This window comes from Hibiscus syriacus, unplaced genomic scaffold (assembly GCF_006381635.1).
Source record: "Hibiscus syriacus cultivar Baekdansim isolate YM2019G1 unplaced genomic scaffold, ASM638163v2 tig00110890_pilon, whole genome shotgun sequence".
In the NCBI taxonomy this organism is placed as follows: Eukaryota; Viridiplantae; Streptophyta; class Magnoliopsida; order Malvales; family Malvaceae; genus Hibiscus; species Hibiscus syriacus.
Window position 1 is genome coordinate 881,485 of NW_024062900.1, and position 72,089 is coordinate 953,573.

Sequence of the window (72,089 nt, forward strand, 5' to 3'; positions counted from 1 at the left end):
TTCGTCATGAAATCTGCTACGTTGTCTTTGGTATGGATCTTATGTATATCTATTGTCCCTTCTTCCACCTTTTCACGAATGAAGTGGTACTGAACTCGTATGTGCTTTGTCCTTGAATGAAATGCTGGATTCCTTGCTAAATGCAAGGCGCTTTGACTGTCACAAAACAGAGAAACATGCTCTTGATTGTGCCCAAGCTCCTCCAATAGCATCTTCAACCAAATTGCTTCTTTACTGCTTGTGTAGATGCTACATATTCTGCCTCTGTTGTGGATGTAGCCACAAATGGCTGCAATTTTGAAACCCAGCTTACAGCTCCACTAGCAACTTTAAACACATATCCTGTAGTAGATTTGCTTTTATCCAAATCCCCTGCATAGTCAGAATCTACATAACCATTTATTAGTAAGTTTGATCCTCCGTAACAAAATGCAATATTTGAGGTTCCTTTGATGTATCTTAGGATCCTCTTCACTGTATTCCAATGCTCTTTGCCTGGATTCGCCATGTACCGACTATCCACTCCCACTGCTTGTGCAATGTCTGGTCTTGTGCATATCATAGCGAACATTAAACTTCCCACTGCTGATGCATACGGTACTCGAGACATCTCCATCCTCTCTTCTTCACTGCTAGGACTCATACTAGAGGATAATTTGAAGTTAATAGGAAGAGGGGTAGAAATTGGCTTACAATCTTGCATGTTGAATCGTGACAAGATCTTCTTCAAGTAATTCTTTTATGAAAGCCAAATCTTCCTATTACTTCTGTCTCGGTGAATTTGCATCCCTAAAATCTTGTTTGCTAATCCCAAGTCCTTCATTTCAAATTCCCTAGCCAGTTGTGCCTTCAATTCTTCAATATAATCTTTGTTGGGTCTTGCAACCAACATGTCATCCACATACAACAGCAATATAACAAAATTGATATCACCAGACCTCTTAAAATAAGCACAAGGGTCTGCATTAAGTCTGTTGTATCCAAGGCACATAATGAAGGAATCAAATCTCTTATACCAACACCTCGGCGCCTGCTTTAGACCGTACAGATATTTGTTCAACCTACAAACCAAGTTCTTCTTTTCTTTTTCTTCAAAACCTTCAGGCTGGAGCATGTAAATCTCTTCTTCAAGATTTCCATGAAGAAAAGCTGTTTTAATATCTAGCTGCTCTAGATGTAAGTTCAATGTAGCACACATTGCCAAAACTACTCGAACTGTTGTTAGTTGAACCACATGAGAAAATATTTCATTTAAATCAATACCTTCTTTTTGAGCATATCCTTTGACCACCAGTCTTGCACGATACCTCTCAACTTGATCGTCACCATTTCGCTTGATTTTGAAAACCCATTTGTTACCAATTGGCTTCCTTCCTTGTGGTAGTGACACAAGGTCCCATGTATTATTTTTATGAAGGGCTTCAATTTCTTCTTGCATCGCCATCATCCACAGTGAAGCATCTGAGCTGTTTATTGCCTCCTGGTATGTTGATGGCTCACCGACCTCTGTTAAAAGGCAGTATGCAATATTACCTTCTATAACATAATCTGAGTGCCAATTGGGACGTCTTCTCACACGATCTGATTGACGAGCTGTTGGAGCTTCAGAACTCTCTGGTTCTTGTTCATCATGTGCTGGTTCTGCTTCAGAAGAATCTCCTCCTTCAAACTCTTTTTCCACATGTATCTGAGTAGTCTCTGACTTTTCAGCGCTATCATTGTCTTCTTTTCTTTGTAGTTTATCTTCTACAAAGATAACATCTCTACTAATGATCACTTTGCGGGCAGTGGGATCCCACAAGCGATACCCCTTTACTCCATCAGCATACCCCAAGAATTTACATTTCCTGGATTTTGGATCCAACTTTGAAATTTCTTGGGAGTTGTACATCACGTACACTATACTTCCAAATATATGGAGGTTTAAATAATCAGCTGGTTTTTCAGTCCACATCTCCATTGGTGTATTCAGCTCTATTGCAGTTGATGGAGCTCGATTCACCAAATAACAGGCGGTATTGACTGCTTCTGCCCAGAATGATTTTTCTAGGCCTGCATCCCTCAACATTGCTCTTGTTCTTTCTAACAAGGTTCTGTTCATCCGCTCTGCCACTCCATTTTGTTAAGGAGTGTTCGCCACTGTGAACTGTCTTTTGATGCCTTATTTCCTGCAAAAGTCATCAAATTCTTCACTTGTGTATTCTCCTCCATTATCTGTTCTGAAACACTTGATCTTATTTCCAGAATCAAGTTCCATCCGCTCTTTGAAGTTTTTGAAAGTTGAAAACACGTCTGACTTCTTCTTAATAGGGTGCACCCAACATCTCCTGGAGTAGTCATCAATAAATGAGACAAAGTATTTTGCTCCACCTAGGGACGTTACTGGTGCTTGCCATACGTCAGAGTGAACCAATTCTAGAACACTTTTGCCTCTAGAATTTGATATGTTGAATTTCAACCGATGCTGCTTACTTGTTATGGAATGGTCACACAAAGGAAGTGTTACCTTTGTTAAGCCTGGAAGTAGGTTTTGTTCCACAAGGACTTTCATTCCTTGTTCTGACATGTGTCCAAGTTTCTGATGCCATAACATTGCAGAATCTAAACTACATGAGGCAACAGAGGCTTCTGCTTCTAGCAAAGTCTCTCCCTTCAACATGTACAAGTTTGTTGCTATCTTTTTGCCTTTCAGCACCACAAGCGCTCCACGGAACACCTTCATGATTCCTTTACGTGTTTCAATCTTGCTTTCATTATTATCCAACAATCCGTAGGATAATAAATTTTTCTTTAGGCCTTTCACGTGCCGCACATCTCGAACAACTTTGATTGTTCCATCATACATCTTCAATTTGATGGTTCCCACGCCAATGATCTCTAAGGCATGATCATTGCAACTATACACAGATCCTCCTGAGACAGGTTCATATTGATGGAATCATTCTCTTCTTGAGGTCATGTGATATGTTACTCCCGAATCAATGAGTCATATATCTGCAAATCGTTTTCTACCTTCCACGGTGGTTGACGCTTCACAGCATAGAGCATCTCCATCATCTGAAGTGTTTGCGGTATTGCCTTGTGGATTGGAGTTTTTATTTAGACTCCAACAATCCTTCTTCAAGTGACCTTTCTTTCCACAGTGGTAACACTTTAAATTCTTTTTTCTTCTTGACTTCGATCTACCATGTTTGTGACTGCTGCTTTGGCCACGTTCTGTTGATCTCCCTCTCATCGTTGTCTACACTTCTGCTTGTTGCAGATTTACTTGTCTGTCTTCCTTGTTCTTGCGCCGATTTTCTTCTTGTAGAACAGCAGCTGCAACGTCATCGAAGACTAGACTGGTGACATTACTGTTTGTCAAGTTGATGATGAGTTGATCATATGAATCCGGTAGACTTTGAAGTAGAAGTTCAGCACGTTCTTGTTCTCCTATTTTAAAGCTTAAGGATGTAAGCTGAGAAAATAAAGTGTTCGGTGTATTTAAGTGCTCCGTCACTGAAGTAGATTCTGGCATACGGAGAGTGTACAATTTTCTCTTAAGGAAAATTTTATTGTGCAGCGATGTGGCCTCGTACAATTTGGTGAGATGATCCCATATCTCCTTAGCTGTTTTCTTCTCCTCGATACTTGACAATACTTCATCTGCTAATGCTAGATGAAAGTTTGACATAACATTTCCGTCCATTTCGATCCATTTGTTGTCGTCTGTGAAATCTACTGGCCTTTCGCTGATAGCTGCTAGACAACCGTCTTTCCTCAGGATGGTCTTCATCTTCAATTTCCACAATGAGAAATTTCTCTCATTAAACTTTTCAATATCAAATTTCGTTGCCATTGTTTCGTTTACGGATAGCTCCCACTATTTCACTATCGTGAATAGTTCTATGGAACCTTCAAAGAATGGGTAATAACTTCTTACTTTCTTATGTTGGAGGATCCACCTTTTGGTGGCAACCACAAAGACAATAAGCAGATATTACACACTCTAATCTAGCTCGGATACCAATTGTTGCGGAAGACGGCTATCGGATAGAGCAAAATCGCAACTGATAATTTGAGAAAATAAAAATGAAGATAAAAGAGACATAAAATTTACGTGGAAAACCCCTGAATAATATAGGATAAAAACCACGGGCAACGGTAGAAGAATTTCACTATGAGAAAATAGGAATTACAACTTCTCTCAATCGATCAAGGAGAAAACAATGATAATACTCTCTTGATAAAATTGAGAAAACAACTCTCAAGAAACTCTCTAAATTCTCTCTAGTATTGGAAGAAAGCTAGAATGCTTTGTGATGATTTTGAAGTTAAATGAGCTAGGGTATTTATAGTTGGAACTTAAGGACTAATCTTATAAATACCCTAAAGTCTAGGAACTAAAATTTGTGATTTTACCATTTTTGTTTTCAACAAAAACTGCTGTAATAATTTTGTTTGACAATTGCACCATAATTTTTCAACAATTTGGCAGCAAACTTTGAATCAAATTCAGCCACCCCATTTAATGCTTTGACTTTTCAGCATCTATGATGGTTTTTACCTTACTTGGCATCTAGGCTTTGAATTCATCCAATCAAAAGTATATCAGCTCTTCAGAATAGATGATGGGCTATAGACTTCATTTGGGTTCCTCGGGAGGCTAATTCCCCCACCGATGCCCTGACAAAATGTGCTCCATCTTCTCACTTTGAGCTCACTCACCACAAGCTTCCGTCGAGCTATGTTCTGGATCTTATTCATCGTGACATCGATGGTCCCCCATACTGTAATTCTAGGCGCAACTAGCCTAGTTCTTTAGTTTTCCACTTCAATTAAAAAAAATATCATTTAGGCTAGGAATTGGCCTCAAGTTTAGGGCACGGCCCATAACTGATGCCTGATATGGCTTTTGTATCGTACAAAAAGGTGAACTGATTTGGCGACATTCGTATTCAAATTTTGAATATTTTAACTTTTTTGACGAAACAAACACGCCCTTCGAAATATTTTTCGGAGATTCAAATTCCCGCCAATACTATTCACCGCTTTCAAATTTATCGCTTTCTTTCTTCTCTACGCTGTTTTGATTCTGTTCAGGTAAAACTAGAAGCTCTCGTTTTTCTTTTTATTGTCCCCTTTTTAATAGAATTTATAATTTTAGTTAGATTTATTCAGGGATTTAAATAGCGTTCAAGGTCACTTTGAGTTTATCGCGGTTGCGGACATAACGGATGTTATTGCGGTCACTGCAAGTATTGCGATAATCAATTTTTTAAATTTCGCACAACTTATCCTAAAACTTGATAATTATAATTATAATGAGTCATTTTTAATGATGTTTAGAATATTTTCTAAACGAAAATGACATATATATAATATAGTTTAACCAAATAGAAAACTTTAAAAAGCCGATAGGATAAGATAATTAATGATGAGCTGATGAAATTGTGAATACATTATTATTTAAAAGAAATAAGATGTTCAATCATTAAAGTAAGAACATAGAAATATGATGTATAATAATTAAAGCAGCAATAGGACTAAATTAAATAGAATTAAAATAAAGGTATAAACTTAAAGAACACAAACTTAGGACTAAATTAAATAAAAACTAAAGTTTACCTTCTAAAGTAAGGATTAAATTATAAATTCTAAAAGCTTGGAGGAATGATAAATTAATATATCCTTTAAAAATATATATAAGAAATTATTTAAAAATAAAAAATAGAAAATGGAAAATGGGAGTGGGCGGCCCAATATACTTATTATTTTTTGAATTAAAAACCAAAAATAAAAACCAAAGAAATTTCCAGAAGCTATTTAACATTATAATATAATTCTCTCCAAGTCTCAATTCCCAAGTCTTCTCCCTTTCAAATTTCAACTTTTCGTTTTTCATAAGAGCGTCTACTCTACCATATTCTTCACCGGCGACGAATTTCATCAAACTCAAGTTTCCCCCAAAACAACTTTGTTTTTTTGGTTTGTCCCCTTCCCGATTTGATCTTTACCTTAGTGAATGATGACTGGTGAGTCTTGCACGACGATGTGCTTTATGTTTTTTTTATAGAGTTTAAGAGTTTTTTTAGGTGAGAATTCCAACTTTTTTACGTTCTTTTTATGTTTTTCAATAACGATTGAAAAATTCAATATCGTCCTGTTATCGGTGTTATCCGCTGTTACTTCGTTAAATTACGGGTGTGACAAAACGCTATCGACGTGAATCCGCAACCCACCACTACACTCAATAATATTAGTTTTGAACGATGGCGCGACCGTGAAATAACTCCGCTGTTTGAATCCCTGATTATAACAGTTAACGATTACGGTTAACTGTTACGGTTTTTTTAACACCCCTAGTTACATAACTCAACTAAACTGCCCAAGAGTCAAACCCCGGTCCTAACCAAAGCATCAAAATTGAAATTACATATCATCTTAAAATTTTGAGTAAGTTACATAACTCTGCAACAGATGTTTAAATTTAAGGATATAAAATCAGAAAATGAACAATGTTTGGACAAGTAGAATGGTTTGCAAATAAATGATGAATAACCATTATATTTAACAGGTTAATTAATAGAATTGTTAATAAACGGTTTCGGTTAATCGAACTATTAAAAATGATAACGGTTAAGGTTACAGTTACAAATTTTAATATATGATTAATCAATAGTTAACTGTTAATAAATTAAATTTATAATTATATTTCTAATTATTACATTTTTATACAAATAACTTAATATAATTTTCTATTATTTTTAATTTATATATATTTTTAATAAAATTTGTACACAAATAACTTAATATATATTTTTTGTTATTTTTAATTTTTTATTTCTTTGAAAATACATAAACATACTTATATCAATATAATTATGTATTTATTGTTAGGTAAAGATATTGGAAGATATACATACTTACACCAGTGTAACTATATGTTAAGTGCTATACTTTTTAATTTATTCACTTACACCGGTGTAAGTATGTGTTAAATGATGCATTTTTATTTTATTTTATTCACTTGCATTACTGTAAATATGTGTTAAGTGCTATATTTTTTTGTAGTATGAATTATTAAATTTTTTAATAAATAATTGTAACATATAATCCAATCGTTAATAATAATTAACTGTTAGTGGTTAACCTTTTTTTAACGATTATGTTACGATTAAAAAAATCACATAACTATCATAACAATTAACCCATGTTTAGGCTAAATGGTAAGATTAACCGTAATGAACAACCCTAATATGCACAGATTGTTAATTGAAGGCTGCAGGTGGCAGATCCTCATAGAAGTGGAGTTTCGGCTGAATTTTAATATTTTTCTCCTTCTTTAGGTGTAATGTTGGCGGATATTTTTTGAAAAGTACTTTCGGTTCAATGTTGTTTACAGTTGGTTTGATTGATAGGGAAGCTATTATCACATGGGAACTAATAGAAAGAGAAGGATAAAGGCCTTGGAACCACATTCAGAAATTAATGTGCAAGGTTGTAAGGGAGTTGATAAATCTAGGAAGATAGGTGTCGAGCAGCAGCTTCAGGGAGCAACAGGCAGGCCGTTGGACTTCTTTTAATACTTTGTCTTGCCTTATTAAGAAATTTATCCATTTTTAAGACACTGGGATTGCTCTTTTAACTATAAGTTTTTTATCTTTAGATTTAGGAAAAACAGAAAAGAATGAGCAGGCATCACCTTCTGGTTTGGGTGACCCAGTATCTTCGAAGTCTAAAACTACGACAACCGGTTTTGTGGAAGAAATTACAACGCCACCTGCACTTGACCTGAATACAGAAGAAAGACTTCATCCTTTCACTAAGATTAAGTTGCAGCTCTTTCCAATAGATGAAAGCACTTGTCTAGGATTAGAAAAGGTAAAATTGTAAACCTAAAAACCCTTCCTTTTTCATAATATATATGTAGGCTGAGGGTTAAAAGTGTTAACTATTCTTTACTCTAGGATGGGTTTCATTCATACTTGGAACTGACTTTAAGTGCTAGAAAGAAGATATCCTCTGTGCTTAAGCACATTGATACCAAGTGGGGCAGGTCAAGCATCGCTGTAGGGGAACCCATGCTTTTCCCATATTTAGCAGAAAATCTGACCAGTTACCGATGGACTAGAAATGACATTTGTATCAGTGCCAGGGATGTCTATGCAACAATTGGAAGCCCATCTGTGTTTCGTTTAAGGTCCAAACCTGACGACCTTTCTTTATCTTTATTTTTCATTTTCTCATTTTATACATTATTTATTGCGGCTCCTAGTAGTTTATTGATATATTGTAACTGACTTCCACTTTAAAGGAATGGGTGGATGTGTGATCTTGAAGCAAAAGCCTTGAGGCAGCCTTCTGTACCTGCTCCGTTCAAAAGCCTCTTCAGAACTCGTAGATGCACAGAAAAGTTGTAACACTTACATGCAGAATACTTATGAAAAGGGTGTAAAAGCTGAGATAACTAGTGAAGAATCTGGAACAAGTGGAGAAACAAATGAAGCAGTTACTGAGAAGATGTCTAATGGAGTTGGTTCAATGGTACAATGTCTATGGCCAGTTTTCTACTTATTAGCTCACCTAGAGAATAATGCTTTTTTCTATCTTACATTTTTATAAAACTGCGTTGCCATTAACCTGAATCAAACACGTAACCTCAGTCAGGCATTTAATGTGGTTACAAGTTACAAAAAGCCATAGGCATGGTGATTACTGATTATATGGTTCTTTGAGTACTGCCTATTATATTTACTCTTTTGTTTCGATGATGACAATTTTACCGGCTAATGAGATAAGGCTTCAGGATCACATTGTGTAAGTTATTTGATTGTCGGAACAAAACTTAAACCTTTATGTCCAAAAGAGTGCTAGGTTTCAATAAGCTTCATGTAAAATCATTTACCTTTTTCTTCATATTCTATATTGTTGTTTAAAACTATTTAGTAATTGAAGTTTTCTATCGTTGTTGGTAGACGAAACTTGAACTGCTACAAAATATATTCCTACAAATCAGTTTTAGTATTCAGTCACATTAAGCAATTCAGCGTTTTTGTTATTTTTATGTGGTATGTGATTTTAAACATAAGATAGTTTTGATGGAAAATATTGTCATCTCCATCATGCTTTCTTGTTTATTGTTAGCAAATAAGGTTGAGTGTGAATGAAGCTAGAGTGGTGGCTGAGTGGTTATGATGTATGTAAGGTTGTTGAGTGTTGTGAGTATGTGTGTGTGTGAACACATAGCTTTCTGTTGAGTTTGTTAGCTGAGCTGTCATGAGTTTGTTAGATAACAAGTATATAAAAGGGTATTAAGCCCTCAATGAAATGCATGGATTTACGTCTTTATTCTTGCTATTAGTTTCTCTAAACCAGTAATTCATTATGGTATCATTCGTCGTCTGTTCTTGAGGTGCTTCGCTTCGTTGCTTCAGTTGCTGGAAGAGATGGATTCGCTGGCTGACAAGACCTTCACTCACAAGAAGGTGAATGTCATCCTTGATGAATCGAATTTCTTACTCTAGAAGCAGCAAGTTTTGCTGACTGTTCGTAGTCATTGGCTTGAGCGGTTGCTGACTGGTTCGCTGCAGCCACCGCCTACCTTTGTAGCTGGTGCAAATGGTGAATCGGTTCCAAATGAATTGTATGATGACTTTGTCGCACAAGATAGTGCGTTGGCATCGTGGCTGCTGTCAACGATCAGCTCGCATATGCTTTCTCAATTTGTTGGGGCAGAGACTGCGATGGCTGCTTGGAACAAGGTCCTGCAGTTCTTTGCAAACCGCTCCACCACGGCAGTCATCAGTCTCCATTATAAGCTTCAGTCACTCCGGAAAGGAGATGACAGCATGCGGACGTACTTGACCCGGATCAAGGAAGTTTGTGATGCGTTGACATCGTGTGATAGTTCCATCTCCAATGCAGAATAAGTTGCGAGTATCTTAAAGGGTCTCTCGAGGGAGTATCAACCATATGTTGCTTTCATTACTACAATGAAAGACTCACTATCTCTCGATAAGGTATGTTCATTGTTGATTGATGTCGAAACTCAGATTGCTGGGTTTAACGCTCGAGATGATCAATTTCCCATGAGTGCGCATGTCACCAATATGAGTAATAACTCCAAGTCTAGTAATGCAAGCTCTTACAATCGGACTGATTATCGTAATTACTCTGGATATGCTGCTCGAGGACGAGGTCGTGGCAGGCCCAAAGTTCAATGCCAGTTATGTGGCAAGAATGGCCACCTTGTGGTTGATTATTAGCATCGGTTTGATCAGAATTTTTCAGGTAGGAGTTCTGGTCGTGGTTCTGCTGGAAACAACACTGGCCATGTTAATTACTCAAGTGTTGAAGGTCTGCAAGTAGATGGTGATGCGTGTTCTTGCAACACAAAATGACAGGTTGAAGCTCATCTTGCACGTCGTGACTCCTGGGTGGTTGACTCTGGCGCGTCACACCATGTGACTCTGGATGCATCAACCATTGATCTCAAATTTGATTTTTCTGGTCTAGGTAAGTTACTAGTTGGCAATGGTGTACCTCTTTCAATACATGCTACTGGTAAATCTGCTTTGTGTTCTAATTCTCGAGCGCTTATGTTAAACGACTTATTGCATGTGCCTAAGATTACAAAGAATTTGTTATATGTGTCTAAGCTTGCTAGGGACAACGATGTTTACTTTGAGTTTCGAGCTACAAGTTATTGTGTTCGTGATTAACGGTCTGGTGAGCTTTTTTTGCAAGGTGAAGAACGAGGTGGTCTCTACTTCTTTCAAGTGGATGTTAATATTGCAAGTAGTAGTCAGGCAGTAGCTTATTAAGTTCTTACTTCAAATAAATTGTATGAACTATGGCATAGACGTCTAGGGTATCTTGCACATGGGACCCTAGAACAAGTCTACAAATCACTTCATGTAGTTGTTGATAACAAATTGAATGAACAATGTGTTGCTTATCATATGGGCAAAAGTCATAGGCTTCATTTTACTGATTCAGATACAATCTATTATGTTCTATTTCAATTAATCTATACTGATTTATGGGGACCGTCACCTATGATTTCAAATGGTTACAAGTACTATGTGACCTTTGTAGATGCATGCACACGAAACACGGGGTTGTACTTGCTAAAGAATAAGTCACAGACAGTTCATGCGTTTCAACTATTTCAGCAACTCGTTTCTACACAATTTGATTCGAAAATACAAGTTGTGCAGAGCGATTGGGGAGGAGAGTTTTGCAGCCTGTCTCGTGTGCTTCTAGCAGCTGGTATTTCGTATCGGTTAACTTACCCACACACGGCTGAGCAAAATGGAGTCGTAGAAAGAAAACATAGGCATGTCATTGAAGAGTTCATAATATGAAGTGGGATTAAAGAAAGGAAGTAGAAAAGTGAAATCTTGGAATAGAGTTCATAATAAGAATTAGAAGTGGGATTTAACTTGTCATCAAGCTAATTAAGGAATATGAAGTGTTAGAATTAAAATTAGAACATGTTGGAAATTGAGTGAGATTCTTAAATTCTATATGGAGGATTATATTTCTAAGTTTTAGAAGTATTGAATGGATAATAATTAGTTTAATTAAGTGTATGCAAGCTAGGGATATAAAAGGAGGTGAATTATGAAGTGTTGAGAGGATTATAAAGAGATTTTCGTGCTCAAAATAACATTTCTGGGTTATTACATCAATGCACATTCAATGTGTACCGATGCATCAAGGATAAATCCCAGAAATTGTTCAAGGTGTATCGATGCACAAGTAGTGCATCGATGCACCCCCTTAAATACAAACATCAAATAGGATTTCTGTATCGATGCATAGATAGTGCATCGATGCACCGGTCAAGGGATGCATCGATACATGTGTAGTGCATCGATACATACCTTCATTAAAAGATGAAAATGACTTTTCTTTTTACCCAAGAAATGATAGTTTAGAATATATTAATTAGTATACTGATAAGTATCAATGAATTACTATGTAGATACAGAGCCTAAACAAGTTCCAGAACAATTGCCTAGTAAGATCGATCGAGGAAAAACAAGGAAATATAGGTGAGTGCATATGCATAACATGATTATAACGATATAATTAGTTATAGACTTGTGAGAAGTCTAGATTCAATACATTGATGCATGATTCATTTCATATTGTGAAGCATGATATGAATTCATACTATGTGCATTATGTAGCATGTTTTAAATGAATATGTATGCAAAGTTATATGAGCCATGTGATGAAGGTAAGGAAATGATATGTCTATGTGATATATTATGTAATTTGGGAAAAGCCAATGTTATGTAGATGAGAACTATAGGTATAGTTGGCATGCCAAGAGTAGAGGGTCTACGCGGTCCTTCAGGACATATATGTATTCTTTGGAACATGTGTGAGATCTTTTGAGACACATACTTGATCCTTGGCATATGTATATGATTCTTAAGGAATTATCTACGTGGTCCTTAGGGATAATTTTTATATGACACTACGGTGCAATTCTACGCGGTACTTCGGTGTAATTTTACGTGGCACTTCGGTGTATTTATACGAGTTGTGGTGATAGCATAGTGCACAACCTCACAGTACTCACATACCTTAGGTTCTCAGTATGGTATCATGGGCCAATAATCTTATTAATACGAATTCATGAATGTTAATATACTATGCTTACAGGTAAGGAACATGGTGATATAAACTGCATGGTTAAGTATTTGATTTCATCTCATTCCATTTTATTATGGCATTTCCATTACATTTCTTTGTTATCATTATTATTATATTGCCTCACTAAGTCGATGACTTAGCGTGTGAGTGTTTCACACGTAGGATCCGAGAAAGTAGACGAGACATGTTAAGCAGCTGGAAAACACTACTCCTGCAACTATCATATCAGAGGCAACTTAATCAGTAGGTCCTTTTGTTATGTAAATGAATGTTGGCATGTAATCAAAGGGTCAAGTTGTGTATGCTCTGAGTATTTTGATAAACTTGTATTAGCATATGTATATCATTATATTTTAATAATATAAGTGCAAATGTTTTATCGTTTTTTTAAGAGTATTGTTTTGTTTAGGCAATGTGACATCCTGGACTCGTATCCGGGTCGGGTATGGGTTGAGGGTGTTACAGTTGAAGCAGGTTGCCTAAAGGTGAGCTATGAGCCTGCTGGGTTTCAGCTTGCTGATGGATTTACTAAGCCCTTGACAAAGGCACCGTTTCAAGTATTTCGAGACAGACTTCACGTATGTCCATGTTAAAGTAACAAACGACAAAAGAAGAGAAAGATGGGAAAATGTTAGCAAATAAGGTTGAGTGTGAATGAAGCTAGAGTGGTTATGATGTATGTAAGGTTGTTGAGTGTTGTGAGTGTGTGTGTGTGTGAACACATAGCTTTCTGTTGAGTTTGTTAGCTGAGCTGTCATGAGTTTGTTAGATAACAAGTATATAAAAGGGTATTAAGCCCTCAATGAAATGCATGGATTTACGTCTTTATTCTTGCTGTTAGTTTCTCTAAACCAGTAATTCATTATTTATGTTTAAAACAATCATATATCATATTACTCGGCCTTTAAGATCATCTGCGGGGTTGCAAAATTTCATATCAATTATTTGATATAATTTTTTCCTTTTGAAGCACTTGTATTTTGTTAATTAGGATATAAATTTAGTTATCATATCATGCATAGTACATTTCAAGATTTTATTCTCACTGGCCAATAATCAACAATCAGACACAGACTTGATACTTTGTTCACGGGTATACAAGGATGAAAGCAGTCTGGGGCTCTCGGGCATCAACTGGGTACTTCGTTCATTCCTTTGATTTGGGCTTGTCTTCCCGCAAAGTTATAAGTGCAAGCAAGCGATGTTAGCATAGATGGTATTGTCAGGTAGTAAGTTCCTCTTGAAGGTTCAAAATTTATATACAAGGAGGAAAATGAAGTTCAAATTTTTATTTTACAGCATAAAGTTTCTCAACTTGTAAGCTTTCTTGTAAATTTGTTCTTTGTTGTTTGTATTAGGTTCAAAAACATTATGAGTTTCTCAACTGAGTGGGTGAGCACACATGTTCTTTATAAATTACATATTGTATAAATATCTTAAAAAAACATGTTTATAGATAAATAACAATATTTTTACAATATTAAATTTAAAAATCACTAAAAAGAATTTTAGGAAAATAATTTGCAAGTTCTTTTGGAAAATAATTCTATACACTAATTAAGATGTAATGTTTAATCTATTTCTTTTTGAAAAAATAAAAATGAAAGAGACTAGTAGAGCCGTAATTTATTGCCAAATTCCTTTTTATTTGTTTGTACTTATTTTTATAAATAAATTTATTTTAAATTTATAATTTATATATTAGATGTATTTTAATGATTTAATTTCTCAACAAGGTGCTATGAATATAATTTGTTGAATCCAACGGCATCAACAATCATAAATATAAATACAATTAGGTATGATTATAACATGTTAAAACTTAAAACTCTTGCATATTTTTAAGTAACTGAATACAATTAAAAATAGATATTTTTAATTTTAAAAGGGTAATTACACCAAACATCCTTAAATCATGCTTCAGTTATAAATTTGTTCTTAAATTTTTTAAACTTTTTTAATTACATCTCAAACTATCGGTATATGTTAATCGTATTCTTTCTCTAATAAAACTAGTAAATATCATTAAAAGTTGGTGTCAAGTCTGTCCTTTTATATGTGTAGCATGTGATATGTCACATTAGCTCAAAATTTTAGGGATCCACACTTTTAAAAAAATATACTAATAAAAGTTTATTTTACAAAAAAATTGTGATCCTTTATTTATTAATTTTCATGATAAGATTTAAAAAAATCTTTTGATTTTCTCTTTTATTATCTCAATAAATGAAATATAATAATTTTTTTCTAAAAAACCCACAATAAATAAATTGTAATAATGTTTTTCTTAAAAAATCCCACTAAAATTATAATTTCTAATGGGAAAAAATATTTTATGGACCTCATTTTATAATTTTATTTATTATAAAATATTTTAAGAGTCTCATTTTAAAAAGTAACACATGATTTTCACATCTTTTGAGATGATGTATATTATAGAATAATATGGCGTTAAAAATTGTAATTAATGTTGAAAAATAAACAAAAGAATGATGAAACCTTTATATAAAAGGATTGAAAACCCCAAACCATTGAGTGACTATTTATATTTATTTTTTAACTATCGATGATCAATTTAGAACTAAAACACTATATTAATTATGAAATTATTAAAAAAAATCTTCTCCGTGACCAAAACATGAACATTAAGCGACTAAATAAGTTATTTACCTTAAAAATTATTGTCGAAAACAAATAAAAATATAGGCAAAAAGGCACCTATGGTCCCTATACTTTCGAGAAAACCAATTTGACCCTCATCCTTTTTTTCGATCAATGTAGCCCTCCAACTCTAAAAAAACCCAATGTGATCCTTTTATAACGGTAGACATTTAAAAGTGTAACTGAGAAAACATTAGATACATATTTTTAACGAAAAAATCTTTAGACACCACAATTTGATTTGAGGTATAGTTTAGACACTTATTTTAGTATTAAGCCTTTTTAATATAATGACTATATTTAAAAAAATAAGACTATATATATAATTTGAAAATAGAAGAAAATTGAATTTAATTATTTAAAAAAATTCAAATATATTTCTTATATAATTTGGAAATAGAAGAAAATTGTATAACTATTGAGGTTCGAATTTAAATGAAGTGGATCTCTGATTTTAAATTCAATGATATGAATCAGCTGATATTGATGGGTGTATTAGAATGTTGGTTATTTGAACAAACTAAAAATACGAAATCTATTAACGATTTCCTCTATATATCTTGAGACAAGGAAATAAAAGGCAAAACACAACCAGAAAAACGCCTCCGTGCCAAAGCTCGAGGAATTTGACTGGAGAGGCATGGCAGCCACATGGGTCATTGCCTTGATCCTGGTCGCAACAACCGTCAACGTTGTTGCAAATACCAATGACCTTGGTGTGAATTGGGGGACGTTGACGTCCCACCCAATTGATCCCAAAGTAGTGGTTCAACTTCTTAAAGATAATGGCTTTAAAAAGGTTAAGCTTTTCGATTCAGATCCTCCTATGGCGGGCTTCTTGGCCGGAACGGGGATTGAGGTCACGCTTGGGATCCCAAACGATCAGCTTGAATTCTTGTCTATAGACTATGAATATGCCAAGGAATGGGTCAAAGAGAATTGCACATTGCATCTTGGCCATGGAGGTGTCGATATCAAGTACGTTGCGGTTGGGAATGAGCCGTTTTTGACTAGCTACAAAGGGAGATTTACCAAAACGGCGTTCCCGGCGATGAAAAACATCCAGAGGGCACTAAACGAAGAAGGTGTCGGGAAAAAAATCAAAGCAGTAATGCCTCTTAACGCAGATGTTTATGAATCAAAATCAGACAAACCGAGCGACGGAGTATTCCGCGGTGATATAAGGGATCTCATGAACAAGATTGTGCGTTTCTTGATGGATAATAATTCCCCATTTGTGGTCAACATATACCCTTTCCTTAGTCTCTATTTGAACAGCGACTTTCCTTCAGATTTCGCCTTCTTTGACGGGGGGTACGCCATTCAGGACAAAAATGTTCAGTACACTAATGTCTTCGAGGCGAACTTCGACACTCTTGTTTATGCGTTGAAGAACGCTGGCACCCCGAATTTGTCCATCATTGTGGGGGAAATTGGGTGGCCAACAGATGGCCACAAAGCAGCAAATAAGGCCAATGCTAAGAAGTTCTACGACGGTCTGTTCAGAGTTTTAGCAAGTGATAAGGGAACCCCACTTCGTCCTGGGGAAATACAGGTCTACCTGTTTGGCTTGTTCGATGAGGACACCAAGAGCATCGAACCGGGGAACTTCGAGAGGCACTGGGGAATCTTCGACTTTGACGGAAAACCGAAATTCGCAATGGACATGTCCGGTAACGGAGCTCACAAGGAATTAGTAGGTGCCAAAGGGGTGAACTACTTGCCTAAGCAATGGTGCGTGTTGGCAAGTTATTCCACGGACCAAAACTTGATCGATGACCAGACGAGTTGGGCTTGCTCCAAATCCGACTGCACCGCCCTCCAGGATGGCGCGTCTTGTTCCGATCTCGATCCTAAGCGTAAGACCTCCTATGCTTTTAACAGTTACTACCAGATGAATGACCAACATGAAGAGGCCTGTGACTTCGAGGGTTTAGGCATGATTGTGAAGCAAAATCCTTCCACAGAATCTTGCAAATTCAGTACTCAGATAGAGGTTGATGGAGCCACCAGGTTAAGTTTTGCGTATGGTGCCATTGCTTCTTTTATTTCATCAATCACCTTGTTCAATTTGTTATAAGTTTGAGGCTCAAATCCTCAAGGTTATATAACCTAAATGGGTTTGGTCTACGTAATATAATAATGTTAGAGCAGTTCACTTTCTCAACCTTATTTTCTCTTTAATTACAAACTTATACGAGTTGCATATAGGGTTTCTGGTCAGTTCTTTTATATTTCATGGATGCAAGTCAGCTATTTTATATCGAATTTTATATATTTGTTTCACATCTTATGCTCTCTTAACTTATAGTATTAAATTAATTACAATTAATAATTTAAATTTTTTAAATAAAATCACAATGCATGCAAACTAATTAATCAATTCAAATAATCAATAGCATAGTTTAAGGAAACAAACACTTAGTATAATGTAAATCAATCACATTATTAAATGTAATCTAGTCAAGAATATATATAATTTGTAAAAGTTGATAAAACTCTCTATATTCAAGTAAAGGTCATATTAAGTTGTATGGAGTAGTTTTAATAGTAAAAATGGATGTTATTTTCTTTTAGAAAATTTGAGTTCGAGCAATTATATCTGTGAAGAATGTGTGTATTATAATAGACTAAGAAAATTCGAACATATACTATAACTTCAATTATTATATAAATCAAATATTTGTTGAAGCAATATTAGATCAATGGAGAATTACTCTTCGGAAACTAAAATTTCATTACACCAAACGTCTCTTGCATGTCTCCAATCTTGCCAATATAATCCACGTCAACAAATTCCCTTAAATTTGAATAACTACTCATGGTCATATCATCTTAAGTCTCGAATTGATATCACTCGTTATAAATTTACAAATAAGAAAATAAAATAAATGACACATAATTTTTTTAATATGGTTTGACTCTACCTACCATTGTTTTGAAAATTGGACCGGATCGGACCGGCCGGTTCAATCGGGAACCGTTGCCTAGTCCAGTTCAAACTAAACCAGTTGAACCGCTATTAGTGAACCGGCCAGAATTGTTGAACCGTTCGAACTGGACCGGCTGAAAATCGGAAAAAACAGCCAATTTTGTTTTTTTTTAAAAAATTAAACCAAATGACGTCGTTTGTTAAACGAGCCAAGTCGAACTCGAGTATTGCTGAGCTCGACTCAAACTCACGAACTAAAAATTATCAAGTTCAACTCGAACTCGAAATATAATATTGAAACTTGAACTCGAAAATGATTGAACTCAAAAAAAATTTAGAAGCTCGATTGAAGTCTAAAATTCGAGCTTAATTGAAGTGAAAGAATAGTTCACTCTATGCTCACCAGAAGGCTCCATGATTTTGAATGTCAAATTACCTCTATTATTTATAGAAGTTAGTTTGGATGCTCTTCTATTTTTCTTAGCCATGTGAGATTGTTTTTTTAAAAAATTAAACCAAACAATATCATTTTGTTATGATTTTTTTAGCCCCAAATTTATTTTTTAATTATAGTTATATATTTATATTTATTATTTAATATGTTTTATCTTAAATATTATGTTGTAGTTAATTTGAATCATTTTGTTTCACTTGATTTTATGGTTTTTAACTCATATATGTTATGATTTGCTTTGAATATGACTTGTGATATAAAAAATTATTTTTTATTAAATATTTTTGATATTTTTATTTAATTTTTAAATAATTATGACGATAGCATGACCGATTCGCTAACCGATCCGGTTATGAAAACCATGCTACCTACTGTCATATTTGGGGAAGAAAAAAAAAGATAATATACTATAAAAGGACTTCATACGGTAGGATAGACAACTTTCTAAAGCCCTAGCGCCCAAAACCCCTCGGACATAAAACTCCCAAAGCCATAAACCCTCGCACATAAAAGTGAAGAGGAGTTTCAAAACTGCCCAAACCAACCGAAAACCAAAGCTAAATGAGGAAGAAGGTGGACGAACGCATCAGAACTCTCATCGAAAATGGAGTTAAAAATCGCCACCGTTCTATGTTTGTCATCATCGGTGACAAATCCCGTGACCAGGCACCTCCGTTTTCTCTCGAAAATCTTTTTTTGTTTGTTTAATTTGTTTCATAAAAGAGAGGAAAAAAGAGCTTTTCAAAGCTTCTCAGGAGCCAGAAGGAGAGTGTAATTTCTTTGCTAATTTCTAAATTTTATATGATTTTTGGCTTTTTTTTTTTTTTGCAGATTGTAAATCTTCACTACATGCTAAGTAAGGCTGTTGTTAAATCTAGGCCAACTGTTTTATGGTGCTACAGGGACAAACTTGAACTGAGCAGGTTTTTTTATCTTAGTTTCAGAAAGTTAGATATATTGCTATTTACTTTATGCAATTCAGGCTTGCTGTTTAATCTTTTTTATAAGCAAGTAGGAAGATCAGCAACCAGACAGATTGAATTTTCAAATGTATTTGTTTTTTATTATTATGGTAATGGAAAAGTGATGGTTATGTTATTGCAGTCACAAGAAAAAAAGGGCGAAACAAATAAAAAAGTTAATGCAGAGAGGGCTGCTGGATCCTGAGAAAGTTGATCCTTTTTCACTTTTTGTGGAAACTGGGGGATTAACCTATTGCTTATACAAAGATTCAGAGAGAATTCTTGGAAATACTTTTGGAATGTGTATATTACAGGTGGCCTTTTTATTGTGTATTGTTTGATTGAGCTGTATATATCTTTTCTTTTTTCCCACATTTCTTTAGTTTGAAACTTGCTTACTTTGTTTTGATTTTAGGATTTTGAGGCTCTGACTCCGAATCTTCTAGCCAGAACAATAGAGACTGTACAGGGCGGGGGATTAATTGTTTTGCTTCTTCGCTCCCTTTCTTCACTGACCAGTCTTTGCACCATGGTTATGGTATGGATTATTTCCACTGTTGCTTTGATTTTTATGATTGTCCAAAAAAATAAGAAAATTGTATGTACTCTCATATGGTACCATGCTTTCATTTCCTCTGTCATCTTTTTATGTCTACCCTGTTTTAGAGTTTATTAGTCCTACATTTGCTTAATTAATGATTGGCGGTTGATAATTTTGGACTACTGACCAGTTCTGTTAGCTTTTGTTTTATTATTTTTCGTTTTGGGCTGGATGGGTGAAGGATGACTCCCTTGCTGTACCTAAAGGATTTATTCTGTCAATGAACTTATCATAATGTTCACCCTTGTTTCTGTATTCACTTACTTCTTAGTGCAATGATCATCTACCCTGCCTGTTTAGCATGTACTTCCAGTCTTAATATGCAGTAGTGTTTGTCTTGTCAGTTGTAGGTTATTATGATCCTGATTTGAATATCTTAGATTCTTTTCATTTTGATATTAATCTTCTCCATGCTACCTTCTTGTTTTAATCGCATATTGTATAGAAGTTCCGGTTGAGTCATCCTCTTACCTTAAGATAATGTATTCAAATCTGCAGCATGATTTGATATTTGTATCGGTGAGGCTGTCCATTTTATTAACTACATTGCTAATACTTGCTTAGCTACTGGTTTTCGTTCTCAAATCTACTTGCACACAAACTATCACATTTGTAACTTATAGAAACATTGCTGATTCAGGATGTTCACGAGCGGTATCGTACAGAGTCCCACTCTGAAGCTGCTGGGCGCTTTAATGAACGATTTTTACTATCTCTCACATCGTGCAAAGCATGTGTTGTCATGGATGATGAGCTAAATATCTTACCTATTTCATCTCATATAAAATGTATAACCCCAGTTCCAGTTAATGAGGTGATTATCTGACTTCCCTGTTGAATTGTCATGGGCTGGATTTTCTGGAAATATTTTTAGGTGTTTTATACTATTCATGGTCATTCTAGATGGGAAAACATTTTTTAATCCAGTAGAAATCTTTGATGTAATCCTTTGGTTAGAACCCCATTTTTGTCAACATAAGTTGGGAAATTCATTGGGAATGTGAAGGCATTTTTATGTGTATAATTTTCTTCTCTCTGATATGGAAAAAGGACTCTGAAGGGCTTTCGGAATCTGAACGGGAACTGAAGAATTTAAAAGAAGAACTAAATGAGGATTTCCCTGTTGGTCCTTTGATAAAGAAGTGTTGTACACTGGATCAGGTTGGTAACATATCTCTTTTACTATTTTCGCATTTGGCTCACCAATTTTTCTTAATTATTCTGGGATTTTTTATGGGTATATTTATTTTCATGTTTGAGTAGGGAAAAGCTGTTGTTATATTTCTTGATGCAATTTTGGACAAGAATCTGCGCAGCACAGTTGCTTTGCTTGCTGCTCGTGGTCGAGGAAAATCAGCTGCACTTGGCTTAGCAGTAGCTGGTGCTATTGCTGCTGGGTAAGATTGCTTGAGTAATGTTATGAAATTTTTTCCCTCAAGTATGATGTCCTCCTTGTTTCCGTTTGATTTTTGTTTAATCTAATGAGAGAACTTACTCTGACAGGTATTCAAATATCTATGTAACAGCACCTAGTCCTGAGAATTTAAAGACCTTGTTTGAATTTGTGTGCAAGGGTTTCAATGCTATTGAATATAAGGTACAGTCTATCCCTTCATTTATGTACGCATTGACGAGCATGTATAGTTGCATGTATTCCGATTTCTTTGTGATGCTTGTATGATTATTTGCAAGGAAAATGCTTCTAGCTTTGATACTTTCATATAATCTTAAGGCAGTTATTATGAAGAGTAACTTATGGTGAGTTTCTTAGCCTTTATACCTTTTTGTGGATTCTTACTCAATTAAATAATTATTCTGCTTGAGAGCCATAAAAACATTTGAAATGAAGGATTTTTTTTTTTGCAGTCTGGCATTTGCAAAAGATAAACTTTTTAGATAAATGATATGATGATGGTGTCTTTTTTGGATGGTTACTCTTGATATCTTTCTCTTTCAACCTTTAACTTACTACCTCTTTTTCCTTCACAGGAGCACATCGATTATGATGTTGTGAAGAGTGTGAATCCCGACTTCAAGAAAACAACTGTGCGTATCAATATTTACAAGCAGCACAGACAAACAATTCAGGTTGAAAAGACATTGATCAATGACTTTTATTTGATCATTTTATTTTATATGCATCTACTGCAAGATTATGTTATTGGATGTAGGACTATTTCCATCATGCTCAGCACTAATAAATCTGTTTTTTCTACCTGGGCCTTGCAGTATATACAGCCACATGAACATGAAAAGCTCTCCCAAGTTGAGCTTCTTGTTGTCGATGAAGCAGCAGCTATACCATTGCCTGTTGTGAAGTCATTGCTTGGTCCATATTTGGTCTTCCTTTCATCAACTGTAAACGGGTATGATATGTCTGTGATACATTAATTGGCATCCTTGAACAGCTTTCCTGCAAGCATGCTTAACACGGTCTTCAGTTTAATAGGATATGAACTTGACTGAATTGAATTTCTTTTATCCCATTTAAAGCTATGAAGGTACTGGTCGGTCTTTGTCCCTAAAACTACTGCAACAATTGGAAGAGCAAAGCCAGCTGTCTAAGGGTGTTGAGGGCTCCCTCTCTGGTATTTCATAAGTTTTTAGTTTTATGAACAAATAGTATGCCTCTGATTGCTATGTGAAGTAGAGCTGAGTATTATTAGTTTTCATCAACATTGAGTTATATATGTTGCTTTTAGTTCAAGTGTATGCTCTGGGGATGGCTGACTTCTGATTGCCTTTTGATGCAGGTCGTATTTTTAAAAAGATAGAACTTAGTGAGTCAATTAGATATGCCTCCGCTGATCCTATAGAGTCCTGGCTGAATGATTTACTTTGTCTTGATATTACAAACTCGGTTCCCAGTATCAACAGGTTTGGGTTATTATATTGTGCATATCTTTGAGTTAATTCTGCCTTCATTTTATTTATTTCAAGAGTGTTTTCCTTTATGTTTACCATTTTATAATTAGGTTACCTCCACCTGGTGAATGTGATCTCTACTATGTTAATCGAGATACGCTTTTTTCTTATCACAAGGATAGTGAACTATTTTTGCAGGTAATCTGATTAATTTAAAATTGAATTTAGAATTGATGCAATTAATGTTACTATGAAGTGAGACAAATGCTAATATGTCATGTACTTGCAGCGGATGATGGCCCTATACGTTTCTTCTCACTATAAAAATTCACCGAATGATCTACAACTGATGGCTGATGCTCCAGCTCACCATTTGTTTGTGTTGCTAGGTTTGTCTGCTTGCCATAGATGCATTTTATACTTTTCAATTCAAGCTTGGAATATACTTCTGTAACTAAGTGTTGATGCAGGTCCTGTCGATGAGTCAAAAAATCAACTTCCTGATATTTTGTGTGTTATCCAGGTTTGCGTCTCTTTTACAAGTTTCTTTCTATTCATGTTGTCCGCCTTAGTAGACAAGGAAAACTTGCGCCTTTCATATTCTTCATTTGCTTATTGTTCCCTATCATGCAGGGTTAGAATTTGGAACTCTGCTACTGTTAGTGGTTCATTTTGTATTATTAGAAAACCATATTTTACCCATAATTTTATTGGATGAGTTGGTAATTTTTTTGTGCAATTGGTTTGATGATGTTGTTCTAGTATAGAAGGGAAATAGAATAGGGCTAAAGAAACCAGTTACCATATAATTCTTCCATAAGGATTTCCCTGCTTCTAATGCTTATGTTTTATCTTTTTTCCCCCCATTTTTCATCTTTTTGTTTGTTTCTTATACGAAAAAGCTTTACAGTTATATTTTGTTAGTGAAGTAAAAGCAGTAGAAGTATCAGAAAAAATATCTTTACATATATTTGTGTATTGAGCATTATAGTTATCAGCTGTTGCGTTAAATTACTTTATTAATGGGTGTAGGTTCAATTCTCATGGCAAAGCTTTTTATCTGTATCATTATATATTCACACTAGTTTATCATAGGTCTCTCTTGAAGGTCAGATTTCTCGTAAATCAGCAATCAAGAGCTTAAGTGATGGCTCTCAACCTCATGGAGACCAAATACCATGGAAATTTTGTGAGCAGTTCCGAGATCCTGATTTCCCAAGTCTTTCGGGTGCTCGCATTGTTCGTATAGCCACCCATCCTAGTGCTATGAGGGTAAATTTATGTTTTATGCATATAATATTATGTTTGGATGCTCATTAAACATTTTGACACCTTTTTTATTGGGCTTATGAAGCTTGGATATGGTTCTGCTGCTGTTGAACTCTTAACAAGGTACATGCTTCTTTGAGTATTCTCTCTATGGTCTGGTCAATTATTGTCGTATTCCAGCATTGCAATGCTGCAAAGCCTTTCACCCTTTTCCATCCATTAAATCTTCTATCAGGGACTAGGATTGCTAATTACCATAGTGCTGTATACGATTGAACACTTGACCTTGTTCATGCTGGTTCCATTTGTGTGGTGTTTGAAATTGGGAGAGTGTGTGACTCTGAGTAGAAAGAAGTATTGTGAGAGGATTAATTGATCATGATATAATCTTGTTTCTTATGCTGTCATATAATTTCCAACCAGTTTGACACATGAATGCGTGGGAGAAAATAAATGAATAATTTTATGTCAATTTGATAAGCTTTATGTAATATTAGAGATGATTTTGATCTGTACTTGTATATTTGTTGAGTAATGTATGTACTAATTTTATTTGCTAACAATATATTGTCAAGTGTTTTTGAAAGATGACATTTTAAAATCTGTTCCTCTTTTCCAGATATTATGAAAGACAATTAACTTCATTCTCTGAGCTAGATGTTGAAAATGCTGATGATACTCCACAAGGGTCTCAACTCAGACTTTCAGAAGCAGCAGAGAAGGTTCGTGACTGAAGAACTTAGTACTTAGGATAAGCTTTGCTGTTGACTGTGTGAATCAAACCATTTTCTTTTATCATTTGTGCGAATCAAAAAAAATTCCATGGTTTCATGCTAAAATTCCAACCTTTGATTTTGCAACCCCCACCCCCAAAAAACACACACTGTTTCCTTTTTGTAATATACAATGTTACAAACATTCGCATTACTGAGTTTCTTTGTGCAGATCACTGTTTTCATGTTAATCATTGATATGCTGCTTCACTCATATTTAATAGGTTTTAAGTTCAAGCACTCTAACCTAAACCCTACTAGATGATTTATGCGAGATCAGGGTTTTTTTTTTGCTTAAGGGTCACCTTTGCCCCTATAGTAGACCCAATTTAGTCCTCAAAGTTGTTTAATTGCAGCATTCTATACCCTTCCCCTAACTTAAAACCCTAAGTTAGTGTTTAGAGGTAATTGGGTTATGGTTTAGGGTTTACGCTTTATAATTTAGGGTTTTAAGTTAGGGTAAGGTTATAGAATGATGCAATTGATTAACTTCGAGGGCTAAATTGATGCAAAAATACGATAGGGTCAAAAGTGATAAATTGGGTTACTATAGGGGCAAAAGTTACCCTTTTGCCTCTTTTTTTTTTTGATAAGAAAGGGAGGTCTCATTAAAAAACCCCTTCATAACTGTTGAAATACAAAAATGTATCTCAACGGACATTGGAAGGAGGAAAAGAGTACCTCAAAAAAATTTACCAAGCAAATAATTCCACCAATACTACAGCCTTACAGTTCAAGTACAACCTAAACCATGCAAACTGCCTCCTTTGACATGACCAGAAAACAACCCCTACAAAACATTAACCAAAACCTAGTTTCTGAAACTCATCAGGGTTTTTTAAAAGACTACTCTTTCACTAGTTTTTGATGTGCTTCATGTCCTTGATATATTTTTAGATTTTTTAACTTTCCAAAAAAGGGCATATGCTTATGACATGTTTATGACATTGTATAAGCTTTTCAGGTTCTGTGAAGAACTAATACATTGAATCTCCAGGTCTCCTTGTTGGAAGAAAATATTAAACCTAAGACAGATCTTCCACCTTTACTTGTACATCTGCGTGATCGCCGACCAGAGAAGCTCCATTACCTTGGTGTCTCATTTGGGCTTACCTTGGACCTTTTTCGCTTCTGGAAGAAGCACAAATTTGCTCCGTTCTACATATGCCAGATTCCAGTTAAGATGATCTTTATCCTAGTTGTTTCTTTCCCCTATGATAGATTTTGTATACCTTTGGACTGGAGTATCAATTGAGGATCTTATATTCTCCACCTCTTAACTGGAACAGAATAATGTGACTGGTGAACATACATGTATGATCCTTAAACCGTTGAACAATGATGATTTTGAGGTCAGTGGATCTGATGAATGGGGTTTTTTCAGTCCATTTTACCAAGGCAAGTTCTTTATGTGCTAAGGATGTTTTTCTGCCTATGCTTTGATGTACAATTCCTGTTTATTTTATTTATTATCTTTTTCTTTTGACTGCTGCAGAGTTTAGGCTAAGGTTCAGTAGAAATCTAAGCCATCATTTCCGTAACATGGAATATAAGCTTGCCATGAGGTCGGTGTTGAATTTATCTCCTGGATATTTAGATTATCTCATTTAATATGCTCATGATATTGTCTTTCAGTGTCCTGGACCCTAAGATTGACTTTATGAATATGGAGCCTGCACCTTCCAAATCAGATGGACTGTCAACTTTAATTAATACTCTATTATCACCATATGATATGGGGCGGTTGAAAGATTATTCAAATAATCTGATTGACTTCCTGTCGGTAAGTTTTCTGATTGAAAATGTTGTAGATCTACATTTTGTGATTTGTTCATATATTTATTTCATGCCTCACTGGTATAGCATTAGCAAACTATGACATCTGCTGCTGCACTTAACAATGAAGCATATTTGGTTTTTTATTTATATTAGGAAAAGTAAAGCATTATTGGGTGTTAGCAATCCGGTTTGAGATCCAGTTCATTAGTGTTTTATCCATTACTTTCCACTGCAATAATCATTACCCTGCATATTTGTAGGCCCCACCTATAGATTGTGTAAATCATGGTTATGGATAGTAACGGATGGTGATTAAGTTTGTATTGGATAGTAATGGATGGGAGCTTGACCCTAGCAATCCACTGTTTAAGTAGCCATACTTCTCTCAGGCTTCAAGGATGTGTAGTGCAATGCTGTCTTATTTCCATTCAATGATAAATACTATAATTAGACAGTGCAGAATGAGAAAATATATGTATATTGATGTTAAAACTTAATTTAGTAACATTATCAGATACAGGTTTTACTTGTTAAAGGTGATCCAATGTGCACAAGAATTTAACAGATATTTTTTTGGGGTAAGAAAGGGAGGTCTCATTAAAAAACCCCTTCATAACCGTCGAAATAAAAAAAAGTATCTCAACGGACATTGGAAGTAGGAAAAGATTACCTCAAAAAATTTATTACCAAACAAATAATTCCACCAATACAACAGCCTTACAGTTCAAGTACAACCTAAACCATGCAAACTGCCTCCTAAAACAAGACCAGAAAACACCCCCTACAAAACATTAACCAAAACCTAGCATCTGAAACTCATCAGCCACCCAATACAACAAAACCCAAAAAACATATATGGCTTGTAAATGATTGCACTAGGCTTCCAGAAATATTTGCCTTTCTAAGAACTTTCTTTTTTCCTCTTCAGATCACTGACCTGTTATCAATTCTTGCACACCTATATTTCCAAGAGAAGATGCCGGTTACTTTAACGTACGTTCAGGCCGCTATTTTATTCTGCATGGGCTTGCAGAACCAGGATGTCTCCTATGTTGAGGTTTGTTACTTGAAACATTTTTATTACATATTTTCTTACACAACATTGACACATCTGGCTAGACTTCAACTCTTTGATTTAAATCACATACATTGAGAAAAAAGGATCTAAATCCATGTCGTGTTGGTTTAAAACCCTGGCCTTGTATTATTAACCTTAAGGTTACCTTTATGGCTTACACATCAGGGTGGCATGCATACCTGCCTAGCATTAGCATTCAGGTCTCTTCCATTGTGTAAGTGGGGTTGAAAAATGGAGAATTTGTTTAAAACAGATTTAATGTGTATTAATTAATTGTTTTGTTTCCATGTATAACACAACCATGGATATATTCATTTTACCAAAGAGTTGCCATTTTTTCAGGAACAAATGAAAAAACTAGAGAGGCAGCAGATATTATCTCAGTTTAAGAAGGTTATGATAAAGCTCTACAAATATTTGTATGGAGTTGCATCCAAGGAGATTGATTCTGCTTTACCTCGACTAAAAGAAGTAAAGCTTTTCACTTCTAGTTCTTCCACTTTATTGTATTACTGGCATTGTCAACGGTATTATGTGCTGATATTGATTTTTTTTTCTCCTTGCCAGAGAATGTTAGAACCTCATAGTATTTCTGTGGATGAGGACCTCAATGATGCTGCAAAGAAAGTTGAGGTAAGGTCCATCAGCTGTGCAGTTTTTTTTGTGTGGTGGGTCGTCTTGTTTTCTATCCAACTTGATGTACTTTTATAGGAGGAAATGCAAGCCAAGGCAGATGGTGTGTTAAAGCCGGAGTTCCTCCAACAATATGCCATTGAAGGTAGAGAAGCTGAACTCGAGAATGCTTTGGGAAATGGTGGTGAAAAGGTGATTTCAGGAGGTGTCATCAGTGTGAAATCCAGCAGAAGCGGAATCGAGAAGCGTGGGAAGAAGGATGAATCAAATAAGAGAAGTGGGAAAAAGAGAGGAAAAGACGACCGTGATTCAAAATCAACAAGCAAGAAAAGAAAATCATAGTTACCAGCATAAACAACTGTAATACATATAGAGGCAATTGAGATCATGTCTTCTTCAGATTGGGTTTGCACTGTTAGGCCTGCCCAGTGCCAGCATCGGCATCATGTCAAAGGTGTGCGCAAGTTTTGGTAGAACAGGGATCAAGATTCTACTTGTAACCTTAAATTCTTAACCATCTCTGCAAATGTTTTTATTTACATTTTTTGATCAAGTATTGATACTTCTATGTGAAGTGCGCATTCAATGCCCTGTTACTTTCTTAATAATATATTTTTTAATATTCGAATTTAAGTTTTATCTTTGAAAAAATAATATAATTTATCAATGGTAAAATCATGATAAATATTCGTATATAAAATTTAAAATTTAAAAATTAAGAGGAGAAATTATCCTTTTAGATTTTTTTTTCCTAATATCGTTGCAGCTGATAAAAAAAGTCAAATAGATTATTCGGATTTGTGAATAATTCTTAAATCCTTATGGCTGAGCTATATTTGCTTAATTGACCATACATTTATTTGCTGTAGCAATCTTCCGAAGATAGGTGGAAGACACATTGGCTACTTCCTTAAAAGCAGTAAAATATAACTTTAACATATCCAAAGAAGAGTGCTAATTATATGCGACCACTAGCCTATTCAACAAGCGCACCGTCCACTCTGTTCTACTTCCGAAGCAGTTTCCGATATGCCCTGGGAATAACTGCATCAGTCAAAATGTTAGTTTCAGGGTCTAAAGAACAGCTGATTTCGAACTTACAGTTTTCAAACCTTTCTTGTTTTTTAGAGCACCCGTATCCGACACCGATTCAAACATGCGTACGAAGACGAGATTTTCCAAATATAAGCATACCCAAAGTACAAAAAAAAATGCTTCATGAGGGGTATGCTTACATGTCATGTTCACGTTCACAGGCTACTGCATTTTTTGCGATGCATAAAAATGCTTCATCAACATTGTAATCCTGTTTTGCAGATGTCTCAAAGTAAGGCATATTCCCCTGAGAGGCGCACCAATCCCTACTATTTTTCTCTAATACCTGTGCACAAGTACGTTTAAATGTCCTATCCCGATACACATATTTAGATGTATGTCTCATGTAAATGTTCGATACTGACATTTTAAAAGAAAAAACAGAAGAGTAGGAGCAACATACCACTCGACTGTTTCCACCGTCTAAGTCGATCTTGTTTCCGATTACTATGAAAGGAAATGACTCAGGATCAGATGGATCTGCCTGGTTTTACGGTATCAAAATATGGGATCAGAATCAAAATTATTGCAAAAAAGCAAACAAAAAATAAAACATCAATGAAATGCATGGTATGCTACAATTGAGTCATTTTCTTTACCTGTTTTAGAAATTCTTCACGCCAGTTGCTTAGTGTTTCAAACGATCTTTGCACGTTTACATCAAACACAATAACACAACAATCTGCCCCTCTATAAAATGCAGAACCAAGACTCTGGAACCTTTCTTGGTGATCCCAATCATGTTGGCCCCAATTGTAGCTTTATACTGTTGATTGAACTTGTTATAAACATATCTGGTTGACGAAGTTAAGGTTCTGTACAAGCCTATGCAATTGTAATGACAATAACTACAGATAGCAGATACTGCTAATTGGATCACTTAATAAACAAAAGGATACTGATTCATCAAAGATGTCTTCCCCACTCTGAAATATCATACAAAATATAAAAACAATAAAATAAAAAGAAAAAAAAGGGAAAATTAGAACTTACCCACTGTCACCTAGAACAATGACCTTAAGTAGAGTTTTCTCTTGATAGAAAAATCCATGATGATGACCAGAAAGAAACTTCTAACAGAGGGGAACAAAGGGTTATTTTGCTTTAGTGTTAACCAATTCTTCTGTGTTTTCCAGGAATCTGTAAGAGAAGTTTGGCAGAAGAACAGTTGTTAATTTAAATAAAAAGCAGCAGCCTGTTTTTCTCAAACAGTGGTTGTTTAATGATACAAGTGCAAGAACATGTGAACCCTGGCAAACAATGCTAAGTGAAATTTTCTCTGTAAAAATCCATATATGAAGAAGAAATTAAAGAGGGGAACAAAGGGTTATTTTGCTTTAGTGTTAACCAATTCTTCTGTGTTTTCCAGGAATCTGTAAGAGAAGTTTGGCAGAAGAACAGTTGTTAATTTAAATAAAAAGCAGCAGCCTGTTTTTCTCAAACAGTGGTTGTTTAATGATACAAGTGCAAGAACATGTGAACCCTGGCCAACCAATGCAAATGCTAAAGCTGAAATTTTCAAAATATAACTGTAATCAAATCACACACATATATATGGAAAGGGAAGTCATAATTAAAAGTTAATTTGTAACTGTTTCTAGTTTTATTTGCATAGCGACTTGTCTTAAAAAGACTCTTTGGATCGTGCTTTCCTCTTCCTTTTTTCATCTGTAGGAAATCCGTAAATAGTTGATCGTGTAGGTTGAATATGACTATCACAATAATTATGTGATAAATCATCTCATACATGGTCAAATAAAGTTTTTATTAGTAGGGTGTACAATAAAAATTAAAAATATTTAGAAATAAAATATATAATACTAACGATAAAGTTAGAAAATTTAGTGTACACCGTCAGAATTTTCTTTAATTAAACATCTATTTATATATTAGAAAATATTTATATGTATAAAGTGCAAAATCAGGGCATGTGCTGTTTCCTTGTAATGAGGTGAATTTGGTTATCAAGTGCCAACCCCATTCATAAAAAGTAGGTAATTGCAACATTTAACGTAACGATCTTAATTGAAATCCTGGTTTCTTGGATGCCAAATCATTTTCACAACTAATTTCTTCATTAGTAAAACACCTAAACTATCACTGGATGTTTCGTTTCACGTCGCCATTTGTTTTTGGCGACAAAATAATGTCCTTGGCATACACTGCGGATAGCTTTTTGTGTACAACAACAGTAGTCCTTGAGTTGCCTCTACTTCATTTCCCTTGCCTTTTTCCTTCTGTCTTTTTCCCATTCTTTCCTATTTTTGTCAAATTTTGTGAGATTTCTTTGTTGTTATTGAAAATGTCGGATCCATAACATGTGGGCATTGAAATTCAAATTTTCTTCGGTTATTTATCTATTTTATTAGTAGTGTCCGCTCTAAAGTTTTATTTGTGTCTGCTCCATCCAAAAAAGAAGCGAGGGCTTACATGAAACAAGAGCTTCATCAAAGCATGAGCCACGAGCCTAACCTTAAAAAAAACCTCATTTTGAGCCATAATCATCATCTTCACCTTTACCCTAAAAAAATCATCTTCATCTACATCTACAACCATCAGCCTCTGCATTCGCCCTCATCAATGAGGTTGTTTGTTTGAATAACCAGTTACAAGTTCTCTGTATTTGCCCTCATCTTCGCCTTTATCACTTAAATCATTCAATATATTTATATAATACATAATTATATGTACCGCTAATTGTCGACCTATCGCATGAATATTAAGTTTGAGAGTTGGAGGGTTGCGAAAACATCTTTATCTTAATTAAATTAAATTAGAAAACGATAAATCTGGGACTAATTGGGTTGCTTAGTATGAATCAGAGTACTAAATTGTGTAATGGACCTTTTATGAATAAATAAATGTATAGTTACTCTTTTGGGTTTGGGCTTTATAGATTATAAATATGACTCGTTTGGAAGATATGAGAATTACATGAATGATCAAATGAATTGTTTCGCTCTCTTCAGCCATTCTGATTCGTCTTCTATCCTTTTTATTATGTTCCTTGTCTAAACTCTTCTGCTCTTCTCTACTCTTTTTACTCTGTTCTTTTCTAAATCTTTAATTCTTCCTATTTTCATTATCTTTTCTGTTTTAGACGCTTACAAATTGCAGTCGTTGTTAAAATTGCAGTTGCAGTCGAGCTATAGCGGTTGTTGGTGTTGCCCACAATTGTTGGGATTACAGACGTTACAACGTGATTTATTATTTATTAAAACTAATTATTATTTTATGTTACAAATATAATTTACGGTGTCGTGTGACTTTAAAAAATGTCATGATACGACCGTTACACTGTATTGTGGCCATAATTTAATAATGTGGCATTAATGTATTCTTCAAGTTAATCCAGTTTGCTTAACATGATTTTCTAACTTAAAATTATGAGAAAACGAAAAGTAAAGAGAAGAAAATAAACAAAACTCAATATTCATATTTCATATACTCAATAACTCAAAATAGGAGCTAACATATATTACTGGTGTTCGAATTTAATACCTCTAGGAATAACAATCATTCCTTTAATCATTAAAGTTATTTAATTCATATATATATATATATATATATATATATATATATATATATATATATATATTCTAGTTATAAGATTATATTAGCCAACAAATTTTAAACATCCAAGTATAGGAATATTTGAAAATAGATATCAATTAGGATCAACAATTTAATTTAATAATTATGTTTTTTAAATATAATTTAAACATAATCGGTAATTAAAAAATTAAAAAGTTGTCTCCCCTCCTACCGGAGAATATTATTCAATGCATAGCAGCGGTGAAGGCCCCCCAAAGCGTCGTTGGATCCGGATAGGCCAGCTTGGAGATGGGAAACTGATAACCGATTTTCATCCAAGTCTGCTTATGAGTTCTTATCCAGCGCTTAGTTTGGAAATTAGATGCCCCTCAGAGGGTACAGACGTTCATGTGGTTGGCCAAACATGATCGTCTCCTGACGAATGTTGAACGTGCAAGGAGGCACTTGACAGATGTTGTTGGTTGTCAGATTTGTGGTCAAGGGGCGGAGGATTTGAATCACGTTCTTCGGGACTGCCGATTGGCGAGGGAGATTTGGTCGAGGGTAGTTCCAGCTGGCCGCATTTCGAAGTTTCTCATGCTTCCGTATCAGGAATGGTTGGACCAGAATCTTCACCTATTTGGGCGTTTTGCGACGGATGACGGTCTTTGGACTACTTGGTGTAGAAACGATTTTTTGTTAAAGGTGAAAAAAAGTGGTATTTTGAAAACCACATTAATTTTTAATTTACATATTTCAATTGATTTTTAATTTAAAAATAAATACGATTTAAAAAACCTCTCGTTTCGAAAAATTTTAGATTTCTTTTAGGAAAGAAAAAAAACAGTTCGAAGAGTCGCCACCAATCCTTGATTAGGGTGTGATTGGGCACCCAAAAATGTTTGTTATTTTAAATAATTTTTTTAATTAAAACAACAAATTAAGGCATGCGTTACCAAAATCCGAGTTCGGGAGTCGATTACGTGCAGAGAAGATTAGCACCCCCACAACGCCCTAAAACGGTACCTAGTCGATTAATTGGCGTCTTTGCAATGAACTTTACAAATTCGAATTCAATTTGATTTTTGATCCCATAAAATAAAGATGTAAATTTAAAAACATTCAAAAGCACTCAAATAAATTAAATTAAAATTACCGAGTCGTTTAGAAAGATAAAGAATGTTCAATTATTTACAAATATCGAGACTAGATCTTAAAAGTTATAACAACCTTTTATCGATAAATTTAAACAAACGAACATTTCTTTTTCTTCCATTCTCAAATTTTAAAATGATAGATCATTTTTTAGGTGTCATTGATGGGATACACTTTTAATTTAAAATTGTTAGAAACGAACCTCTAATCAGTTAAGACAGCCCGCTTAGAACGATTTAAAATTAAAAGTGTATTACCCTTAATCCAATTATGTAACATGTCGAGTTATGCAAATGAGGTTTTCATACATATTATACAAAACAGGTATCATGTAATTAACAATATTAATATACAAATAAAAGGGGCAACCATCGCATAGAATACATTATTCGCACAACTTACATATGTTTTTAGTAAAATAATATGATTTCACCCTTAATTATAACATACAATACATGCCCAATTAATATTTATAAAATAATAAATCGTGTTTACAAAATAATAAGTATAACTTAAATAGCCTATACGCATAACATTGAAACATGGCATAATGAAATTACATGTATCCTATATATCTATACATAATGCAATAAAATATACAACGTAATATGATACAAGTTTGGTGGTTAGAGCTAAGTGAAACTACCAAATAAAGCTCTATCAGGTCAATCACCAAGAACCATTTCTCCCTTATGGTATTTTTCTAATGTATGTTAAACGCCTAACAATAATGCTACATCGATACTAGAACTATATACACAGTTAGGACTCGAGCAAGATTACGAACATCGAGAGCCGATGCCAAAGAGTTCAACTCAAAAGTAAAGAAAACTTCTTGAAATAAAAGTAAAGAAATAAATCATACAGAAAGCCTAGCGTATATCAAAGCACGAGACAAGTTGAATTAATTGGCAAGGATGAACAAGCAAGACATATTTTGATCTTGAAGCAGGGAAAGAAATATGATTATACTGCTCGGATGATAACGATGACTAAATAGGAAATACCTTCTTATTTACTGTATTTGATTTTGAGGCAGAGAAAAGAACTCCTTGGCGTTACGAGCCACCTCTGCCTCCACTACTGCTTCAAACACAAGGTCTGATCCTTTTGCACCTTCAAATGAATTGTTCTTTGCTTGCTATTGCCTTCCCGAAAGACGAGGATCGAGCCTCTGTTACACTGCTTGATCTTTGACTATCGAAAGTGTTGTTTTTTTGCTTCTCTTTTCTCATTCTCTTGTGTAAAAAAAAATAAAAATAAAAAAAATCAGACCCCCCCCCCACAATTTCCAGTAGTTAATCCCTTAAAACTGACCCCTTTCCTCCACTTTACCTTGGTTAACTCCCAATAACCGCCTTTTTAATTGTTTAAGATTTAACGTGGACTGGGCTTGATCATTGGATTGGGCCTCCAACTGCTCTGCTTCGGGTCTGCTCCGACTTAGCCCCGGACAAAAACGAGCATCTACAGCTGCCCCTCTTTGCTCATTGTCGTATAACGAGAATAGAGAAAAGATCAAAAGATGATCGAGTTTGTCCGGTCATGAGAACTTCAAAAGATTAAACCATTCACTGTTACTTCGGGATAAATGAAACTTGAAAAATCTTCAAATGATAAGTCTGCTCCCTATTGCTTCAGAGAGTATGGAACTCGAACATCTTCTTCTTACGGGTTCGCTCCCTCTTTCTCTAGGGAGTATGGAACTCGAACATCTTCTTCTTACGGGTTCGCTCCCTCTTTCTCTAGGGAGTATGGAACTCGAACATCTTCTTCTTACTGGTTCGCTCTCTCTTTCTCTAGGGAGTATGGAACTCAAACATATTCTTCTTACATGTTCGCTCCCTCTTTCTCTAGGGAGTATGGAACTCGAATATCTTCTTCTTACGGGTTCGCTCCCTCTTTATCTAGGGAGTATGGAACTCGAACATCTTCTTCTGCTTTATTGCTTTCTTGTGAAGACTTCTAGATGATTTGCTTCACTACTCTCTCGTGAAGACTTAAGTTTGATTTGCTTCGAAGGTCGAACCTGAAAATCAAACATTATCAATCATTAATGTGTGCTTGAAAATTTGAAAATCATTATACTCAAAAATTTAGAATTTAAGAGAATCTTTTCGAATTCATTTCTCTTGTGAGAACTTGTCTCGCCGTAACTAAATGCGAGAGTCTTCCTTGACTTGATTGTCATTTGAACCAACCCATCCCGGGACATTGAATCGGTTAATAACTCCTCGCACGCGTTTCCTTTTCTTTGTACTCGAGAAATTTTGCTTTTTCTCCTACATCTGATAGTCTGATGGTTTGCTCCAACACTCTTCCGAGAAGGTTTAAAAAGGATATGCTTCACTACTCTTCGATGAAGGCTTAAGAGGGTTTGCTTCACTACTCTTTAGTGAAGGCTCAAAATGGATTTGCTTCACTACTCTTTGGTGAAGACTTGGCTTTGCCCCAATCTTCTGTGTACAAGTCACTTTAATCGAGTGATTTCTCTTTTCATACGCGAACATCTCTGTTTTTCTTCTATATCTGATGGTTATCACTTTAGAGTAATGCTTTTTCTGTGGATTAGACCTTTCAATTCTTCAGGGTATGCCTCTCTAAACGTGATTTCTTGCGTTTGAGGTTTGAAATCTTCCTTTCGACTTGTCGGGCTTCTGACATCATGCATCTTCTCTTTTCATTCGAAGATCTGTCAAAACCATGTGTTTATGCATGAAACACGAACACAAATGCAATTAAATGTATTAGTGTAATGCATTTTCTTTTATGCAAATGATGTTCTCATGAATGCATAAATGCCGATTCCATCTTCATTTGACTTCAAAGTGGTGAACTTAGTCTTCTTATACATGATCATTCCTTTCCAGGATCTGCTTTATATACCTGTGTAGCAACTCATAATTTCCATCTTGCATTTTTGACGAGCCCTCTGATCTTCTTCTATCTCCTTGTCGTCTTTGTTATCTATCTTTATTTAGGAGAAAATGTTTTCTCTCTCAACTTCTTGCTATGGTCAGAAGCATGATTGTGTTGCCCCGTTTTTGGAGACTATGTACATGACTGCGCCAAAATCCACAAAGGTCAATAGGATAGTTGCATCTGTTCTGATTTGACTCTTGAAACATGACGCCAAGAGGACCCATCCAAATTTCATTTTCATCACATCATTTCTCATTTTAACCTTGGAGTTGCGTAAGACAACCTTCATCTTGGATAATGGAAACAACACATGATCGCAACATTGATTCAGCATCATATTTACTGGCTCGTAAAATATTTAACACATTCATCTTTTCCTGTGGCTTCTGCCCGTATCTTTCAATTGGAGAAGCTTTTTACAAAGCGCTCAAAGTTTTTTTTTTTGCATGGTATTACAAGGATACCAAAACTCAATGGAGATTAAGATGGGATATTTTGGCTCGCAAACATTAATGCATGTGAAATCACTGGAATAATGCAACTGATGATGGACAAGATGATCATATAAGGTAAACTCCACTGTCACTGTTTCACCATTTTCATTCTTCATACATTTTTATCCCCTTAGAACCATTTTTCAATTCAATGATCGTTCCACAAGTCTTCATTGGCTTCCAAAGATGCCCCACAATAATACCTTTAGCTGGAACAAGCCTTCACTAATGCCGCAATATTATCTTATTCAGGTACGAGCCTTCAAAATGCTCCAACACCTCAAATTATAAGGCTCGTTTTCAATGCCTTCTTGGTCTGAACCTTATCATCTCAACATGATGTAGGGTTCAGTCGTGCCCCGATATTATCTCATACTGGTACGGGCCTTCAAAATGCCCCATCATCTCAATTTGTAAGGCTCATTATTCATGACTCCTTGGTCCAAATCTTGTCATCTCAATATGATGTGGGTTTAGTCATGCCCCAATGTGGGTATTCATGGTTCCTTTCGTACCAAAATCTCTTGACTTTGAATGCTCAAATTATCATGCCGCTACACAACAATATTGTCAAATAGCTTGAGGGCTTTTCTTCACGCTGTCATTGACACTTAAGAAATGATTAACCCTTCTAACGCAATGTCTTGCTTTTTGTTATGAGCTGGGATATGTGTGCCCCTCTCTTCAAATAAAGTGATCATCTTATTCTTGACTGGTCACACTCTTGCATTTTTACTATGCACTGGGATATATGGCCCTTTCCCATATGGTGATCATTTGCTTGACTGGTTACTGACAACGTCACAAAGGAGTGTTACAAGCTACATTCCTCAGTCATTCTGATCTCTCGGACTATTTGCTTTCAACACTGTGGAATGTTTCATGTTCTGGCATCGCTTATTCTTTCTTCAATTGAAGCAAAAAGAGCCTCATCAGCCTCAAGGACCTTTCATATTTGAGACTATCCTGTTTGAAAATATTTTCCCCTTTTCTCTTATTTTAGGGATCAAAGAATAAAATAATTTTGTAAAACACTGCCCCTTAATTCATGCTCATAATTGAATCAAATCATAAACAAGAGTTCACAGAATATCAAAAGAATCAATAGCTCTTTAATATTTTCAGGGTTATAGCTCTTTGACAAGTGTCAAAATTGAGGGGTTGGCTTCAGGTTGGCTTCCTATTTTCTAAGGTTTCAACCACCGAAATATCATTTCCTTCTCAGTCATCGTGAATATTGCAACATGCCCTTCTTTTTTTGGCTTGGTATTTTAATCAGATGCGGACAAAATGACGCAACTAGCATAATCATTACTAGACTTTCTAGAACACTTCCATTTCAGTTCTATGAAATCTTTAATTTGTTCAAGCCTCGTAGACTCCTCTAACCAAGGCAGTGCAGAAATATCGATCTAAAAATGAAATTTCTAAGTGCACGCGTGAAATTGACTATAACAGGTGTTCCTTATCTCCCTTAGTCCATTTTTGCCGCAACTCTTTTATTTATAAAATTGATTTAATTTGCCATTGTCTGGCTAGCTGAAATCAGCTTTATTGTAATTTGCCTCTATCGGGCTAGCTGAAGGATCCATCTCATCACAAAGTCTTTGACTTGACAATCACAGTGGAGCATACACCGAATTGCCAAGTATCCAATCAAGGTCATGGTTTGAATATAATTTATTCATAAAGCCAGGGCTTTCGAGTTTCCTCTATAACCAATTGCTTTAGCGGAATAGCTCAGCTTTATTTTATATATATAATCATTTTTATCAGGGTAGCTGAATTCTATCCATAAAGCTGGGGCTTTTAACCAATTGCTCTAGAGGGACAGCTCAAGCTTTAATATATACATATAATATTATAATCTGGGTATACGGATCCAATTTCTTAAGCTCGTCAAGAAGAACCTGTCATAGTCTAGGTGTTGTTGAAAGTCAGAAAATCTCATCGTTAGAGTTCAATTTCCAAGCAACTGACCTAAACTAGATTCATCTACTTGACTATTCCATCCGTAAAGATCATAATCATCATTGAGCGTCATCAATAAAAGTGTGGTCTATTCAGTTTTGTAACATCATACACAAAAGATGCCCCATGTTGCCTGCTTCTGTGCATACCTGAATACCAAGCCTATTGTTCATCCCCTTATGATAGAAGAAGGCTATATCGGTCCCTGCAAGAAAAGGGTATAGTGTTCGATTGTATCTTCTGGGGATAAGGTCAAGGTCCTTGTTTTATCAGGTTTCAACCTTGTCATTTTGTCAAAGATTTATAACTCTAATCATTAAAGAGCTTCTAATTCAGTTAATATTCAAAGAATTTCAAGTCGTAAATTCGATTCAATGCTCACCATCCATAAAGTAGCATGAATTCAATTAAAATATCCTTAAAAAACTGAGAAATGGTGAAAAACAAGTTCAAACATGATGTTGCAAATGGGAAACGCGATTGTGGTTGAGCACAACCTTCACTTGTTCAACTAAAAGGCCCTACTTTCCCCAGAATGACGGGTGCCCCGTTGGATTAGGGTTTTCATCAGCATTCTCTCCCCATATCTCGATTATTTCTCATGTTAGGACTCCTTTATTAACGAGATTTTCTATCTCTTCCATCAACGGTATGCACTTGTCAGTGGGATGACCTAATGCCCCCATATGAAAATCACAAGCACTATTCGGGTCGTAGCCATAAGCGGATGGGCTAGTCTTCATTCTTAATGGCCTTGTAGTGAGGTACTGATTCTTGATTAAAGGGGATAACAAGTCGGAAATGGGCACTTGAAAAACCTTGAGGGTCGTATTTTCCCAAGACATCTTCTGCGGCCAGTCTCGGACTACCTCTCTTTTAACTTTCTTCTTGTTACTTCCCACTTCTATCTTCTTTTTTAGCATCAAAGAGGTCTCAAGAGTTGAGTCTTTTATCTCTGCTTCACATATCTCGCTTTCCTTGATTTTATTTTTCTCCTTTTCAACACTCTCTTTGGCATGTACTTCACTTGTTTCAACCCCATCAACTTCATTATGGCAATTAATTTTCAACTGTTGAGCATCCACCTCTATAACTCCATGAGCCAAAAGATCTCAAACCTGTCGCTTGAAGTTGCTACAATTCTCGATGGAGTGTCCTCGGGCTCCAGTATGATATTCACAAGTAACATCCTCATTAAACTAACTTGGATAAGGGGGCAGCAAAGGCTTGGCCAACGTGGGACAATCAGTTGGGCTTGGAGCAACTTTGGATATATCTGGCTATATGAAAACTCTTTTGATCCCACTTTCTCCTTGCCGTTATTATGATCATATTGAAGACCTTGTGACTGACCACTGGAACATTCGCTTTGAAGGTTTAATGTTTGACCAACATCTTGGGAGAGACATTGATTTGCAAATCTCCCTTCATCGATAAGTTTTGAGCTTCCGGGGAGCTTAGGTTTTCCATTTTCAAAGCATAACAACCCTTCTGTGATGAAGTTTTGAACTTTAAATCTCAGGATCGTACAATCTTCTGTAGAGTGGCTAAACTCATTAGAATGATAACCGCATGATTTCTTGACACCTTGCCAGTCTGAACGCAAATAAGTATTGTACCTCGGAGGAAAAGGCTTTAGAAGCCCACTTTCAAAGAGAAAGGGTAACAAGTCTGAATATGAGATCGGAATCGGAACCATAGGTGTCCTCTTCTTCTTCTTTCTATTCTTTTTGGCCTTCTTTACTGACACTTGAACCTCCTCTATGCCTCTTTTCTTTGAGTCCGGTTCTACTTTCGTATTAGAAGTTTCACCCTTAACTTTTGCTTTTCCCAGTATGATCTCCGTGGCATCTTCTGGAATCTTACTTGATTTTTGGAGTTGACTTGAATTACCACATCCCCTAACAGGTTCTTGATCAATTGCTATCATCACATTGGTTGCACCACTAACATTCAGATTCTCACCTGAAGTCTTCATCTGTTCTTGATCATTTGCTATCATCACATTGGTTGCACCATTAACATTCAGATTCTCACCCGAAGTCTTCATATTTTCTTGTGTAATAGGGTCATCTGATGATTTCTCCCCATATATCACTGTAATCATCATGCTCATCAACTTGGACATCTGTCCCCTGGATTCAACTTGGAACTTTCTTGCTTCATCAATCATTTCTTGTTGAGTCCTTACGAGCTATTCTTGAATTCTCTCGATCTTACTAACTCGTGCTAAGATCTCATTCATTGTTGTCTATCTTTCCAGAAACACGTCTCAAGGTAACTTTAATTTGCTTTCAGAGCTTCTGTCATAGTATCCTTCACGAGTTACTCTCACGTTTTCATGATTAATGCGTGTAAAAGTGCTTAAATTAAAGCGATGCGAATGCAAATGTGGATGCAACATGCAAATGCAAATGCAAAAGGTGTTAATCCCAAAAGTGACCACTATAGAACAACCTTCATTTAGACAACAAGATTTCATTACACCATGTAATCAAAATACAATTGTGATTCTTCATTTCCTTGAACCGTACTCTTCATGGAATCTGGCATTGCATCTCCAAAATGGTCGGTGTATTTTATCACATTTGATGAAATCGGTTGTCCTTGAATTGAATCTTGGGATCTCCATCTCCACTTTCAATGGAAAGTGCTCTTCACGTCTTTGTAAAGGGTCTTCTCGTCTTTGGCATTACTGCATCTATCTCCTGAGGGAACATCTTCAGGATATCTTTCTTTATGGATCGGTCTTCAATCAGTTTCAAATTTCTTCATTCATCGGATGTCCTTCTTTATGAATCGCTCTTCAGTCAGGTTCAAATTTCTTCATTCATCGGATGTCCTTTTTCATGAATCATCTGAACGCCTCTGAATCTCCCGATTTTGATTACATGGTTAAGAATTTCTTGTCTCATTATGACCAGCCTTCTTATTAGTCAATCACTTGTGAATTAACACCTTTCGATGAAGAAGATGCAAATGCACTAAATCCAAAATAAAACAGACATAAAAACAAAAATGGGTTAGTACACATAATATAAACAACAAAATAATAAGTATCAAAGTCATTAAATAAAACCTACCCTCACATGTTGGCTACCCAATCATGCTTTAGCAAATCCTACCCAAAAAATCCTAGCTGCATTATATCTAATTCGCAAGCTTGTTCGATAAAAATAAACCTAGCCGCATGATTTCTAGTTCGCATGCATTTATTCAAAAAACGAAATTAAATGACTCAAACAATTTTTCCTTGTGTTCCCTCCTCACGGAACTCTTAAGGTTCGGGCTAGGCTCGACCTAAATTCAGGATCTATGTTCACTATATGCTGGGTTCGGTTCTAAAGTAATAGGTTCTCGAATTGTCTTTGTCGGTGCCTCCTTGGGTTGTCGAACCCTCATTCCTGGCCCATCACAGGCTTTAGGGGATCGAGATCAATTTCGAGGGAATACACCTCCTTATGTCCGTGCAGAGGTAAATACCATCACGAGGACCATAAGGCGTGAGCTCCAGGAGCGATCCACTATCCCATGCGGAGGTGAAAACCACACGAGGGCATAGTTTCTCACTTCTACTTAATTAGGACGGAGCGGGGTTTTAGCTCATGTCATGAAAATACAACTGTGCAGTGTGTGAGAAAAAGCGAAAAAAAAAACAAACAAACAAACAATAAAAACACTCAAAATCAATTCACAAAACACACAATTATTCTGAAATCATTAGCAAACAGATTAGTACAACTATTTAATTGTCAATCGAATTAAATTAAAGAAATCAAAATACAAACAAAACTTATTAAAAACCAAACAAGGGATCAAAAACCAAATTAAAACGAATTTATAACTTTCAATTGCAAAGACAATTAATTAATCGACTATCGGCCTGACTCTCTAAAAAAGGTCCCCAGTGGAATCGCCAAGCTATCGAAACGATTTTTTCTTAAAGGTGAAAAAAAGTGAGATTTTGAAAACCACATTAATTTTTAATTTACCTCTTTCAATTGATTTTTAATTTAAAAACAAATACGATTTAAAAAACCTCTCGTTTCGAAAATTTTTAAATTTCTTTTAAGAAAGAAAAAAAACGGTTCGAAGAGTCGCCACCAATCCTTGATTAGGGTATGATTGGGCACCCAAAAAGTTTGTTATTTTAAATAATTTTTTTTAATTAAAACAACAAATTAAGGTATGCGTTACCAAAATCCGAGTTCGGGAGTCGATTACGTGCAAAGAAGGATTAGCACCCCCACAACGCCCTAAAACGGTACCTAGTCGATTAATTGGCGTCTTTGCAATGAACTTTACGAATTCGAATTCAATTTGATTTTTGATCTCATAAAACAAAGATGTAAATTTAAAAACATTCAAAAGCACTCAAATAAATTAAATTAAAATTACCGAGTCGTTTTAGAAAGATAAAGAATGTTCAATTATTTACAAATATCGAGACTAGATCTTAAAAGTTATAACAACTTTTTCTCGATAAATTTAAACAAACGAACATTTCTTTTTCTTCCATTCTCAAATTTTAAAATGATAGATCATTTTTTAGGTGTCATTGATGGGATACACTTTTAATTTAAAATTGTTAGAAACGAACCTCTAATCAGTTAAGACAGCCCGCTTAGAACGATTTAAAATTAAAAGTGTATTACCCTTAATCCAATTATGTAACATGTCGAGTTATGCAAATGAGGTTTTCATACATATTATACAAAACAGGTATAATGTAATTAACAATATTAATATACAAATAAAAAGGGCAACCATCGCATAGAATACATTATCCGCACAACTTACATATGTTTTTAGTAAAATAATATGATTTCACCCTTAATTATAACATACAATACATGCCCAATTAATATTTATAAAATAATAAATCGTGTTTACAAAATAATAAGTATAACTTAAATAGCCTATACGCATAGCATTGAAACATGGCATAATGAAATTACATGTATCCTATATATATATACATAATGCAATAAAATATACAACGTAATATGATACAAGTTTGGTGGTTAGAGCTAAGTGAAACTACCAAATAAAGCTCTATCAGGTCAATCACCAAGAACCATTTCTCCCTTATGGTATTTTTCTAATGTATGTTAAACGCCTAACAATAATGCTACATCGATACTAGAACTATATACACAGTTAGGACTCGAGCAAGATTACGGACATCGAGAGCCGACGCCAAAGAGTTCAACTCAAAAGTAAAGAAAACTTCTTGAAATAAAAGTAAAGAAATAAATCATACAGAAAGCCTAGCGTATATCAAAGCACGGGATAAGTTGAATTAATTGGCAAGGATGAACAAGCAAGACATATTTTGATCTTGAAGCAGGGAAAGAAATATGATTATACTGCTCGGATGATAACGATGACTAAATAGGAAATACCTTCTTATTTATTGTATTTGATTTTGAGGCAGAGAAAAGAACTCCTTGGCGTTACGAGCCACCTCTGCCTCCACTACTGCTTCAAACACAAGGTCCGATCCTTTTGCACCTTCAAATGAATTGTTCTTTGCTTGCTATTGCCTTCCCGAAAGACGATGATCGAGCCTCTGTTACATTGCTTGATCTTTGACTATCGAAAGTGTTGTTTTTTTGCTTCTCTTTTCTCTTCTCTTGTGTAAAAAAAACAGACCCCCACAATTTCCAGTAGTTAATCCCTTAAAACTGACCCCTTTCCTCCACTTTGCCTTGGTTAACTCTCAATAACCGCCTTTTTAATTGTTTAGGATTTCACGTGGATTGGGCTTGATCATTGGATTGGGCCTCCAACTGCTCTGCTTCGGGTCTGCTCCGACTTAACCCCGGACAAAAACGAGCATCTACACTTGATTTGCAGCGGCGTGCCAGTTGATGTGGAAACATAGATGCGGAGTGGTCATGGATGTCATTGCTGATAACACATTGGACAAAGATTTTGATTTTTCTCCAATTACTATTATTTCGGCACCCTCTACATCTCTTATAAATAACCACTTCATGCGACAATCTACCCAACCATAATGCCAAGATAATCAATCCATGCCCAATATAATCTCAAACTCGTTAAACGGTAACTTCAATAGCTTCGTCGAGAATACAACCCCTTGAATCTTTACCAGACAATTTATACTAATTCGTGAAACTCTAACACTATGACCCAATGGATTTACAATTATTATCTCACTATTGATGGGTTCTAGCTGAATATTTTTATTTTTAACTAATTCCGAGCTAATATAGGAATGCATATAACCCGGATCAACCAAAACAAAAACAGGCTCATTATAAAGATAGAAAGTACATGCTATGATTTTTGGGTCGTCACGATCCTCACTATCTTGATATTATAAATTCTGGCTGAAGCACGAACATCGGACTGGGAGACTGTCTCTTAATATCATCTCCCTCTACCTCTACCTTGACCACGTCTCTGAGGCATTACTACTGATCGCTCTATCTGAACATATCTCTCTCATACCATCGGGCAATCTCTGAATAATAACCAGGATCCCCACATCGAAAACAAACTCCTTATTATGCTTTACATTTATCAGGATTATACTTTCCACACCGCAGACATAATGGGTGTTGTGCCTGAGACTTAGTCTGCTAGTTCTTGTAGCCACTGTTTGTGCCTGACGCCCTTTTTCCTTAGCCTCGGATCCTCTACGACTAAAAGCATCGACTTCTGATTTACTCTAGTACTAATATTTTGAACCTCGACCTCTTTTAGAATGAGATGAGAATGAACCTCCTAATCTATTTGAATCTCTTCTAATCAAACATAAATCTTTCCTTTTGTGTCATTTCCAAATCCTTAGCTTTATTTACCAATTCCTGAAAGGTAGTCAAACTGACAATCAACAAAAGTTCACTCAGCTTGGGGCGAAGACCTCAAATAAACTTCTGTCATACATCTCTTTCTGTGAGGACCATCTCCAAAGCATATTGGACGAGCTTATTAAAGTCGCATTCATACTGATAAACAAATTTATTTCCATGGATTAGATTAAAAAATTCTTGTTTCATCTTAATAATAAACTGCTCTCTAATATATTTCTTTTGGAAACCTTCAAGGAAAAATTGCCAAGAAATCTAATCTGAAGGGACATGTGTCATAACATATGTCCACCAAATCCTGACATGTCCTCTCAACAATGAACTACGCCTTCAAATCATTTTTCTTCAGAACAAATGAAGACTATCCAATATAATCTTCACATCATTCAGCCATATATCCACCATAATTGAGTCTTCTTCTGCTTCACTTTTAAATTCAGAAGTTCCCAGATTTTTTAATTCTTTTGGAATTGACACTCTCAGAGCTGGAGGAGCAGAAGGTAGAGGTGAGGAAGGGGTGGTGTTTCCACTGGCTGATATCTTGCTAATATAACCTCAAGAGCTTGCAAGAAAGTCCCCTGATCTAGAACGACATTCCATGTTGTGCCTGTGCTCTTTGCTGTTGATGTTCATGCTCAAATTCATTACTACTTTCACTATCGGTTCCCTCAAGAACCTCCTGTTCAGTAGCTCTTCTAAAACCCTCTGCATTCAACATCTAACCACAAACACATAACATTATGTTAGTAAAGAGCATCATCTTAAATAAAATCATCAGACCGTACCAGATCAATAATTTCAACATCCTAATGGCATATATATATTTTTGATATAAAATAAACTCAGTTTAGGTCGAGAATCGACTAAACCTACAGTTCTAATACCAATAAATATAACACCTTAACCTGTATAATTATCGATATACAAGTTAAAGATGTGAGATCAACTCATAATTTTTTTACTGAACTTTGCCGCTTTATAACTTTTAACACAAATCTTGTACTAAAAATCTGATTCCCACTACTATCTATGTTTTAATCCAAATTGTTCATTTACAGACTAAAATATATAACTTTTAAAAATTATAATTTTGGTCCCTAAACTTTTTAAAATTTATACTTTAGCCATTAAACTTTCAAAACTTACATTTTAGTTACTAGACAAAATTTGGGATATTACAAAAACATAGGGCATTCCAAAAGCATGAGATTCTCAGAGTTTAAAATAGAAATACACAACTGGCTAGTTTTTCTCATTGACTTTGTTCATAGTACAATTAAGTCGGAACAAAAAAAAACAGCTATGGCGGATAAAACAAAGACATACTCAAGCTGCAACGGGACTTTAAGCACCTTGAGCTTAAAGAGATCTTTCAAAACTTTTCGAAAATGCCTCAACATAGTACTCTACAAATTCCTCCTATTGTCACAAGATGAGTATATGCTTAATTATCTAGAGAGTAATAAAGCTACAAGTTAAAATTTTTCTCCTAAGATACCTGCCTCATGGGGCAACGAATGAATGCTCCCAAAGCTTCCGAGTAACAGAAAAATGCAACATATGATGCCCTTGCAAGCCGACACGAGCTCTAGAGCATCTCTCAACAACTTACACTAGATCCTGAATGAGACATCCATTAAAGAACCTCGTGAGCCTCCCATAATACCTTTTTATGAAATAAGACGGCAAGAAAGAATCACAAAACATCCAAAGCAAATTAAGAAATTTGTCAATCATATTATTATATTCTTAATAAAATTAGTAATGGGGAATTTATTATGACTTGTTGACTCTGCTTATTAAAAATATAAATGTGACATTTTAAATCCTAAAAATGATATTGTTTAAGCATGATCTTAGTGGACAACATTACTGAAGATGAGCTCTCAGACTGTAAAAAAAATTATTTTATTCATAAACTTCACAACATGAAGACAAATTGAGCTGGTTATGATTTCATTCTAATACAAAAGAAGTTGATTAAGATTTAATACAAATTCAATAAGTGACATGGATATTAATTGAAATTTACCAATCTATGTTTGCATTATAAGAAACATCATGAACTATACTTGGACTTGAGTATAAGTGTCTGATATAGGTATGTTTAAATTTTTTCCAAGTTTTTACATCTTAGTTTTTCCATGCATTTGGAGGGTCATATCACCATACCCGTATCCATATGTGTAGATCTCAGGCGTCAATAATCATTTCTAGAATAATGAAAATTTGAAGCAAAATAAATAGCAGTCATAAGAATCTACGTAGAAGTCACGGTTGTTACATTGTATCTGGCTTAAAGGAGATAAAACAATGGCAAGAAACAGGAGTGTGCAACTCATTCGATTTCCTAGTTATAGAGAAATATAAAACACAACCAACAGAAAAAGTAATCCAACAAATTTTACCATTTTAGAGATGCTTTACATGTAATGTTTCCTGGGTGTTGTGTAGATTCTTAAGAATTTGGAATGTTCAATCATGTTTACATTTTGGCCCTAATTCTTTCCTGCAAGTTTGGTGGGGATTGGTTTTGAACTCTGATATTTGGAAAGTTATTCTCGGGGCTGTTTTGTGGTCTATTTGGAAGTACAGGAACAAAATAGTGTTTGAAGGTGGGTCGGTGGATCAGATCAGTCTGTTTTTCCTAGCTAGATACAGACTGGTGGCATGGTACACTGCAAAATACAAAGAGTTTTCGGGTTTCTTCGATTGTCTTATGGGGATCCTTCGGTTGCGGATAGATGTGGAAGTCAGGGGAATAGGGTGGTCAATCGAGTTCGGTGGGTTCCGCCTCTTGAAGGTTTCTACAAATTAAATGTGGATGGTGTTGTCACGGATGATTGGATGAAAGGTGGTATAGGAGAGATTATTAAAGATTCAAGGGGTTCTACGTTGGCTTCATTCTCTGAGGCGATTGGTAAAGGGTCTCCTACAGCTGCTGAAAAGTTGGCCATTATTAAGGGTTTGAATCTTTTCTTTGTTTCCCAATGGGGTGGTAAAGGAAGACTTATTGTTGAGTGTAATAGTCTTGTTGTGGTTAATTGGATTAAGAATTTGAGGGGTTGTCCGAATCAACTGTGTTTGTTGTTGAATGGAATTTTAGAGTTTATTAGGGATAAAGATGTGATGTTCAGGCATATTCCTAGAGGGGCAAATTGGGAGGCGGATAAGTTGGCTAAAGAAGACATTGGTTGAGAGGGGTTGTGTGTAGGTCCTATGCTATAGTTAGGTTTTTTTTTTGCTGTGTTTGGTTTTCGTGGTTGTATGTTTCTGATGTAATCTAAGTTGTAATTTTCAAAGGTTCAATAAATTTTATGAGACACTCTTTTCCTCCTTCCAATGCTCGAAGTTTTTAAAGAGGTCTCCCTATTCTATCAAAAAAAAAAAGAAGATGCTGCAGCATATTTAATGCAGACCATGTGATTAATTTTTATCATCGATTAAAATAATCCCAGAAATGAAAAGAACTTGATAAATTATGTGACAAGCTCAAAGAACAAGATTACTACCAACACAAAAAAAACTGCTCACCTAAAAAATATAAATAAACCCGTCTAGAAAATAATCAGCACAACAAAACAAATAACAAAATAAATAATTACATCAGGAGTAAATTATAACACCTTACCTTCACATTTGATACATCAGGAGCATCCGGAGTTTGAGCAGGGTAGAACTTGTAAAATCTCATGTTCTCAAATGCTGCTTTAGATTCCTCACTCATTTCTTCAAGGGTCTTTTTGCGGGCTTCCCTTGCCTGCAGAAATGAATCGCTCGAATTACTCATCCTGTCCAAAATATATTTTTACAAGTCAAGATGCACTGTTACCAATGAATACCTGCCGATTAGCTTTCTTTGTTTTCCTAACTTTTTCTTTAACGAACTCCTACAAAAACAAAAGCATGTCAGGCTGAAAATCAGTTATAAATACATGAATCCACAATTAATTGGTGGATATTCAAACAACTTCACCTTAAAGGCATCCTTCTGATCTTTATCTGATTCATTTTCCTCAATCAATTTATCAGTAAACTCCTGCGTATTGGTAGATATAATTTAGACAGAAATTCCTATTACAAGTAAATAACAGCCAAAGACTGAAGTCCGCGGCAAGGAACTGAAACTGAAAACAAATTCCAAGCTACACGTTCATATAATTCAAACTTCACAAAAGATCATGCTAAATTAGACTGTAACATAAAAATGAAAAGAGTTAAGCTTACATCAAGTTCATCCAACTCCCAGTCAAATTCACAAAATACCTGCAGGAGCAGAAAGGATGTAGTAATTTACATAACACCTTGCAGAATAGATGCCTCAGTTATCCATTTGAAAATGATTACATGCAGTTAATTAAGGAGTAATCGCCTAGACACTAAGGCACAACTAAGTCTAGAAAAATACCTCGGACAATTCTCAATCAAGTACTTAAGGTTCAAGGCAAAGCTCAAATAAGCTCCCTTTTTTCATCTATTTTCCTTTGACAAGTATATATTTCTATTTGTTGAAAAGGATAATGTCTAAGCAAAGGAAAATTAAGCAAAGCTCTTAGTAATGCTTCTATAATTAAGTTTACAAGCATAAAATATGCAATAGTACATGTGGAAACCTTGGCCTCCATACGGTTTGAACTTCAAAACTCAAAAAGTATTTGATCATTGGAGTGTCACAGACACATAATACATAAGTATATGACTTTGTGTTAATAAACATTTTAGCAATTAGCTTTTTACTCACTCATAGGAGCACCTCTATTTGAGCCTTGAGCCTTAAAATAGAGGTTCCAACTGCAGTGAATGTAACAGTTCAATCAAAACATGTTAAGCTCAAACCCTAAAATCAACTCCATCCACTCACTAATAGCCAAAAAGTCCAGTGTTAGTAATAATTAATTTCCTTAGTAGATACAGAAACTTTACCGGCTTTGGTTCTGCTAGAAATATTATTTGAACCTCAGTGTTTTGTTCAAGCTCATCTTCCTTCAAAAGCTGATAGAAATCTGTCAGTGGAGGCATGCCAAACAACTTAGCAATAAATAAGGGTTCTTTTTCCTTTTTGGCTTTTCATATTTTACATAATATGTGGGATACAGATATCTGCAAAACTTACATGGCAAACAATACTCATATTTCTTGAGACGTTCTATTTTCATTTGTTTCAAAGCAACTCTGCAGAAGGAATTCCAAATACAAAAAATGTTAACCAAAATACATGCATGCATTAGGAACACGCATATACCCCACATTCAGAGAGAGAACATATATGATCTAGATGAAGAAATCTAAAGCCCATAAGCTTGCTCAAAATAATTTTTCAATCTATACAACACAGAAATTCATAACCTAAAATAAGTATCAAACAATCACCCTATGTTTTAAAAGGCGCGAGGCGCTTCTTTTGAGCTCCACAGAACCTTTCCCCCTCTCTTGGATTCCAGAAATAATTGTATTGACACCATGATCCCCGTCACCCCTACTCAGCCCTACAGACTGCCACTGGATCAAAACATCATCCGTTTCAGTTTGCAACTCACCATTCTGCCCCCCAATAGACTTCTCATTCCCAACCCACTTAACAGGCCCAGTATGGTTGGATTTCCTAATTGAAGTAGGTGCAACACCATAGTCAACCGAACGTGCAGAATCATCCGAGAAGTTTGTATTTCTCGATTCCAGACCCACGTGCTTCCCACTTATTTTTGTCCTATTATCACTGCCAACTGGCAGCCCACTAACTTCTAACATACTTGTTTTAACATTGCGCCCATCTTCTTGATCAGCCTTATCTTGGCCCAAGGTGACAACTCTCATGCTTAAACTCCTTTCTCTCCCATCAAACAAACCCCCGACACAATCTGCTGCCCTGGAACTCCACCTAATACTGTCTCCTCAGAACATAAATGGGTCATTGTACGAGAATCGCTAAAAGCATCGCCTCGTCGCCTCCGACGACTGAATCGCCGCCTCATGTACTCGCTGCCGCCTTGGTGGTCGGAGGCTTTTTTCTAAACGCCTCGCCTAGCGCCTCAGGCGCGCTTTTTAAAACACTGCAATCATGGACATGAAATAGCCCTTTATAGACAGAAATTTAGTGCGAAACCACACATCCAGAAAGATCCAAAAGTTAGAAATACACATTGATAAGAAAAAGTTGAAAACTCTGTGAATGACCACAAGTTCTATATTGTTATTTTCAAAGAGCATCAGCACTTTTCATTCAGTGAACTGTTTGCAAAAATAAGCAAACCTCATCCAATACTTGAACCCCATTTTTCCTGGGGTCCTCACACACAATATTCAAGTCTAAATAAAATAGCAATTTCTTTAGAGAGAACCAAGCAAAGCAGAAGTGACCAAAGTTAACAATATCATACTGGAACAGTTGAAATGAAGACACAGTGGTTGATTTACTCTAGTTGATAATCTCTCCTTTTTTTTTCTTTTCTTTTTTTGAAGAACACTCTAGTTGGTAATCTCATGTTAAAGAAAAGGGGAAAATCATTAGCAAGGATAGTGTTGACAACTGTACCTTCTTTGAGTGCAACTTAAGATGAATATCTGAGATTTCAGTCTATCTACTTGGCTGGCTCTGTAGAGGAATCAAAATGTACAAATCACCTCACAGTTTGGTTCTAGGTCAATTCATACTCAAAAGTAAACAGAACAAAAAATAGATGATATTTCAATTTATCAACTTGGCCAATCATATGGATGAATTAAATTAAACAACTCGTCCATATGAACTTTAAATCTGATAAAAAAAAAGATAAAAACTGAGTACCTATTGTCAAGTGGAATGTATGGAACCCAATCCATTTTCATTTGTTTCATAGGAACAATCTCTTCAGCTTCTCTCTGCACTGAGTTAAGCCCAATCTTATCTGAAGGTGGGAAAGGAGAGACAACCTGAAAAGAACCAGCAAAAGTCAAATATTATTCAGTAAGAAAATACAAGATCATAACGGAAACAAGTAAACAACTACTTTAAGCAAATTAATCTCATAAACCATAAATAATAATGCCATTGCAGTCGCAGAAAATAACAAACCACTGCTAAAACAAGTATTCGCTTATTAATTATAAAAGAAAACTAAATTGAAAGAGTATTTATAACTCACAACATTCTAGACTGTTGCTAATTTGTCCAAATTAAATAAGGAAAAACAAGGTACCCTTCCATCAAAAGAAAATATAATAGATTGAAATGGCTTTTTGCACTAATAAAAATAAATCATATGGAAAATGAATCATTTCACATGCAGTTTGAGATGATCATCAAAAACCTAATGTCTAACAAAATCATGTCCACAACTATCGAGGTGAAGTGAATAGGTAACTGCAAAGCCACATAAAGATACCATTCAATAAGCCTTCAGCATAAAAAAAGCTGCAATCACTTTGACCATTTATCACAAGATAAAAAAGAAAGAAACACCCCTCAAATTGGCTTAGCGTGAAAAACATTAAAAGCACTTCACAGCCATGTTGGACAACTTATAGCCACAACCACGGGGATACAAATGACTTTGTTTTCTCCCTTGTGAGAGACTAAATTGAGCTGCACAAAAGGAAAAACATTAAATTAATAAGTGTAATAGATGGACAAAAAGGACAAGATCAGAAGAAACTGAAACTTCAATGTTCATAAAAGAAACTTATGGGAACTTCACACAAATCAGGAAACCGCACAAAAACTTTCTTTCTTCTTAAGGCAGCATAAGTTATATAAAAATAAAATAAACAATGCAGCCAATGGCATAAAAAACATTTTCTCCCTCGAGGAATTGAAAATTGTCTATATAAAGGTGTGAAACAAAAGGACCAAAGCTGTGAGCTACTTACGCTCTGTGCAACCAAATAGATAAACCTTCTTTCCATATAGCTTTCCCCCCTCTTCAAATGCATCCTGACCAGAAACAGAACAGTAAAAAATCCTGTTAGCTTTAAATGGGGAAAACAGAAGCAGCAAGCAAGGAACTAAAGATGAGAACAGAAAAAGCAACAAAAAAATGTAAGTTTTTTCAACTGACTTCTAGATTTGAAAAGTTCCAGTTGTATTGGTAAACAGTGTCCAATTAATCCCACTGCCACAACAAAAGAAAAAGAAGAAACTGTTAGCAATAGAATTTAAATTTATCAAAAGAGACAAACCAAAAACAAAAACTAAACAAGCCAAGCTCAAAATTCCAACCTCAGTTCCAACAGGGAATGCGGCTACTGCACAATGCAAATTGACAATTTTAATCAACATCACAAAAAACATAGCAAGACTTTTCCTCACTATCATCTCAAATAGATAATTATTCAAGCTCTAAATTTGCATCCATTTCAGCTTTAATCTTCACACGAGAAGACGAGCGTATCACAACTCAAATTTGTAACCGCAGCGTAACCAGAATCAACAGTTCAAAATTCAAATCCGGAGAAGTCAACGAATAACCTAAGCCTTTTAGCGCCGCATTCGTTCAGATATTGAATAAACCTAAACAGTGAAGTCATGAAAAAAAATAAATCCCTAAAGGCAATCCTATTTGGCAAAATAACAACAAATTCAAAACTTCACCTTAACCAACAACAATAATAGAAGAACACAAGGCGGAGAAATCTTATACCAAGTTACGCTTATCTTCAAAGTACTCAGGCTCGGTTTGAGGCTTGGAGGTCTTAGCCCGCTTAGCTTTGGGAGCAGGTTTATGGTTCTCCTCTTGATTCAGTTGTGAAGCTTTTATTTGCGTATCCTCTTGTTTCTGTGAGGCTGCTTTTCTCTTTGCTCCTTTCCTCGTTTGGTTATTATCAGAATACAACATCAAAAACAAACAGATAAGGATCAAGGCAACGGCAAGGAAGATTCGGGTGAGTGTTTTAATGGAAGCTTTGAGAATTTTCCTTTTTTGTGTGTGTGTTTTGTGAGCGTCAATCCAACGCGGTGTCGGCTTACCAAATTTTGGGGGTTTTATTTGGGAGAGGCGGGGAAAGTCGGGGGCGATGCAATTAAAATTCAAAGGGCTGATTGAACTGATTTCAAAAGCTTTATTGAAATAATGCAAATCCTCAGCGTACGGTCAGTTTTGTTTGGCCTGGTATCTGTATTTTTGGTTATTTAGGATTTGGACTAAGCCATCCGTCTACTTTTGTTGGATAATAAAATTTGGCATCAGTGGATTTTTTTCTAATTAATGTATTTAAAATATTTCTATTTACTAAATTTTAAGTAAAATTATCATTTTTTAAAATAAATAAATTAGTGTTGTTGTTGTTGACTTCTTGTTATAATATATCATAGATTTAAGAGTAAATTACACAAATGATCACTAATGTTTGAGTAATCTTTTGTTTTTTCACTGAAATTTCAAAAGTAACAAACCGGACACTAATGTTATCGATTTGTAACGAATTACTCACTCGACATTGACAGCCATTAACGTGGGTGACGGAAAGCTGAGCTAGACCGTTAACCGCTTACTTGGTTTTATTGATTGCTTAATTGATCGGTTGACTGGTTATCTTTTTCACCTTTAAATAAAAGCCCTCAACACTATTGTCCATCCACCTTCTGTCAAATTTTCGTGTAGTTTAATTGAAGGAAATATGAAATAAAAATTTGTAAAACTGATATTTGGTTTGTGTATCTTCACTAATTCTAATTTACGTAAAAAAGAAGATGGAAGCATGGCAGAGAATGGAAGTCAATGGGAGGTGGAGGATGAAGAGACTCTCCATTTTGAAGTATGTGAAAGTCCCCCCGAAATGAGAGAAATAACACCCAAATTTCGAACCCATTAAATATTGTCAATCCCTGCTAGCATAAAGAACATTTTATCAGTTGTCATATATGAATCAAAGGGTGTCAAACTTAAATTTGCTTCTGTTGGGACCACCTTAAAACTCTTTTTGAAAATGACCCAAGAGGTTCTCTTGGTTCCTTCCATGTCACTAGAGGGTTTCTTTTCTTGCATGGGTGTTCAAGTTTTGAAATTTGGGATGCAAGAGCTTAATAATAGATACGGGAAAGATGACAATGTGTACTAGGTTCGAAATCTGGGTGTTATATCTCTCATTCCAGTTGGACTTTCACATACTTCAGAATGAAGAATCTCTTCATATTCCACCTCCTATTGACGCCTATTTCCCGCCATGCTTTCATCTTCCTTTGTACGTAAATTAGAATTAGTGAAGATATACAAACCAAATATCAGCTTTACGATTTTTTATCTCATATTTCCTTCGATTAAACCACACGAAAAGTTGACAGAAGGTGGAGGGACAATGGTGCCGAGCTGAAGCGGTTATGGTGGTTTCGCTTTGGGTTTTTATTTAAAGGTGAAAGAAATTACCGATCAACCGGCCACGTAAGCAATCAACAAACCATATAAGCAATTAACGGTTCGGCTCAGCTTTCTGCCACCCATGTTAACGAATGTTTTAATGTCGAGTGACTAATTTGTTACCCATCGAGAATATTCAGTGACCGAATTTTACTTTTAAAACTTCTGTGAAAAAAACAAAAACTTAAACATTAGTGATCATTTGTATAGTTAATCCTAAATTTATATATATTTCGCTCTTGTTAATTTTAAATTTAAGAGTTTAGTTATATTTACTTTTAAGGATTATATAAAAATAAATGAATAATAAATATAAAAATTAAAATATTCTGAATATCTTCCTTTAAAATAAAAATCTAATTTCAACTGCTCACTTCTATAATTTTAAAACATTATCGATAACAGTACATATTTATCAATTTCCTAAGAATTGATATTGATATCTTATTAGATGAACCGTTCCAGAAATTTTAGTGTAAAATATCATCGATATCTAGCAAATAGCAACTTTGGAGCATCGTCTGGAAAACTAGACTCCACCTAAGTTTCGGTCCTTCACTAGGAAATTCTCTCTTAAAGCCCCACCCCCACGGAGGTATGAACAGCGCATCACCCAGCTCCTACCATAACACCAAAGAATCACTTAAGCATATCATGATTCACGAGGGAATGCGCAATCACTCGAGGCTGGTGGAGAAAAATCCTGAAACACAACCAACGTGTTCTTAGAAGCAATGACGACTGGGGGAAATGACTGACTCCTTGCAAATTTGGATAAAAAATACCCTGGGTGTTGTTCTGCTTCGCCCTATGGGAAATATTGTTAACACGCAACGCTATTACCCTCGGTCAATTGATGGACCTTAATGACCTCCTGAAGCTTTACAAAGCAGTTGATTCTTTGCTAATGTATTCCATGTAAAGATCCGACCTTTTCGTTGTTTTGTTCCAGTCCGTTTAATGAATCCCTGGAGGGATGGTGCCACCTTTGGAAATCTAGGAAGAGCTGGCGCTGGTACTATCATTCGCAATCACCTTGGCAAGTGGATAATAGGATCATTCGATACAAGAAATGAAAGGAAAGTCCTACTTACAGAGATTCTACCTCTTGGGGTTGGACATGGTGAAGCTCCACTCTGAAATATCTACTTCAAAAGCAGATCCATATAAATCCATAATCTAAAATTTTACCTCTTTAAATTTCATACTTCAAACACTCACTCAATACATAAGGCTTAAATATGACCCAAAAAATGCATACGCTTAAAACCCTTCAATCCATAAAAATAATATAATAATAGCTTATTGCTACCATATGCCATTCAAAAAGCTAGTCTAGGAAAATTCAAAAAAAAACTCGAATATTTTGTTTTCTTCTTAATCAGTCAGCCAGGCATGTTGACAGCCAAGATAACACAATTTTAATTAGGAACAAAAGCCATAGACAGTAGTACATCAAGAAATACAGCCAATGAAGTCTAAGCAACAACAGCAGGTGTAGCAACAACTTGACCTGATTTCATGGAACAAAAGAGATTCAAGACATCAGCATTGTTGCGAACGTAACTTGGGCATTTTGATAATAAATCTTGTGCTTCATTTGGCCTTGCAGCTTTAAAAAACCCTTCAAAAACACGAAGAACAACTGAAATGGATGGAAACTTTTTCAATGTCATAGACTTGAGCAAAGCAATAGCATCATCGCTACTGCCAGACTTCGAAACATACTCGATGAAGGGATCCACAAAGGGTGGGAAACCATCATTTTTCATTAAACCCAAGAGACTCAAAGCATCTTTAAATCCAACCTGAGCTAATAACTTCCTTATCAATTCCTTGTAGGTGTCATGCTGTGGCCTTAACTGATTCTCACTTACATACTTGTGTAGAAGTTTGCACGCATCCATTGCCTTTTTCCTACTGCAATAAGAATATACTAACCATTCAAAGGCATAGCCAGCATGTGAGATCCCTTCTTTTTCAACCATAGTTTCAAAATAAGTCGATGCTGTTTCAAGATCCCCAGCAGCACAACACCCTTTGATTAAAGACACCCATGCCTTGTGATCTAAATCAGTATTTGACGCTTCAACACATTGTATAAACTCAGCAGCCTCATCCTTTTTACCAGCACTAGCAAGTCTAAAAGTAATTTTAGACTGCAAATTACCACCGGCTACAAACCCGTGTTCCTCCATTACTTTTAGAACCTTGTTGCATTCTCCAAGTCTACCAACACTAGTCAAGGATTTGAGAACTGAATCCGCTATGGAATCTGTCAACGCATTCCCACTCTCCATAAAAGTCCTTATAACTCTTATAAAAAGACGCATGTCTAATTGTTTACTCACCACTAATTTCTTCAGCAGAAAGGTTGTACAACTCACAGAAGGCTTATTGGAACCAGCCACTGCAGACTCGTACAAATCTACAGCTTCTTTGATCATCTTCCTCTTACAAAAGTGATCAAAAACCTTTGTATAAGTCTCCATTTCCATTTCATACCCAAAGTTCCTCATTTCATCAACAACCTTACAGAACCTATCAATGCAATCGTCCCTCCCCAAAGTCCTCGCCAAAGCATTGTAACTCTGCTCATCATGCTTCACAAAAGCACTCTCCTCGGTCCATCGGAAAAATATCAAAGCTTTTGCCGACTCCGAAGCAAGATTTTCCAATACCCTTTTCACCAAATCATTTGAAAATGTAACATTTAAATCAAGCAAATGCTTCTCAACATCATCACCCCATAACTCGTTCTTAATAATCTTAGAAACCCTAGAGCAAACCTTTTCGATTGAATTGTCAGTTGATCCAGAAGCAAACACCCCTCTCAATCTCTCCAAATCACCCTCCAACCCTTCTTTCTCAAACTTCAAAACAACTCTGTCACGCACGGCACCAGAGATACCGTATCCTTTCTTCTTCATGACATCTACTAAACCCCAAAACTCCTCAGTCAATCCATTAACACCCAAAATACCTAACATCCGATTATACGACTTGGAGCTAAGTCTCTCTGCATCAGTCTCCAAAACCCAATTAAAAAAACTCATTGCCACATCAGGACTAGCCTCGACATTCTTCAACACTTTCAAAATCATTACATGACTGAAAGCAACACCATTTAACTCCAATTCTCTCTTTATATTATCCTTATCACTAAATCTAGTAAAAATATCAGTCACAGTAGTTACCAAAACATTATCCAAGTCCTTTTGTTCAACAGCTGCCTCGGATGAGAAACTATACTGATTAATGGGAGTGTTATTATGATTTAAAATGGATAATCCTTTCAGCGTGTTGAAGGGGCTTGTGAAATGAGAGCGAGACGGCACGTTGTGGAACGAGGGAGTGAGGCGAGGAGGAACACAAGGGGGGAGTACCTGGGACACGGTGGGAACTCGGAGAAGAGAACGAGGGTAGCTTCGGAAGAGAAGCAATCTCCATGGATGTCTCATCTTCGTCACCATCTTCTGGTTGCGATCCTTTCCTTTTTACGATTGTGTTTTTCGGGTTTGAAATTAGGGTTTGGGCAGCAAAAGGTGGGAAAAATAGTGAAGGCGCGACGGCGGAAGACCAAGGTTTTAGAGGGCACTTCTTTTGTTTTGGGTGCCTGAGCTTTTATGGGTTTGGATTGGATTGGATTGGAGTTTAATGAGTTTCTTTATTAAAATAATATTATTTAGGGTAAATTTTTTATTCAAACAATATTATTTAGGGTAAATTATAAATTTGGTGATTAAACTTTCATACGATTCTTATTTTACTCACTATACTTATAAATTTTTAATTTTCTCACTCAACTTTATAGATTAAGTTTTTTTGTCACTCCACCGTTAATAAGAATCGTATGAAAGTTCAATTACCAAATTTATAATTTACCTTAAAATTGGTAAATAATAGTTGCCATGGTAGGTTTGCTCGCATGGCGGTTAACATTAACCTCCACAAACTGCTTGTTTTGAAGCTCATATTAATGGTCGAGTCTAAGTGATCGACTATGAATCATTACCAACTGTTTGCTTCCACTATGGATTCTATGATTACTTGCAAAACAATTGTCTGTCTTAAGCTTCAAAATCGCATTGAGCCTCAGACCAATATCACCGAACCACCAATCCAACATCATACCTCTGAACCCTCCCCCAACCGACCCATATAGCCCCTGGATGATAGTTGAAAGACAAAAGAGACCCCCTCAACCTCAGTCTACCACTACCCGGCCGACGAAGGGCAACGATGCCCCCGTAATTTACGGCAATCCCACCTTTGAAGCCGATGATAGAAATGTTTCCAAAATTATGCCACCATGATTGCGCCGTTGAATGTGGATGACACGTCCCAATCAATCAATGTTTTAGATTATGTGCCCTCTATTCCCGACATTGTTTCAAAACAATCAAAGAGCAGCAATCCTGTTAATTCTGACAATAAAAAACTAAAAGGGAAATTGAATAACCCCAACACGAAAAAAAATAACTAGAATCTCTTTGGGCCTCAACAAACCGAGCTCATTGAAAGCTAAGCCTTTGGTCTCTCAATTATCCTTATCCAGTTTGGCAATTCATGGTTCACGTACTAACCCATCTACATCAAATTTAGTTCCCTCTAATGAAGCTCCTATGAAAGGTCCACTTTTGGACCCCTCTGGACACAATGTGACGGTTCACAGGACAATATCCAGCCTGAGATTCCCGATTCTGCCATAACGGGCTTCACTGCTATCAATATCCCCTTGGCCACGCAAGAGTAACCTCTCTCTCCTCATTTTATTTGTTTATCAATGAATATTAAAATTTTTATGTGAAATGCGCAAGGTTGATGACATCGTTCATTTCTCTACATTGTTCGTGTATATCTTCTAGATCATTCCCCAGACATTGTTGGTTTTGTTAAGACACATCAGTTCTCTTTTTGCTGACAAGGTTATTACCTCTCTACCTTTCCCTAACTCCTACCGTGTAGAAACATATAGATTTTTCGGAGGTCTTTGGTTATGCTGGTATGATAATGTCTATGTTGACATCTTATTTAGCCACTTTCAATTCATCCATTATTGTATTGTCACCAAAGTTGCTAACTATTCTTCGCTAGCAACCTTTGTCTATGGCAACCCGAATACATCGAAGAGGAAGCATCTATGACATTATTTCTATCGTATGGGTACTCTCATCCATAAGTTGTGGTTGATTTTGAGAGACTTCAATGCTACTCTCTCACCCTATGATCGCAAAGGTTGCTCCTCCTCTAGTCAACCGGATCATAATTTCATTCAGATTTTCTTTGACTCTAGCCTTCATTACATCGGATATCATGGACCAGATTATACATGGTACCACATCAATTGTGTTGTTTACCTTGACCGCTGACTCGGTAACGATTTTTGGCTTGAAGCTTTTCCTAGCTCTTCGGTCCGTCACCTCCTTCGTATGAAGTCGATCCATCGCCCTCTTCTACTTTCTACTTTCCCTCATTGACATGGGTCTCATCCTAAGCATTTTCGCTTCTTCTCGGGATTGTTACAACATGAGGACTTTAGTCACCTTGTTTCGCAATAATTGAGACTCTTCTCTTCATCTAGCCGAAACAATTGCAAAGTTTAATAAAGTAGCTGCTGACTGGAATACCTCGGTCTTTGGCTCTCTTTCTAAACATAAACGTTTTCTTATGGCTCACCTAAGAGGTATTCAACGTAGCTTGGATCAGCGTCATACTGGTTATTTGGTTAATCTGGAAGCTTCTCTCCAACTTGAGTTTGAACAAACATTGGGACCAAGAAGAGCTTCTTTGGAAACAAAAATCCCGCTCCGATTGGATTTCCTTCGATGACTGTAACACGACATACTTCCATAAGTTGGTCACCTTAAATAAGAGAAAAAGACACATCTGCTATCTAAAAATATCGACAGGTGATTAATGTGACGACGAATAAACTCTTCATGTCGATACCACTTATTTTTTCAAGATTTTATTTGACCTCAATAAAGTTGCACCCAGTTCGACACCCTTATATTGTTGTTTCCAGAAATCAATCACCAAGAGATGTTTTCTTTAGATTATCTTCCTGACCCTAGTGAAATATGAGAAGCGTTATTTGACATGGCCCCTCTCAAATCGCTGGAAGTCGATGGTCTACATGCCCAATTCTTCGAAGCTAATTGGTTCATCATGGGGGATTCCACATGCTCTATGTTTAACAATATATTCTATAGAATGGACTTTGATTCAAGTCTAAATTCGACAATCTTGGTTCTTAATCCAAAATCTCATAATCCCACTTGCTTCAAGGACTTCCATCCCATTAGTCTTTGCTCCGTCCTTTATAAATTAATCATGAAGATCTTGGTTCGATGTATAAAGCATATTATTCCTCATCTCATAGATCTTAATCAAACTAGCTTCATTGCGGGTAGAAGCATCGCCGAAAACACGATCATTAACCAAGAATTCGTCCACTCCATAAAATCGAAGAAAGGAAAGACTGGTTGAATGGCGATTAAAATCGATCTTGAAAAAATTTCGATCGCCTCCGCTGGGACTTTGTTGTTGATACACTTCAGGAGGTTAGGTTACCTCCATGCTTTATTAAGATTGTTTCTTGGTGTATTTCATCTCCTACGATGAGAATCCAATTAAATGTTATCCTCGAACCATCTTTCAAACCTTCTCATGGAGTTAGGCAATGAGATCCAATATCGCCTTATCTTTTTGTCCTTACCATGGAGAGACTGGGTCATTTGATTAATGAGGGTTGTTAACCGAAAAACTTGGATGTTATTCTATCTTGCTCAAGGTGGTATCCCTATTTGTCACATTTTTTCGTCGACAACCTCATCTTGTATGCTAAGGCTGCCAGAAATCAAGTTTCTCTTATCAACGGCATTCTTTCTGATTTTGGTTCTTATTCGGGTCGTCGGCTTAATAGACTGAAGTCACAAATTTTCTTTTTGTCGAACACTAACGAAAATGATGCCCTTGACATTTGCTGTCGACTTGGTTTCCAAAGAGTCAATTCCCTTGGAACTTATCTTGGGGTGCCAGTCATGCACAAAAGAGCTTCGTATGAACTCTATAGTTTCATCATTGATAAGATTTGTCGCAAGCTTGAAGGGTGGACCTCACGCACACTTTTTTTATAGGTCGAATTTGTCTTGCTAATTCGGTCCTCTTAGCAATTCCAACATATTTCATGCAAACATGTCAACTTTCTTCTAGAATTTGTGAAAACATCGAGCGTATGATACGACATTTTATTTGGAGCAACTCGTATTTGACAAGAGGCATCCTTCTAGTGAATTGGGATATTATTGTTCAACCAAAAGATTCATGATGGTCTTGGATTCTGGAAATATACCAACTAAAACATGGTTTTCCTCTTAAAACTCTGCTACAACCTTACTGTCGATATCTATAGCTATTGGGTTAAGCTTCTTAGACACAAATACAAAGTTTTCGAGTTTGTCCTTCATCGATTCATAAGTCGAATGCTTCTCATCTTTGGCGATCCCTCTCCAAGCTTTGGCCTTCATTCCATAATTTTTTTCTTGGTCTATAGCAGATGGGTTCGCTCCCTTGTCTGATTCTAGCATGACAATTGGGTCCAGGTTTTTCTCCTCTTTTACATTCTAAACTGGAGGACGCTATTATCAATGATGACTTATTAGTTCAAGAGGTTACCATCCAAGACGGGTCTTGGAATTGGGATACGCTTAACCAACTTATCACCCCTGAGGCTAACCAACATATCCGTGGAATTCCCCATCTTGCCTTAGTTTTGGGTGTTGATCATTGCATTTGGGATAGTGACAAGCTCGTCAATTTCACGGTCAAATCAGTTTATTATAGCGTGTTGTGAGTACTATAAAATTATACACAAATAATGTGCAAGTATACATAATCGCTCAAGTAATAAAGTGATGAGTGAGTATCGTCTCCACAGGGATTGGTGGAAATTACAAAGTTTAACCAAAGCAAAACACTACTCTATCTAAGTATAGTTTGTGATGATATGTACTAATGGAGAATGTCACGACAATGGAAAGTGTATGCTGGTGGATATGAATTGATAGTCTGATGGGGTAGCAAATGGAAATATAGTGGCAAGAGTAGAATATAATGTTAAAAATGATAGAAATGTCAAGGTAATGAAAAATAGTAAAAATAACAAATAAATGATAGTTTGGTAATCCTCACACAACAAGCTTCCACAAGAATGAATGGTAGGGATTGATTTAAGGACACTAAAACTTATCTCTCAAGCATATTTAATTTATATAAACTTCACTTGCTCGTTAGGGTTTACTGAAAATGCTCTTGCTATCTCTAGTAAAAGAAACCTAATAGAATAGAATGTCACGACATCCCTCTCAGTCTCAACTATGGGAACCTACACTATTGATAAAAACTACCCCTCTTAGTCGTTGAAATCCTAACTTAGTCTCTCTAAAGCACTAAGGGATTATGATACAGTATTACTATATCGGTTCAAAGCTTAAGAAAATACTACACCCTATTGCTTATGCGAATCTTATTTGTGTTTCTCTCGAATACTACAAGTATTAATAGCTAAGTTTCTCTCAAACACCTCGCCTTTATCTAAGTAATGGACACTCTCATGCCTCCTACAAACTTAGACGATGAAGCATTCATAAGCAAAACAAGTAAAAGAAAAAGATAAATGTAAATATACTATTAAAATAATATCAAACATCCATAAAATCAACCCCACCAAATAAGGTTAGTTCATGGTGAGGTTCGAATCATCCATGAAACAAAACATGAAATTTATCCATTTCAACAACCCAATATCAAATGGAAAATAACAGCAAAGGGGAAAGGAGAAAAAGCCTTCGATGCGCGCAACCGGAGATCTCCTCAACCACCACGACTCGCCCTAGCTTGCTAGCTCCTCTCGGATGCCTAACTCACCACTCCTTGGAGCTCATAAATAGAGTAACACCACTAGAGAATGAAAAGAATGATACATAAAAGAATGTGAGGAAATCTAGCTGAAGGTGGTTAATTCTCCTCCTCCTTTCTCTCTCATATGCGGTGTATATAAAAATATAATATCCAAGGGTAATAATGGACTTTAACATTCCAATTACCCATCATACCCCTAGAATCTCTCTTGGGCGTGAATCTTATCCTCCTAAGTGGTAGTGGTCCCCAGCAATCGGTTATAACCATCAGACGTACCTTGCCAGCTATCTTTTTTACAAAAATATCTTTTTGTCCTTATTTGCGCCAGAAATGCCAAGGAATTTCCATATGCTTTAGCAACATGTGATGTCACGACATTCCTTCACAGTACAACCTTTTGCTTGTTATTTCCTGCATAACATAAACAACCACACCTTTCCCTCATACAACACCTTTCAAGATAAAATAACAATACCACCACTAATGCAACTAAATGATCCTAAAATAACTAAAATGAGCTTTTAAACAAACAATAACTTAAGTGATAAAGGCCTTAAAAGTAACATTTTTAGGAACTTATCACTTACACTCAGTTATCAATCGACAACTAGTCTCCAAAGGATAAAAAATGGACCTTGATCTGGAAACTCCAAACTCTTAAGAGTATTGGATGCTTCTGTCGCTACCGTCTTTTCGGTGGACCCAGTGACTTAAAATAAATATTAGAGTCGCCACCGATCATTTAAGAAATATTTAGGTTGATCGGATACCATCTTACCTGATCTGCGTTTTACCAGAAATATGTTGGGCTCGGGATTCGATTACAGTCAATGAAGGATTAGCACCCTTGAACTGCTCTTTCGGTACCATTTAATTTATTGGTTGTCTTACTTGCAAAAATTAAAATTAAAATTAAAATTAAAATTAAAAAGTTCGATCATAATTATTTACCTTTCAATCAATTAAAATTATCCTAAAAATCATAAATAAAGTTTTAAAAAATAAAACAAACAAAAACAAAGAGTTAATATTAAGATCGAAATAAAAAAATAAATAAATAAATAAAAAGAATGAAAGAAAGAAAATTCAAATAAAAAATTAAATTGGAAATAATTATAATTCACGGATCAAATTAATTCTAGGAATGAGTTGCAAGAGAAAAAACAGAAACTTAAGGGATTAAATAGCAAAAGAAAAAAATTAAAGTACTAAAATAGCACAAATAGAAAATTAAATGATTAAAATATTATTAATAGAAACTAGAAGGACCTAATAAATAAATATGAACAAATAAGATCCTCAACAATCAATTTAAAATAAATACAGGGACCTAAATTATAATAAAATCTAATTATGTGGATTAAAATGCAATAAAACAAAAGATAGTAACTAAATAAAAATAAACATGGATCGAAATGTAAGAAATTAAAATTCAGTAACTAAATTAAGATATAATAAGGACTAAATTGAAATAAAATAAAATTACATAATAAAATAAAAATAAATTAAAAATGAAAGAATTAGTGACCAAAATGTAAAAACACAGCTAAGTTATGGGGACTAAAATAGTGATTTTACCAAATAATTAAAACATGCATAACAAATAGGTGCAATACCAATTTTGGTTCCCACAGGGACCAAAATGTAAAAACAAGCCTAAAATAGAGGCATTTAAGATGCAATTATACCATTAACTTTACCTATATATACCAATCCTTTGTTTTTTGTTTCATTTTCACACAAATCAAGAAAAAAATATACTCAAATTTCTTTGGTCGGTCATAGGCCGGCCGCCGTCCAGCCTCCACGGTAGCCGGAAATCTCCAAATAACCCCAAATCACTTCAAAACACTTTTCTAACCTAGATCTAACCCCCTAGGATCTTATTTTAGGCTAAAAACTCCAAAAATCACTCGGAAACTAACCCAAATATTCCTCGACGTTTCGACTTCTTCTTACTCCGACCACCGTGGTGATGAAACGACACCTTCTAGGTAAAACCTTTACTCTCTTTTTTAGAAAATTCGTTAGCATGCATTTTTACTAAAAACATTATTTATTTATGATTTTTTATTATTTCGAACAAGAAAAAAATATGGAACTTATATTTCAAATACCATAAAAAATAACACAAAAATAATACTTGTAAATATTGCTTCTTATTTTCTGAAAAAAAAATCGAGAGGAACCAGGGTCCTTTCTTACATTTTCATTCGGCTTTTTATAGCCTTTTTGTTTTACAGATCTAGTATAAAAATATTATACACTTGATATTTGAATATAATATCTCATGATTTTATTTATTGTGAGTGGTAGAAGACATGGATTAGTGGAAGCGGTAGCAGAGCACTTTGAGGCACCAATTGTTTAGGGTTAGGTGAGTCGGGTCGGGTCGGTTGGGCCTCGGGTCTAGACTTGGATCTTGTAGCTGGGACTTGTAATGGGCTCTGGGCTTGTAATATGGGTTGTATGTGGCCTACAAATATGTAAATAAAATAATAATAATAATAATGATGATAATAATAATATAATATTTTTAACCCCGGTCAAAAATGGGTGTCTACAGCTGCCCCTCTTTGCACATTCTTGTGTTAACAAGAATAGGGCAAAGACGAAAAAGACAACCAGTTTTTGTCCGGTCATTTTTTTATTTTGATAGTGTTTGATTTGGAGAATGACACTGTTCATACGTGATGAAGATTTCGGGTCGTCTAAGGATGATAACACGAATCATACGTGATGAGGATGATTGGTTATCTAAAGGATGATGACACAGTTCCTACGTGATGAGGAGACCTAGTCGAGGGATGACACGGTTCCTACGTGACGATGACGGCATGCCATCTTTAGGGATGATAACATGGTTCCTACGTGACGAGGATGATTAGTTATCTAAAGTTGACACGGCTTCTACATGATGAGGAGATCTGATCGCTAGATGACAATGTTTGTTGTGACACTAAGTTGATCCATTGGGCACGATATCCTTCTTCGTGAAGTTGAAATGTGGGTAACTCTTTTGTCGTGAAGTTGAACTTTGAATTGGATATCCTTCGTCTTGAAATTGAAATCCAATCTTGTGTAGCTTCAAAGTTGGATATTATTCGTTGTGAAGTTGAAATCCAAGTATTGCTTTACCAAATTGGCTTTGAGTTGGATATCCTTCGTTGTGAAGTTGAAATTCAATCTTGTGTTTCACCAAATCAGCTTTGAGTTGGATATCCTTCGCTGTGAAGTTGAAATCCAAGTACTGCTTCACCGAATTGACTTTAAGTTGGATATCATTCGTTGTGAAGTTGAAATCTAATATTGTGTAAGTTTCACCAAATTAGCTTTGAGTTGGATATTCTTCGTTGTGAAGTTGAAATTCAAGTATTGCTTCACCAAATTGGCTTTGAGTTGGATATCCTTCGTTGTGAAGTTGAAATCCAATCTCGTGCTTCACCAAATTGTCTTTGAGTTTGATATCATTCGTTGTGAAGTTGAAATCCAATCTTGTGCTTCACCAAATTGGCTTTGAGTTGGATATCCTTCGTTGTAAAGTTGAAATCCAATCTTGTGTTGTTGCGTTGTCTCGAGTCCAAATATCATTCGTTGTGAAGTTGAAATTGACTCATGAATTTGAAAAATGAGGCACATATACGATGCTATGGATGCAATGCTCTTATGTATGCTTAAAATGTATATGCAAAATATGTTCTTCTAGGATTTGAAGAGAAATCTCAATCTCTTGTTGTCAGTCTTGATGACTCTTGATTCTGGAATCTTGAATTTCTGATTTTTAACCTTGGATTCTTCAACATGCTTAAATCTAATATACAGAATGTTGACGTATATGTTAATCTGTGAGGAATAGTTGTATGAGCAGTCTTAATTATATCCTTGACTCAGTTTGTCTTCATTTCCACTAGGTTGTACTCTTGCAAACCTGAGATAATTTGTTTTACTTGCCCCATCAATTTTTTTTTCAAAAATTTGGCTTCTCTTGCCCCAACTTCAATATTGAGCTTCAGAGAGACATTCGTTGACTTTCTAGAGAACTATTCTTGTTTGAAAATGCTTTTCTTCCTTTGAATTTTCAAAATTTTGAAACACATCAAAAGGAATTTTGAAAAAAATATTGCCTCCTTCTAGGTTTCACAATTGAAGTAAATCATAAAACAGGAGTTCATTGGATATCAAAAGAATGAAATGTTCTTTTAATATTCGATAGCTGCAAATCTTTGACAAATATCAAGATCGAAAAGTTGGTTTAGAGGTGGGCTACCTAAATCCTAAGGTTTGTTTCCTTAATTCGGTCATGGCTTGCCTCTATTTCTTGGTTTGATATTTTAATTGGAGGCGAACAAAATGACACAACTAGCATAATCAATGGCTAGACATTTCAGAACACTTCTGTTTCAGTTCTCTGAAATCTTTCATTTGTTCAAGATTTGTAGACTTAGTTAATCAAGGTAGTACAAAAATATAAGTCTAAAAATGAGATTTTTGAGTTCTCATGTGTGTTTGACTATAACAAATGTTCCTAAACTCCTTTAGTCCATATTCACTGAAACTCCTTATTTAGTAAATTTGATTTAATTTGCCATTATCTAGCTAGCTGAATTTTATCCATAAAGCCGGGGCGTTTAACCAATTGCTCTAGAGGGACAACTCAAGTTTTATTATATATATATATATATATTATAATAACCTTTATAAGGCTAGCTGAAGGATTCATGTCGTCACAAAGTCTTTGATTGACAATCACAGTGGAGCATACACCGAATTACCAGGTACCCGATCAATATCATGGTTTGAATATAATATATTCATAAAGCCAGAGCTTTTTAGTTTTCTTTATAACCAATTGCCTTAGCGAAATAGCTCAACTTTATTGTATATATATATTATATTTTTTTGTCGGGTAATCAGATTCTATTTCTTAAGCTCGCTGAGGAGAACATGTTATAGTCTAGGTGTTCGTTGAAGGTCAGAAAATCTCATCGTTAGAGTCCAATTCCCAAACAACTGGCCTAAACTAAATTCACCCACTTGGCCATTCCATCTGAAAAGATCATGATCATCATTGAACGTCATAAATAGAGATATAAACCAATTAGTTTTGCAATCTCATGTGCTAGTTGCCCCATTCTGTTGGCTTTTAACACATACCTAAATATCAAACCTCTGAATTGCTATACATGCGAGGAGAGAGCTAGCTTGGTTCGTGTAAGAGAAGTGTATGTATTCAAGTGTATGTTCTGGATCAAAAGGGGTCTTTATTTTGCAGGGATTCAATCTAGTCATTTGTGAAAGATTTATAACCTCAATTATTAAAAGCTTTTAATTAAAGTGATATTCAAAGAATTCAAGATTAGAATTTTCTCATTGTTCATTTCCTAAGAAGGAAACATTTTATTTAAAATGTTTGAACGTCAAATGACTTACAAACATTCACACATAAAAAGTACGAAAGAAAAACAAGTTCAAACAAGATGACATGCATGAAAATGCAACAAAAACTCCTGATGGATGCCCCAGTCGACTCTTGATCACAATGCCCCCATTACACATTAAATGTTGGGTGTCCAATTAGATTAGTGTTTTTACCCTCATTTGATCTCATTTCTCGATCATTTCAGGACTCCCTTGTTAACGAGCTTTTCTATATCATCCATTAATGGTATGCACTTGTTAGAATGATGACCCAATGCCCCCAGATGAAAATTGCAAGCACTATTCGGCTCAAATCCATAAGCAGAATGGCTAGTCTTTATTCTCAAAGACCTTGGGGTGAGATATTGTCTCTTGATTAATGGGGATAACAAGTCAGAAATGGGCACTTGAAAAACCTTGAGGGTCGTATTTTTCCAAGACATCTTTTGAGGCAAGTCTCGAATTACTTCTCTTTTAATTTCCTTCTCACCATTCCCCGTTTCCTTCTCATTTTTTAGTATCGAAGAAGTCTCGAGAGTTGAATCATTTAGATTTGCCCCACATAATTTATTCTCCTGGATTTTACTCTTTCTTTTCTTCATGTTTTTTCTATATGCACTTCATTTGTTTTAACCTTATCAACTCCATTCAGGGGTCCGACTCTCAATTGTTTGACTAAAACGACTGATTGTTAACATACACCTCTATAACTCCATGAGCCAAAAAATCTTGGACTTGTCGTTTGAA

At 35.5% G+C, this 72,089-nt stretch overlaps 5 protein-coding genes and 1 pseudogene across 7 annotated transcripts; 3 read left to right on the plus strand and 3 right to left on the minus strand.

The window, feature by feature from the left end:
- Positions 1-4,972: 4,972 nt before the first annotated feature.
- Positions 4,973-9,911, plus strand: LOC120144919. Its single transcript, XM_039158872.1, has 8 exons — positions 4,973-5,082; positions 7,401-7,542; positions 7,655-7,863; positions 7,950-8,182; positions 8,297-8,345; positions 8,431-8,526; positions 9,417-9,467; positions 9,573-9,911. The coding sequence occupies exons 2-8, from the start codon at positions 7,416-7,418 to the stop codon at positions 9,909-9,911; spliced, it is 1,104 nt and encodes a 367-aa protein (XP_039014803.1). The 5' UTR covers positions 4,973-5,082; positions 7,401-7,415.
- A 6,041-nt stretch (positions 9,912-15,952) lies between these two features.
- LOC120144920 (glucan endo-1,3-beta-glucosidase 8-like) lies at positions 15,953-17,444 on the plus strand. The gene has a single exon (XM_039158873.1). The coding sequence runs from the start codon at positions 15,953-15,955 to the stop codon at positions 17,390-17,392; it is 1,440 nt and encodes a 479-aa protein (XP_039014804.1). The 3' UTR covers positions 17,393-17,444.
- Positions 17,445-19,150: 1,706 nt separating this feature from the next.
- Positions 19,151-29,135, plus strand: LOC120144453 (RNA cytidine acetyltransferase 1-like). The gene is made up of 26 exons (XM_039158494.1): positions 19,151-19,364; positions 19,530-19,621; positions 19,803-19,974; positions 20,076-20,198; positions 20,902-21,075; positions 21,312-21,422; positions 21,525-21,658; positions 21,765-21,858; positions 22,251-22,349; positions 22,491-22,627; positions 22,755-22,849; positions 23,015-23,138; positions 23,237-23,324; positions 23,416-23,515; positions 23,597-23,649; positions 24,222-24,398; positions 24,481-24,518; positions 25,015-25,117; positions 26,166-26,345; positions 26,458-26,566; positions 26,664-26,733; positions 26,804-26,951; positions 27,876-28,004; positions 28,368-28,496; positions 28,593-28,658; positions 28,737-29,135. Exons 1-26 carry the CDS (start codon positions 19,260-19,262, stop codon positions 28,998-29,000), a joined length of 3,114 nt encoding a protein of 1,037 aa, XP_039014425.1. The 5' UTR covers positions 19,151-19,259; the 3' UTR covers positions 29,001-29,135.
- Positions 29,136-29,623: 488 nt separating this feature from the next.
- LOC120144559 lies at positions 29,624-30,870 on the minus strand (annotated as a pseudogene).
- A 15,219-nt stretch (positions 30,871-46,089) lies between these two features.
- LOC120144603 (protein HEAT INTOLERANT 4-like) lies at positions 46,090-55,755 on the minus strand. Of its 3 annotated transcripts, none has more exons than XM_039158632.1 (14): positions 55,287-55,755; positions 54,866-55,156; positions 54,705-54,758; positions 54,517-54,580; positions 54,033-54,232; positions 53,456-53,580; positions 53,204-53,263; positions 51,785-51,843; positions 51,595-51,674; positions 50,899-50,937; positions 50,648-50,710; positions 50,514-50,561; positions 50,303-50,431; positions 46,090-47,389 (listed from the first exon to the last, which is right to left on the minus strand). In XM_039158632.1, exons 5-14 carry the CDS (start codon positions 54,033-54,035, stop codon positions 47,255-47,257), a joined length of 741 nt encoding a protein of 246 aa, XP_039014563.1. In that variant the 5' UTR covers positions 54,036-54,232; positions 54,517-54,580; positions 54,705-54,758; positions 54,866-55,156; positions 55,287-55,755; the 3' UTR covers positions 46,090-47,254. The 3 variants fall into 3 exon arrangements, with proteins under 3 accessions (XP_039014563.1, XP_039014565.1, XP_039014566.1); XM_039158635.1 differs by lacking the exon at positions 46,090-47,389 and adding an exon at positions 47,893-48,291 and having other exon boundaries at positions 55,287-55,753; XM_039158634.1 differs by lacking the exon at positions 54,866-55,156.
- A 2,594-nt stretch (positions 55,756-58,349) lies between these two features.
- LOC120144893 (pentatricopeptide repeat-containing protein At5g15980, mitochondrial-like) lies at positions 58,350-60,593 on the minus strand. Its single transcript, XM_039158857.1, has one exon. The coding sequence runs from the start codon at positions 60,470-60,472 to the stop codon at positions 58,478-58,480; it is 1,995 nt and encodes a 664-aa protein (XP_039014788.1). The 5' UTR covers positions 60,473-60,593; the 3' UTR covers positions 58,350-58,477.
- Positions 60,594-72,089: the final 11,496 nt, after the last annotated feature.

Bases quoted from the DNA above. Each gene is read 5' to 3' on its own strand.
- LOC120144893 (XM_039158857.1), bottom strand. From the start codon at position 60,472: ATGGTGACGAAGATGAGACATCCATGGAGATTGCTTCTCTTCCGAAGC.
- LOC120144603 (XM_039158634.1), bottom strand. The intron at 51,675-51,784 runs GTAAGTTTTGCA...CTCCACTGACAG, and splicing joins ATATGAGTATTGTTTGCCAT to ATTTCTATCAGCTTTTGAAG. The intron at 50,562-50,647 runs GTGAAGTTGTTT...TTGTTTTTGTAG, and splicing joins ATCAGAAGGATGCCTTTAAG to GAGTTCGTTAAAGAAAAAGT.
- LOC120144453 (XM_039158494.1), top strand. From the start codon at position 19,260: ATGAGGAAGAAGGTGGACGAACGCATCAGAACTCTCATCGAAAATGGA. The intron at 22,350-22,490 runs GTTGAAAAGACA...TGGGCCTTGCAG, and splicing joins AGCACAGACAAACAATTCAG to TATATACAGCCACATGAACA. The intron at 24,399-24,480 runs GTAAATTTATGT...GGGCTTATGAAG, and splicing joins CCCATCCTAGTGCTATGAGG to CTTGGATATGGTTCTGCTGC.
- LOC120144920 (XM_039158873.1), top strand. From the start codon at position 15,953: ATGGCAGCCACATGGGTCATTGCCTTGATCCTGGTCGCAACAACCGTC.
- LOC120144919 (XM_039158872.1), top strand. From the start codon at position 7,416: ATGGGAACTAATAGAAAGAGAAGGATAAAGGCCTTGGAACCACATTCA. The intron at 8,527-9,416 runs GTACAATGTCTA...TCGTTGCTTCAG, and splicing joins CTAATGGAGTTGGTTCAATG to TTGCTGGAAGAGATGGATTC. The intron at 9,468-9,572 runs GTGAATGTCATC...GGTTCGCTGCAG, and splicing joins AGACCTTCACTCACAAGAAG to CCACCGCCTACCTTTGTAGC.